Source organism: Antennarius striatus, chromosome 2, assembly GCF_040054535.1.
Source record: "Antennarius striatus isolate MH-2024 chromosome 2, ASM4005453v1, whole genome shotgun sequence".
Taxonomy (NCBI): Eukaryota; Metazoa; Chordata; class Actinopteri; order Lophiiformes; family Antennariidae; genus Antennarius; species Antennarius striatus.
The window spans coordinates 13,326,241-13,398,329 of NC_090777.1; the positions used below are offsets into that span (position 1 = coordinate 13,326,241).

The window sequence follows — 72,089 nt, forward strand, 5'->3', positions numbered from 1 at the left end:
TTTCTTTCATTCATTCTTTGACCTCTCACACACTGCTGCCCTCGCAGTAACTCATCTGAAAGGAGAAGTGTCCTTGTTCTATAGCCTGGATGCTATCAGACTTCCCTCCCCCAGAGGGGGAACACTGCCATACAGCTCCCACCCTCTCTCTTCCCTTTCTCTATCTCTGTCTTCGTCACTCTCTGAGGGTAATGCAAATGTATACTCTATACCCCTCATCTCTATTTTAAGAGTCTTCTTCCCAGTGTGGACGGACTGTGCTCGGGGCTGGCAGAATCGGGGAAGGTGGAATGAATGGAAACGTATTGTGTGAGCACTCACCAGCATTCCAGTGTCTTTTGTATATTCTTAATCCATAATCCTTTAAAGTTGTTCAGTCTAGCAGCACAGCTACTGGAGCTGCTCTCTAGTTTTTCTCATGATTTTAAAGGAGTAATTACTAATCCACACTACTGGAGGCTTTTGAACAAAGTCGTAACAGTGTCATGTTCTTTCAGCTACAAATAACGTCCACAGCCACAGTGATATTTTTGAAATGTTGAAACAAATTTAAAAAACAAAACAAAACTAAAATCGTGTGCTAGATTCAAACACTGACCATATGTGGCTGTAGAATGTGGCATTATTACCATCATAATCGGGTTAAGACCACTTAGGTAACAGTACAAACAGTATAAATGATCTTTTTAGTTCAACATAAACCTGGTTTCCAAGGCTCAGAAACATGCAACTGTTTCCTCTATTTAAATAATAAACCAGAGGTTTTCATCAGCTGACTGGATTTTTTTTTTTAAATTTGAGTAACAGGAAGGAATTTGTGGAAATTAATTCATAGTTTGCCCTTCTTTTTTGTTATCCTTAACAAATTCCAGGCTGTTGCCAACTTCAATGAAGATAGCAACTAGTTTTGTTGTTGTTGTTGTTGTCAGTCCATTACTGTATTTGTCAATTCCACTTTTATCAGAACTCTCAGCTCAACTTTATTCATAAGTACAATGAAATAGAACAGAGAAAAGTGCTTTACAGTCCTTAAAAAAGATGGACATGTAATAAAAAACAAATTGTGAAAAAAAACAATAAGACCACAAGAGCACACTTACAAAACTCATTCTTACTATTGAGGTCTTAAAATTGGTGTGGTATGTGCGTGTGCGCTGGTGGAGACTTCAGCCACCAGACTTCAGCCTTGTCTCAGGGAGGACGAGAGAAAATGGACCTCAGTGGGTGACAGTTTGTAAGACATCAGAGTTGTAAGGTGGGCAGACCCATTTAAGGACCACACAATTATACATTGGCAATGGATCCTAAAACAATGTGACCATTTGATGCAATTTCCTCCGGGATTAATAAAGTATCTATCTATCTATCTATCTATCTATCTATCTATCTATCTATCTATCTATCTATCTATCTATCTATCTATCTATCTATCTATCTATCTATCTATCTATCTATCTATCTATCTATCTATCTATCTATCTTCATTGTTTTCTATGAAAATAGTAAAAAAGGGACATCACTGGTCTAAATGATACATGCATAAGCAGGCTGTATCACTGTTGTCATGTAATGTGTACTCATGTAATGTGTAAGAAGATTTTTTTTCTTTTCCATAATTTCCCACCTGAAATATACAAAGCATTATCTATAAAAGCATACTGACGATTGGATTCTGTACTGACATTGGGCCCATTTCACAAAGCAGGTTTAGTCGAAAACCTGGGTAAGTTAACCCTGAAATCAGGGAAAACCAGGGTTTTCAGTTTTACAAAGGGAGGTAACTTAACCCAGAGTTAGAGCAGTAACCCTGACTTGTTTCATGAAGCGAGGTAACTGAACCGCTGAGTTTGTTACCTCAGTTACAGATTTTCTGAAGCTAACCTGGTCGGCAGCAGGCTTTATTCCACAAACCCAGGGTTTCTTCTGATTCCGCGCCCTTTCACCGCCGCTCGTGCGGCTTTATTTTCTGGTTCTATTGGACGGAGAGTTTTACTGAAGTAAGGTTTTACAAATGACTCCATATTTCAGATGTATTTTAGAGGCAAACATGGCATGTCCATTTGATGAGGATTCCGCTGCTTATGAAGGCTCAGCATTAATTCACAGAGAATTAAATATTTTTGTATCGAGTTCAGATGTCCCGTCATATCCAGACAATTCTCTTTATGACCGGTACCAGTTCACGTCCTGATCCATCACACACATCCACGACCTGATCTATCCTCACATCTGCAGCTGTGTCTAGTACTCCGGTCAGTTTTTTTAAATTTTTTCTTTGCAAACGGTAGTTTTTCTATACAATGTGGGAGATGCTCAGCGTGCCTCGCCTTGAAACTTTTACCCCAGTTTTTCTATTTCCCTGGAGATAAACCTGTCAGAGTCATCAAGGAGGAGTTCTAAAGGATAGCAGGTGAATGATGTAGATATCTGATAAATTAATTTTTGAAATTGTATTCTCTTAATGACATGGTGCTACAATCTCAGAATTGGATTATTAACTTTAATTTCTTTCAGGATTTCCCAATGTAATTGGCCCTGAGTCTGGCCGGGATTTTCTTGCTACTTGTAACCATGTAATCCAGTACTGCCAGTTCATGGTCGAGCCATTGGCGACTAAATCAGCAAACCCCTTGAGAATTCCATCTCTTAGGGAGGGTGATCAGGCACCCCACGGGATAAAAAGCAATACCCGACAAAGCAACATCCTTGCTGATGTTGACCCTGAGCTGCAGTCAGATGGCATCTCCACCATCCGGATCTCTCTTCCTGCCATGGGCCAAGATGCCTGAAGACCAACATGGTAAACTTCACACGATTGGCTTCTCCTCTACTTCTTTTCTCTCCTTTCTAGCTTTCCTATCTCTCTCCCAAAAAGTCCAACAGCGATGGGCGCCAGGCAATAGGAGCAGGGGCAGTTGAGCCCTGGGAGCTCCACACGTTGGCGACAGACGCAAGAAGATCGCTAGGCTGACTAACTTGGTGGTGAAGTCGCCCTTGTGTAGCTGCGTCTGTGTCAGGGCAGGGCTTTTTAGCCGTAGCACTGCCCTCTCCATTTCAGAGAAGGCCCTACAAAAGGTGTGGCCAAACAAACTCGCTGCCTCCAATGTCTGGCTGGGTAACCGCGCTTGGCAGACTCACCCCCTCCGTGGTCGGAAAACAAAAAGAAACCTGAAACCACAATCCCTTCGCCTCATCTCCTGGAATGTTCGCACCCTCATGGATCGTGACAACAGTAGTCGGCCAGAATGTCGAACTGCTCTTGTTGCAATGGAACTCGCCCGATATAACATCGATGTGGCAGCCTTGAGTGAGACACGTCTCTCTGATGAAGGCCAAATCTCGGAAACCGGAGCAGGATACATGTTTTTCTGGAAGGGGAAAACCACAGAGGAGCCTCACCTTCACGGAGTCGGATTTGTAATCCGTAGTTCTCTCATGAGAATGCACAACCTGCTCCCTGTACACGTCAGCGAAATAATTACAACACTTTGCATCCCTCTCCAGCATGGACACATTTCCATCATCAGTGTTTATGCCCCCACTCTGGATGCCCCCACTCTGGATGTTGATGTGAAGGAATCTGTCTACATATCTCTTCGGACAGTCCTCTCTGCTGTGCTGGCACATGACAAACTGCTTCTCATGGGAGATTTTAATGCACGATTAGGGAAAGATCATCAACTCTGGCATGGCATCATCGCGAACCAGGGTATCGGCAGCTGTAATGCCAACGGCTTGCTACTTCTTGGTTTATGTGCAGAATTTAATTTTTGCATAACAGCACCATCTTCCGGCACAGCACCAGGGACAAGACACCCTGGATGCACCCGCGCTCACGCCAGTGGTATCTGATCGACTAAGCCATTACTCAAAAGGAAGATCGAGGCATGGTTTTGATCACCAAGGCCCTCAGAGGGGCTGATGATTGCTGGACTGACCATCATCCCATCTTCTCCTCCTTGTGAATTCGCCTGAAGCCAAAACCTCGACGGCATGCAAACCCTCCCAGAAAGAAGTTTGACGTCTCTGCACTCAAAGATCCGAGCACCTCAGCTCATTTCTGTTCTTCTCTGTCTCAATGTCTCCTGGGCGTCAACCATGACACCTTAGAGCCTGAGGCCTCGTGGTGTGCCATCAAGAATACCATCACCTCAACTGCATGTGAGACCATTGGCTTGATAAAACCGGGCCACCAAGATTGGTTCGACGAGAGCAACCTCGAAATACGTGCTGTCATTGGCGAGAAACAGAAGGCTCGCTTTGCATGGGAAAGCCAAACAACATCTAAGGAAGGGAGCTGCTTTTCATAAATTCAAGGCTACAGCCCAGCGTACCATCCGGAAGCTTCAGAATGACTGGTGGTTGGAGAAAACCAAAGAGATCCAAGGCTATGCCAACAGACATGAGACAAGGAACTTCTTCCAAGCCGTCCGCACCATCTATGGACAGGCACATTCCACGTCGCATCCTCTAAGCTCTGCCAATGGTGAGATACTCCTGAATGATGAAGATGCCATTCTGGCTCGGTGGTAAGAGCACTTCGAAGACCTCCTGAACCGGCTTTCCCAAGCTTCAGAAGATTTCATCTGTGAGATCCCATAGCACCCAATTAAATCATGGATGAGTCTCCCGCCCTCCCTCGAAGAAACTCAGGAAGCGATCAAATGGATGAAGCCCAATAAGGCTTCTGGCCCTGATAACATACCAGCAGAACTGATCCAACATGGTGGGGACTGTCTCCTGAAGAAGATCCATCTTCTCTTCCTTTCAATCTGCAAATCCAAGCATGTCCCCCAAGATCTAAAGGATGCGAGCATTGTGCCCATATTCAAGAAGGGTGACCGCTCTACCTGTGGAAACTGCCGTGGCATCTCCGTGTTCTCCATCACTGGGAAGATTTTTGCCAGAATCCTCCATAAGCGCCTTCTTGACCTCAGTGAATCAGTGCTCCCAGAGTCTCAGTATGGCTTTCGACCAGGTCGTGGAACCACAGAGATGATCTTCTATGCTCGACAGCTACTCGAAAAAGCCAGGGAACAACAGCAACCCATGTCGATGATCTTCTTTGACCTGTACAAGGCCTTTGACTCCGTTCCCTGTGCTGCCCTCTGGGGTGTGCTTGAAAATTTCGGCTGCCCCCAACACTATGTCCAACTAGTGCAGGGTCTACATGAAGGAATGAGGGGCTCTGTCATCCATGGTGCTTCTGTTTCACCATCATTCCCCATTGCTACCGGGGTTAAGCAGGGATGTGTGCTCGCGCCAACGCTTTTCTTATTGTAACTTGCAGCTTGGAGTGCGTATGAGATACCGGACAGATGGTGGTCTCTTCAGCCTACGTTGTGTGAAGGCCCAGTCAAAGACATCTCAGATGAATATCTCGGAACTCCAGTATGATGATGACAGCTGTGCCCTAGCCTCCTCCCTTGCTGAACTACAGGAGAGTACTGATGCCTTTGTGGAGGCATATGAGAGTGCAGGGCTGGAGGTCAATGTTGGGAAGACTAAGGTCCTTGCGCAATCCCACCCTGCACATCCTCTCCAGCCTTTTGACATATCCATCCATGGCAACTCAGTAGAGCAAGTTCGCAGATTCTGCTACCTCGGGTCTGTGCTCAACAATACCAACGACCCCAGCGAAGACATCAATAACAGGATTCGTGCTGCCCATCAAGCCTTCGGCAAACTCTACCATCGTGTCTTTTCACTCCATGGTCTTTCAGCACAAACCAAGATCGATGTTTACAGAGCAGTTGTGATTCCAACGCTACTCTATGGGTCAGAGAGCTTGACCCTCTACCGCAAAAACATCAGAACCCTGGAGAGGTTTCACCAACAGAAGTTGAGGGCAATCATGGGAATTGGCTAGGAAGAACGTATAACAACAATGATGTTTTAACAGGTGCTGACCTACCAAGCGTGGAAGCAATCATCACCAAGAACCAACTGTGCTTCCTCGGTCATGTATGCCGCAGGGAAGACTCATCCCTCCCCAAGCAAGAAATGGTTGAAAGATCAGTTCAAACAACTGCTAAAGAGGGCCAGTATCCCTGTGGACAGCTGGGAGGGCCTGGCAGCGGACTGCTCAGCCTGGCGTGGTACAATTGCCAACGATGTTCAGAGACTTTAGACCGATCGAGCACAAGCAGCACATAAGAAGCGCCAGCTAAGGCATCAATGTCTGGCACTCCCCCGTCCACCTCCAACACTTCCATTTACAGACTGCACCTAGCTCTTCTACTCACACCTTGGACTACACAGTCACCAGCAGGCACACAGATGGAGAGCTCAGCTAGGCCAGCTAGTCCAGAAGAAGAAATGAATGACTGAGGAGAATGGATCCTCGTTTTACGAGGCTGCCATGTTGTTGTTGTTGTTGTTGGCTGCATAGATGGTACCCAAATTCCCATCAAGGTACATGTAGACTGAACATTTTTCAACATGTTAAGACTGCTTCATAGACAAACAAGCATCTGTCCAGATCATGTGTGATGGTGCAGACTACATTTGTGATGTGGAGGTCTGGGTCTGTTCCTGACTGTTGGATTTATGATCAGTCTTACCTGAGCAGCATACTTTAATGTGGTCAGTAACCTAAAGATTTGCACAAAAATTCACTTGTCTTCATTGTTTAATCCAGTCTAATGAATTCACTGAACATTACAGGAGAGAGCCTACATCACCTCAGGATGATTCCTGCTATCCAGTACAGCAGAGCAGTGACAGACACCACCTGCCAGGATCATTTCAGAGTCACCGTCGCCACCGATAAAAACATACAATACATATTTCCTTTGGTCATCTTTATTTCTTACAAATACAAAGTTAGTTTTTGTATCGTTACAATAGTTAACATTCTAATTGTTAACATGATTCAACTGTGACCATTACCCACCTCTAACTTGTACTCCACTGTTTCTATGTCCAGATATGCCCTCCCAGTCTGGACGTCCTAGTAAACCATTTCTGTTTTCTGTATTTTTTTAGAAACTTCCCATCTTCTTCAGCAGATAGATGGGGATACATGAAGAGGACATTAAAACAGAGTTGCATATGAATTCCACAGAATGAGCTGCTGTTAGTCACTGAGCACCTATTTCATTGTGATAATCTGTGCAGTTGGGATCTGCTACTGTCCATCCATGCTCTATTAAAAAAGGATGAGAATTTGTTAATACTTCAGTGGAGGGTAAATGTCACACTCCAAAATGTGAAACAATGAGAAGAGAGCAATCAGTAACATATCATATTAGATCACCTTTGTTTTCTTCAATTTCTTGTTAATTTCTTTTTCTTTTTATCAATTAGTAACTCCTGTGTGTATCATGTGACTAAAACAGGCAGAAAATAAAACTTGGAATACCTTAAAGAAGTTATAAGCAGTGCAATGCCACAGTTATTGATGTAAGAACTAAATCAGTTTTGGCTATTACTGTATCAAGGAAACCATGCAAAAGAGCTAGACGTCAGCTCTTGATTTCAGTTCTTGTATAATACAGATAATATGCAATGGTATGAATACCTTTCTCAACTGTTTTTGTAACGTGCATAAGCCGATTTACTGTTTTATTTACAAAACAATAAAACGTTTAAATATAATTCCTTATTGAATAGAACTCGATATAGATGAGAGCACATTTATATGTGTGAAAAGAGTATTATGTTGGCGATTACAACTGAACAGTCAAACATCCACTTAAAGGGACAGTAAAGTCAAAATAAACCAGGTCTGTATTTGAAGTACATAAGTAAAAAAAGACATCGGGGTGAATCTATATCAATGCAGATAAAGCAGCAACAATGTAACAAGCTGACATGTTCACTATTATTTATCAGGATATCGCCTAAAATCATGTCATCATCATCAGATACTGAGGATGACTTCCCTGTGAACCCACCTGGGGGGTAATTATCCCGGATAATTACCCATCGATGTATGTGGAGGATGAGAGTTTGGACATATAGCGACTCATCCCAGGTGTCTTGATCTGAATCACATTCTGACAGAGATATCCAACTATTTGTAATGTCCCGTTTTAGTTTACTATGTGTATTGACAAGTTAATCACGCTACTGATGCTAATGCTCTAGCCCGTCAATAGGATTTTCCATATTATGTTAGCATTGAGCTAGCCGCCATTTGTTACTGTTGGACTGTGTGGAATTAATAACAACTCTAGTTTATATTAATATGTCTTGTATTTACGAATGTATAAGGATCAGGACCTGACACGCTGTTTTTGTGTGTTCATTTCAGTGTCATGGATCTTGTCAGTAAAATGACCTGTCTATCACTTTTTGATTTTCTTTACTTTTCACGAGAGCCATAATCGCGCAATAATCTGGTCATAAATACATTTATATAATACCTCCAGTAGCTCCAGACATTATTATCATAATTATCATATAATCATCACATAATTATCCACTAAACCTTGGGAATTCAGAATAAATACTATGGGTTGTCCGAAAATGATCTAACCTTCAAATCTTTTTGGAAATCCTCCGAGGTTAAGTGCTCATGGCAGATCCTCGGATCTTGGTCATTTTGACCCGGTTTATTCGTGCTCTCTATTTCCTTCCTAGCTTCACAGAAGATATTCTAAAAAAGCATAGGTCCATGTCTTTGTGTTTCTGTCCTGTGTGTTGGCATAGCCATTCACCTCGCAAGTAACCATGATATTTGTCAGGTTTATCACTTCGTTGATCGCATTGTGTTCTATGGCTGCCAAGCTAAGTATGTCGCCAATGACGTATGTCGCCCACGTGACCTCTGGATGTGGAAGCTGCTGCAGCACACATTTTAAGGTTTTCTGACCTAAGGGATGGTGCTACACATATAAAATTTATTTTTCTTTATTTTTCATAATGATGACTAACATATATGTCACTTAAAATTGAGTTCACTGTCCCTTTAATATTTACTGTACACTGTCAATAATGAGGATGAGGAGTATCCCTAATGAGATGATGCAGAAGTCTAACCTGTGTGAACAATGTTTTTATGTTCTCATTCTTAATATTCTCATTCTCAGCTGCTGACATGTGCCCTTCTCCCTCCACTGGATTGCACCTAAATAAAACAAATTAATAAACTATTATTGGAGCTGTTTACCTATTTATTTTTACCGTGAGTGCAACAATTTGGTAGAATTATGAAATGATAAAATGTATATCTGGAGTTTGACCAAATGAATTGCAAAAACAAGATTGCTGTTGGTACGAATAAGTCCCTCAATGTATGCTCACAAAAATGTTTTATTTTGACCTCTTGCTGCATCTCTCTGGACTCACCAGGGAAAAACACCCACGACAGCTGAAAACTTGAACCAATGCAACTACAGCTGGTGAACATTTTCCCTAACTGACCTTTTTCCAAGACTCGTATTTATAAAGTGTGTGGGAGAGACATGGATACCATAGTTCACCTTGTGGATGCTCTATCTATGTTAGTGTTAGCTTGAATAAAAACGTGGGTTATTTTCTGTACGGTGACACTGTTAACACAGGAATAACCCCACTGAAAGGTGAAAAAGTAAACCACTAATGCAGTGTGAAATCCTGCCTGGTAGAAAATGTCTGCAATCACACCTAACTTTTCATAGGTGGAGGTGGAGTCACCTTTACCAAGACACCTTTCAGTGGCTGCGTTGGCTATACATGTATGTGCACCCAGTGGGAGGGCTGTCGAGATCATAACATTTTTTTTATTGATAGCAGCCTGGGGACACAGGATGAGAGGATGAAAGGAAGACAAAACACCTTTTTACCTCCCCCAGTTGGGAAGCCCATCTGCTGGGGCCTGACTTCTGCAAAAATCCCAAGAAGTTCTAATTAAGACCTGATTCGCACAAGTGATCAGTGTGCCGATGACATAAGAAGTGGGCCAGAGGCACAGTGCATGCATCAATACCTACGTGTAATATCTGATTAGCTGCAGATATAATGGTTTTGTTTTACTAGGTCTGCTCAAAGGAAGATTTCAAACAGTCTGATAATCCTTGTTTAATCCCTGAGTGTTCTCATAGACCATTTCATATACACTAAAAGAAATAACTTTGGCTCCAAACTGTTTTAATAGTTCCTATGTCTGCTGCTATTTTAATACATTCTTATCTTTTTTGCTACTTTTTGTAAAACTTCATTTCCTATGATTACTAAAATATTGAGGTTCTGTGCAGCCCATTAAAAAGGCTTTAATAGTATTTTTGACAGAAACTATACCCATCCCATTGTTCCTTAGCTTATTTTGCCCCATTGGCACAAAATTTGCTAAATTTCAGGATGTAATAGCCTGTACAGCACTGAACCGCTTTGATCATTTGTGGAGGAAGAGCAGAGGCATCAGGCATGGAGCACTCTTCACCTTTATAGAGTCTTGGCACATTAAAAACCTCTAGAAAGAGATTGACGTCATTTTCTTAGAAATTACATGGTGATTGCAATTTGTTTTATTTATTTATTTATTTGTTCTCTGTCCTATGTGTCCATTTGGACCACTGGCTTAACAAACCATCCAATGATATGACAGTTTTCCCCTGGGGTGTTTTAGAGACCAAATGACTAATCATTAATCTGTTAAAAATATTACTTTTGTTCTATAAAGGGTCACTATAGCATGTAATCCTTTTTCTATTTTAGGTGAACGCTTATATTATGCCAGATGCCCTTCCTGTTGCAACCCTTTGCATTTATCTAGGCTTGTGACCAGCCAACCGTTGACACTGAATTGTGCACTCGTCTGTCTGCCGATGCTGGGAATTGAACCCAGGGCAGCATACAGTACATACAAAGCATGTGGTCTATGACTGAGCTATATCCTTGATTAAAAAAAAAAATTAAATTAAAGTTAATTTGGAAAAAAAAGAACCTTTCATTCTGTAGCAAAGCAGGAATTTCCAGGATCCATTATTTCACTCATGACTTAAATATAATGTGTTATTTTATGATCTGTGATCCTTTTAACCCATTTTGTGTAAATGCACCCTGTTTTTTCTGTAGAGTTATGCTAACAAGAAATAAAATAAATCAAATGAAGCATAATGAAAACAGACATCTAACAAACAACTGGACATGGGCAAAACCCCTATAGCATTTAGCTAGTGTGTTTGTTTTCAGGCAGGATTTAAATTATCTACCATAGTTATTGGTTTACACATGGAAAAAAAAGGTTGCATTTTTACACCAATTCTCCTCCTCAAGAATTTAGTTACCACATGACTTCATAGATGCAATGCAATTTACACAGTGAAGTTAATAGAAGAGTTAATAGAAGAGACAGTTGCGTTGTTGTTGTTGAACATTAATGTGATGGACAGAGAACAGTATTAAGCCATGAGTAAGATGATGAAGATTTGAGTCATTGTTGTTTTTAAAGCATCTAAGGTGGAGCTCTTGACTCTACACCAATTCATGCTGTCACATCTAACGTATATATAAAGCCAGTTGTCCCACAACTGCAAACTGTAAACAAGCCATTTGCTGACGCTCTGGTGCATTCAAATCCGTTTCCACTTTTTTAGAACCCTGGAGCTACAGTACATGGGAAGCACAGGGTGGAGAAATGCACTACAACCAGAGTGATGTAGCTATTGTGTTGTAGAGAAGGAGAACCGTCAAATTCTGAATTTGCTGGTGAAACAAAACAAAAGCACTTTACATGTCAGCAGTCTGACATTAAGGATGTAGACAACACCCTCTCATACAAAGCAACCATAACAGTCTGACAATTTTTTATTAACCACTCACCCTTTGTTTGATTGTCTGATTCAGAATTATGCTTTTGCACAGGCTGTTTTTCATTCAGTCTGGTCTTATTATGATATTATATTGAGAATGTGAGGATTCCAGCTTCAAGTGTAGGCACAGTAAATGTTACTAAACACTCAGTCTAATGTTTGTGCAACAGTGTAGTGTTGGATTTGGAAAGTATAGTGACAGCAGCTCATAAAAATGTCCACTTTGGTTCTGGCACTATCGTAACTCTGCTTGCAAAGCTTTACCTTCTAGATGGTAAACCCTTTTTTCAAAGCTTCCTCATACCCTAGTCAGCATTTTCTCAACAGGCTTTTTGGCCATTGGCATGTTAGAAACATAGTTACAGATTGTTGCTTATGCATGATGACCTCTAAAACATATATTCTAGTTTCTTAAAACAGAGCCTGAGTCATATGTCAATGAAATTTCAATCAGAAGGGAAATCCTAATTATCTTCCACAAACTGTGGTTGTCAAATGTTACCATCATGTTAAATTTGGAGAGCCTGTCAAGGCCTAATCCTAACAGTCAAGTCAGTGACATTTGTAATAGGGTGCAGGATATGTAGGAAGTAGATTTACTGAATATAGCACAGCTTAAACTGGCACCAAGGAGAGAGAAGTCAAGCTTGGTGAACCCTCCTCCAGCACATTTTCATTTTTGGGCAGAGATGCATAATCCAAATGTATTGCTCTGAAATATCACCACACACACATAAGCACGCACGCACACACACACACACACACACACACACACACATACACACACATACACACACAGTGTTCCTCAACCTGTTTAAATTTGACGTGCAAGAAGTCTGGTTTGCTAGGGACAAAAGTTTGTGTTGTTAATCAAAAATTTCTTCATAGTACGATAGAATATAGATTTTCACGTGTGGTGAAATCACAAAGTCTGTCGATGTAGGTTTGATTAAATTCAGGGGCATGCGATCGATATGAGATGAAATCATGTCAGTTACAGAAGACACTATCACTCCTTTCTTTACAATTTTATACTCACTAGAGTATACTATACTCACAAGAGCACATCGCTCTATTAAGGCTAGACATCCCTGTGTGGGTGTTAACTCTGTACATCCTGAAGGACAGACATGAAACATTCCTCAATCTTCCAATGCAATGCAATGCAATGAAATTTTCCAGAACAATGTACAAACTTTTGTGGAAATAGGGAAGCTTTTTAAAAGGTGACTGTGAACTAAAAGTGACAAAATACTGGGTATGAACCTTTATCTTGATTATTCAAAGATGTTTTATCATTTTACCTATTGTGTGAATCCATCATGTACTTTGTTTAATCTGAAGGAGTAATAGACCACAAAACAAAAACAACAACAACAAAACAGTAAAGCAAAACAAGCAATTATCTATACCTATTACCTCCTTGGTGGACATAATTACTAATATGTGTGTAAAAGGTATCACTTTAAGGGGCGGTAGTTGCTCAGCGGTAGGGCGTGCGGTAGAGCGGGTCGTCCAATGTTCTCAAGATCAGCGGTTCGATTCCTGCTCCCGCCCAGCCACCTCGGACCGTGAGCTGACACCTCCCACTGTTGGCTCACCTCCTGACCACTGCTGAGGCACCATTGAGCAAGGCACCATCCCCTTTACAGGTTGCTCATTAGGGCGCACCACACAGGTGCTGCCCGCCACTCTACCTCCCCCACACTGCCTCTCTAGGGCCTCCTCAGTGTGTGGGTTATGGGCTTGTACACACTATATATATGCTTGACTAAATAACTAACAGTATAAAAGAGTATACAATTCACTAATTTCCCTTCGGGGATTAATATAGTATATATGCTGTAATATACTGTAATATATATATATATATATATATATATATATATATATATATATATATATATATATATATATATATATATATAAAGCATTAAAAATACTTTGACAATGGAAATTATTTCATTCATTCATTCATTTCATGTACTGCCACTGTATCCGCCCTAGCGGGTCACGGGGAGCTGGAGCCTCTCTACTTTTCCTAATAAATAACAATACATATAATATCAACTTTATATGAGTTAATATGATTATGTATAAAACGAATATATTACTAGGGCAGCTCTGTTGCCTTGTACCAAGAAGGCCCCACGTTCAAAGGCGCCTGAATACCAGGGACTGTGTGGAGTTGTTGCGTGGGTTCCCTCTGAGTACTCCAGCTACCACTCACCAGTAGAGGTGAATTGGTGAGTTTAAACTGGCAACTGTCCCAGGATGTACAAAAAAACCAAAGTCAGCTTGTAAATGGTCCACAGTCATGATAAAAATAGCCCCACCCCTTCAGAATGTGGACACAGATGGAAAGCTCATGCTTCTCTAAATGTTACTACTGTACTTCATTTCAGTCAAGTTTACATTAAATTAACTCCAATTTAAATTCACCCACAAAAGACTTAACAAAAAAAACTTGTCTCAAAATTAACTTTGAACTGCTATCTTTGTGAGTAGATCTATCTATCTATCTATCTATCTATCTATCTATCTATCTATCTATCTATCTATCTATCTATCTATCTATCTATCTATCTATCTATCTATCTGTCTATCTAGCCATTATGTCACCTTCAAACCTGAGTCCTCCAGACCAACAGACATGCTAATTTAAGGCCGACCCCGCGTGCTCACTGGAAAAATTTCTTTTTCCAGTGAAAATATGTCTGCATGTATGCCCCACAGTAACTGCATGTATGATACTCACATATTGCAATGGTGAAATTGTCAAGCAAGGACACCAGAAGCTAGGAATGAGGAGACATGACAATCTCCTCTAAAGGGATTTCCTGCCATATTGTTGAGGCTTAACTACATTCTGAAGTTAGTAATGACGGTACAATAGACCATGTGCTCATAAAATAGGACACCAGACACACATTCCCACCAGAAACCAATCTGGCACATTGATGCTGTGAATGCTGCATTTTATCTACCATCTGTGCAGTGCACTTCCAAATGATATTTTCATTATGTGGGATGTCAAAGAATTCTAGATTGTCGTTCTTGAATAATACATCTGTGTGTGATTTAGAAATGTTTTTTCCACTCTATTGTATGTGCAGAATGTGGTGTTGCTGTTGGAATTACAATTGTGTGCACTTCATGCATGTTATAACTGCTTGGACACTGCCAGTGATGATACGTTACCCTGTCAAATGTGATTAATGCTGTGATGTGCTGGGATGTATCTTTAACTATTTAATTATGTGTTTATGACAGAAACAATTCAAACAAGGCAGTCATAAACTGCAACATCCGTCGACTTACCTTGACCTACTTCCAGGGTAGGTCAGTACCTAACAAGTGCATAGCTTTGACCTTTCAGGGTAGGTCAAAGCTGTGCACCAGCTTTGACCATACATCAAAGCTAGTGTATAGGTTAGGGAGGCTGTTAGAAAGGCTGTGTATAGGGAGGCTGTTAGAACTCCTGCAGTGCTCTGTAGTCACCCTCACGGCGCCCCGTATGCCACCACAAACACACAGGGATTTGGTGCAATATGGTGCTTCTTCAAGTGCAATAGACTGAGCACCTACACACTTAAGCTGATACATTGTAAATAAATTGCTGTTCAGACGCTTTACACTTTATATATCTTACATTTTTAACTTTAATTCTTGTTCTTCTTATCTTATTTATCTTACATTTTTAATTTTTTTCTTGTTTTTCTTAACTTATCTTATTTATCTTATTTATCGACCAGGCTGACTGGGACCTTCAGAGAGGTATTTCGTACTGTCCCATGTGAAAACGTGTGTCAGCATGACAAACAAAGACTCTGACTCTGATTCTGATAGGTACTGTAGATCAAAGCACTAGCTTTGACCAATTGTCTTACTCATACTGGCCTTCTCCCTCGTCTGTCTATCATGTTCCTGAGTTCCTGAGTGTAAAAAAGTTAAAATTTGACTTTGACTTAGTTTGACTTAGTTTTCCCTTAGTTTTCATCATCTCATTTTCATCCCCTTTGCTGACCGAGTAATGTGCTTTTTGTTTCATCTTTCTATCTCCAACGGTTGCGAAGATATTTGGCGGACATACGAAAAAACAAACAAAAGGACAAACACAAACACTGACAATTACAATACATCACCACTTTTAAGCAGGGTGTAATAAACTCATGACTAAAATTGCTGACCTTAACATAAATGGCTAATGTGTAACTTACAGCTTACAGCGGACACTAGTCGATATGCTTGGCTCAAAACAAAGATTGATCTTTAATTCAATATCAACTAACTGACATATAGTGTGAGATGGAGAATGACTGGGACCTGCTATTGTTAAAATAGTATAAATGACATAATGTTTTATTGCATATGCATTCACTAAAATGTGCATCAGCTAATAACACTGTAGAAAAACTGTTCACTCACTTAATTTAATGAAAGTCAGACCATTAGGTTTATTATCAGTTATATTCTATGTCATCTTGAACCCTTTGAGATATTGTCATTAATTATGCACATTGACATAGGTGATCAGAGCAGGCTTTATAAAAGTGATAACATAAAGGTAATTGTCATTTCCACCCTTAACGAAACGGTATGTTAATGAGGCTCTACTGATCATATTCAATGCAGCTGTAACAATCTTAACCCACGTTCTTTATCTGTTTGTGGTAGTCCACTAAGGATGAAGACTAATAAACCACTCACAGCACTGTCTGATATTGGAGATTTTCAATTGCATAGAGTGTTTTGTTCAATTGAGATGGTCCATTTGAAATGTTTTTAGTGATGTGCAGTGTGGTTTCAGCTCTTTCACTGTCAATGCCCTCATGAACAGCAGTCTTGTTTTATTATTGGTTTTCTTTCTGGTTAAATACGTATCTGGTATAAATTTAGCTGCCCCACTCTGTTACTGCCAGTGGTCATACTTGACCCCAACAAGGTTAGAAGCACAGAGCTTGGTCAACATGATCATCAAGTTTATTCAGCCCATGGTTCTGCTTTCCAGTCTCACATTCTTCATTATCTAATATGGCTTGAATTTGACTTGGATATTGGAAAACTGAGTTGCCTTAGGTGTGTTGATTGCGAACATTTCAAGAGCTATAACTGAGGTAAGAACCTAATCACTCTAAAAATAAACTATTACCCAACTTCTTCTTTTCCTTTCGGCTTTTACCTTCAGGGGTTGCCACAACGAATCAGTTGCCTCCATCTAACCATGTCTTCTACATCCTCTTCTCCCACATCAACTCCCTTCATATCCTCTTTCACTACATCCATAAACCTCCTCTATGGTCTTCCTCTAGGCCTCCTGCCTGGCAGTTCAAAACTCAGCATCCTTCTACTTCGGTAGACTATTACCCAACTATTATTACATATTTACATAGTGTCAGTAGTTTGCCGAACTTGTCATTGCTCGTCTGTAATCACATCGGCCACAATTTACAGCTCAATCAAAATGTCATTCAGGTTATTTTTCAGTTAATGGATTGCTTGGCTGTCTGGCAGGTGGGGTGAATGACAAATATGTTGCAAAATCACTTTTTAAACTAGTCAGTAACAAAAAGAAAAGTATTCTATAAGCAGAGGTCCTTGAAAATTTTGATCTATACAATGGCAAGTGGAAATTACCTAAATGTCACTAGCTAGTCACTTTTCTGTTGCTAGATGTAGACTGTTTACATAAAACCTGGTTGCTACTGGACAGAATATTTTTTTGTTTTCTCTAATCGTCAGAGAACCTTTTCCCACTTTATCCATCCATCAACATCTCTGCCATGCCTCCACAATGAGTCCTCTGTGTGAGTGCAAACTGACCAAGGACAGCAGAGATGAAAGATAGGCCATAATGAGGTTTCTTCCTTTGGAATCAATGTGTATCTTTGTCCCAGGGGCCACTGAAGGTTGTCTGTAAAATAACTTGACTACCGGGTCCCAGTCCATCCATTACCTTGCTGTCATGCTGATGAACTGAGGTAATGCCTACAGCAATTGGTAGTGCTACAAAGGACAGTTTGGGTCCCTTTGGTAAAGGATGAATTAAAGCAATATTATTTTAATTGGATATTTCTGCAGTGTAGTTGTCATGCAGTGCCTTCTGTAGACCTTATGTGTTAACTCATCATTGTGCTGCATAATCAAATTGCCCTCTGAGAATCCGATAAAGTCATAAAAGTCTCCCTCAGACACACAAATTATTCAGAATATGATGATTGTCTAAACCAAACCTGACCCTGTGTGTGTGTGTGTGTGTGTGTGTGTGTGTGTGTGTGTGTGTGTGTGTGTGTGTGTGTGTGTGTGTGTGTGTGTGTGTGTGTGTGTGTGTGTGTGTGTGTCTGTGTCTGTGTCTGTGTCAGTGTAATCCATGGATTGAATTCTGTAACATCAAAGATGAGTCCTCACTGCTTCTAACATCTGAGAACAAGGAGTGCGACAAGTCTTGAAAGTTATACAACATTAACTCTTTTGTCTGACCTTCACACTGTAATTCAAGAGGTGCTGTGAGAAGATAATTATTATTGAAGCTTAATTGAATAGAAGTCTAAGAACAGAACTGTGGCCGCAGTGCAAAAGTAAGGTAGATACAGATGTAAATCTTCAGTGATGGACACTGGATTGACAAAATAAACTATGTAAACATTTTTCTCATTTACTTTCTCCTTTCTCTGCAGTCCGTTTGCTTTGAGGCCAGGCAGCTGTGTGGGGCATCGGGTCTGGATCCTGCTGGCCATGACCCACCTCACCCTGGACTTCTCTATGTGCAGCCCCCTCAGTCAGGGTCTGGGCATCAAAATCACAGCTAAATCATTGCCTCGCTCACGACCTCGCTGGCAATCACTCTGGGACATGCCCACCAAACTTCACTGGAGGCCAGTAAGTCCATTTGCCCGCCGGCTTTTAAACCCTATTCCTCCAACCCAAGACAACAAGGTAGGTATAGGGCCAAACTTCAAGGGTAAAAAACATCGCAGGCCAATGCATAAAGGACAAGTACTGTGTCAAGAATGCCAGTTAAGATACTCTAAAGTGGAGACAGATGATCCTTTGGATGTAATACCAGAAGCTCCAGTAGCTTTATCCAGAAGGAGCAGACGAGATGCAGGGTGGTTGTTGCTTAGAGCCAGGCGGCAGCTCAAATGGGACACTTATGACCAGTCTCAGGAGGGTCGGACTACAACAGTGTCCGGATTTATCGACTGGGGACCCACAGGGACAGATAGTATAGATGAAGATGGCAAATTGGAGCCCAACATGACACTGTCCACCAGACTCTCAACTCCCACAGTGGCCACAACCACTAGCACTACAACCAGGCTCTCCCAAAGGACGTTCACTGTGGTGACCACACCACAACCCAAGAGGCTCAGCACCACCAAGTCCACTATCAGCTTCGGGGAAACTGTCAAACCACCAAAGCCATATGGGGACACACCGGGTAAGTCTCATAGATCATAATCTCATCAATTCATGGTTAATTTGACTGATTAATAAATTAATTCTTTAGATTTTCTATTCCAGCCACATTTTGCCCGCTTACCCCATGTCTTCTCTATTAAACAGATAAAATACTGGAAAAATGTTCCCTCAAAGCGACCACTTTCCAATGTTATATATTAGATTGGCTTTGTAGTCAACACAATGAGTGCTCAGACCGTTAAATAAAGCTGCATGACCCGGTGTTCTTAAAGTTGTGTCATATTCATACGGTATGCAAGTAATTTTAAGCTCAGCACAGTTCCTGTGAGTTCAGCTTTTTGTGTCATAACAAATCTAAGGTTAAATAATCCTTTTGTATCTAAATATTGTAATTCCTTTCCACTTTCTAACAGTTAAGTATAATCAATAATCCAGAGCAAAGAATGGCTTTTTATTAATGGGGAATATGCACCAGCTTCACAATGAGTGACCTTGAACATACTGCGGCTCTCAATCCTCAAATACTGTATGTAATAATTATGATTTTCCTGTAGACACACAAAGTCTGTAACCTGGCATATGAGATATGCCATTTCAACAAGCCCACAAGAAACATAGCATTCCAAATGGCCCAGGCAACATAAATCGAGTTTAACAATTTATGAACAAACACTATACCATTTGAAACTTATTCATGTGGTGCATTAAAAATAAATGTGTCACAGAAAGTAATTTACAATAATCTGAAGTCCTTTACCACCCATGAATAATTTCAATGAAAATGTTTATACACAGGAATGTGCTCAATTATTTTAATTTTTTAATTTTTTAATCTCTACTGTGAAGTCAGTTCACAAAAATGTGAACTTCAAACATTTTACTCAGAGTTATGTATTTCATGAATAGCTTTTGATGGTTGTGGAGCAATATTGAGATGACCTCATCAAACACTAAGCTTTTGGAGGGACATTTTATCCCTGCATTTAAAATATTTTTTTTCCTGCTATTTAACCAGGAAGACTAATTTTTGGTGCCAGTTGCCTTGTTTTGGAGATATTAGCTGGAGACCTGTCTCTTTTTCTAAATATAATGAAATAAGATGGTGATCCACATTTTTTAAGTGGATCACAAATTAAAGAAGACATACATACATTATTTGTGATTGTTGGAACCTTACAGACAAAATGTCAGATTTTATATCAGGGAGGAGGTTGGCTGATTTCTTCAAGAGGGGTAAGTCATAAAAAGACAGTGAGAAATAAATAGAGCTGTTTAGTTTTAACTTTTTGCATCTTCATGATTTAAGATACTTACAGTGCCTTGCGAAAGTATTTTTTTTACAAATAAAAAACTGAAACGTAGGATGTGCAAAAATATTGGCCCCCTGTTCTCTCAGCAATGACAAAGAGAGTGACCTGTGTGTAATTTGTTCTCACATTTGCACATCCTACTTATCAGTTCTGTATTTGTAAACACAATACAAAATGTTGAATAAATTTGATTCCACTTCACGATTGTGTCTCACATGTCTTGAAAAATATTTTCAGTTTGTTTTCTTTAAGTTTGAAGCCTGAAATGTTGTAAAATGTCAAAATGTTCTTTGGGGGCCAATACTTTTGCAGGGCACTGGAAGTTAGTGAAATTGTAGTGGGTGTGACATTAAAAGGTAACTTTACTGTATATTTGCCTTGCATTCTTGTGATCTCTTGATATCCTTTCTGATTGGGATGTGAGTTTAAGACCACCTGTGATCCAAAATGATGGCTTGATATTGTATCCTGGAGAAAATCAGTCATCGCCCTTAGCTGAAAGCTGATGAAAGGAAATTGTCTGACTTTTGCAGCTCATTACTTTATCAATAAGCAGACTGTGTCTCATCAGAGCAGATGAATATAGTCTTTTTTCAAATCAAAGCCCAGCTGTTTAACTACAGTAGAAAACATTTCTTTTGACTTCACAACACATTAACCTCTGCCTACCTCATACTGGCCTGTGATAAAGTTACTACTGTGTTGCTATTTCAATTAACATATTAACAAAAAGGGCACACTTCACTTAGCATTTGTCATATAATTTTGTCTCTCATCTTTGCATTTGATAATTTTATGAATTGAAATCCTTTCTTTGTTAGGTGATAATTGTAAATATTGATAAGAAAAATGTGATTGTCGTAACCACAGTGAGAATAAAATCAAAGCTCACTGAATTCTAAACTGAACATGTTAACTTAAGTAAATTCTCATAACTCAAAGGAGAATTTATGGGTAATTTATTTAAATGGTGAGATAAATCATATACATTATTAAAAAAAACTAGATTGCATAAGATAGAGTTCATTTTATTGTCACCAAGCATTTAGATCTGAATGTTTTGAATTTAAGAAAAGAGTACAACTTATTTCTTATACTGGTTAGAGAGTTATTTAGACATGCTGGCGCTTATGTCTACTGTACTTTCAAACAGAGTTTGAATGAATCTAATATATTACCATGCCTTTCACTATTTGATCTCAGTGGTAAAGAGATGAAGTCATCCAGTTCTGCAGTAAATTCATAATACAGTATAAGATAGCTGCCTCTGTCATCAGTCAGTAAGGCTGCTACATTGCAACTTGACATGTCAATGATTAAAAAAAGCACTTCCTCGACTCTGCTGACAGAAGTTTTCTGTTTCATATAAACTGATTTACACAGAGGCATGTCAACTTTCAGTTAAGTCTAAATTTGAAAGCATCTTTTTAGCTGATGCACATACACACAATGTCACAGTAAATTAGATGTATTACACTGAAAAATGAAAAAAAAAAAAAAAACGGGAACAAAGATTATGTATATATTATATATGTTGCTTTCTTTTAACCCTGAGCTGGAGTATTTTGAGAACCATGTACATGTGGCACCTTGCTGTTTGGTCATTACTGTTCATTTCCTTATTTTCACAGTCTTTCACTGTCATGGTAACTGTCAAAAAATGTTCAAAAGCACATGCAAATGAAACAATCCAAGTAGGTATAAGAACCCCAGGTAATCTGTGCTCAGGAACAGGAACAGAACATCATTAAGAGTAAACACTTGAGTGAAACCCAGCCACCTCATCATCGAAGTTCTTTCAATATAAAAATGTCAGATGGCTCATGGCATATCTTGAATCTTTTAGACACGTTTTTTTCCATTTTGTATTTTGTTTCTAATATTCTTTATTTTTTGCTGTATTGTCTATCTTTTTTCTAGAAATTGCTAAATGATTAACTTTACATTATAGAACACTGCATCAAATTTTAACCAGGAAAAATAAGTTAATGAAAGTGAAAATTGCCTTTTTAATTAGCTATTTTTCATCAATATTCTATTGTAAAATCTTTACAGCAGGACTAGATGCTTAGTCTCTGCTGGGAGATTGTGTGGTGGAATGATAACTACCACAGTGAGCCACAGCAAGATAAATCATCCTATGCAGACATTGGTGGTGGGAGTGGCTGATAACTCTGCTGAGACTGTTTAAGGAGATGGAAGGATGATGCTAGTGAAGCTTGAGCAGTGATGTGGAGGCGGATATTTTTGCTTATTTTCAGTTTTCACCTGTCCTGCTCACAATAGTGGAGATGCAGCTGTCCCCATGATTGTTGTCCATTTTTATTCCAACTACATAAACTGGAGATGAACTGTTTTTGTTGCATCTAAATTAGAGCATCTGTTTTAGAGAGAAAGAAAAAAAAATACTTCTCATATTTTACGCAAATGCTTCTTTCATTTGAAATGAAAGGTATGCACCATTGCCAGTTAGGCCTCAGTAACAGTGAGACATTTACACATGAACATTTATCCTGCAGTAAGCAGGTTGCAAGGAATAAGTCACTGTGAATCATGAATACTGTAGGCAACAAGCACAAATGAAAGCTGCTGCTTCACTTTGTCTCAGCCACGTAAGGCATGTGTGTACCAGATTCATACTCATATCTCACTGTTTATGTGGGTGTGTGTGCGTCGCTATCAAACATGGATGGAAGAGCTTATTTGTTGAAAGAGATAGAGAAAAAGAGGCATTTCTCATATTTTACACTGTGAACTTCCAGCAGAATTCTCCAGTTTCTAGTTTTACTCTGGTTGAATGCAATCATTAATACATCAAGGGGAGATGTAAAAGACAATAGACAGAAAAGGGAGCTTCAGAGAACTCAGAAAAAAAGTTTTCAAAGTTTCCCAAGGCCCTCAATTAAGTGTCTCCTCACATAAAGTCAAACGTTCCCACTGCACAGTGAACATTATACACACACATACCAAAGGATACAATTATATGTACTGAGCCATCTCAGCATGAACATTCACTCTTCCATTCATTTTATTGCTATTTATGTGATGCTATTTATACTTTTGTTTTATTGTCTGACCACAGTAGTTAGGACAATAGATGATTCATTTGTAATTTCAATCTAAAAATGTACACTTTTCCTCATTAAAACAGGCCTTGTAGACTAGTATCCACGTGAGTTTGAGTTGACTTGTTATGATAATGAGGGTTTATTAGATCAATTCTGCTGTACATTGCCTTGTGAAAACCAACATTTTTATCAGTGCCTGCACACAAGAAACCTGAAGTAAACGATGAATTAACGCGATCAGGGTTGATTCAGTTACTCTTATATACAGAAGATTTGTAAGTTTTCTTGTGTGACATTTAACTGGCCAGTTGGGTTTGGTTGGAGACCAGCTATGTTAGTGACACAGGGAAAGTACATGACAGCTTGCCACAGTTAGTCTATGTTACACTTTTTGACTGCAGGCTATGTGTTGTCTCTCCCACTCACTGTGTGTATGCAGAGGCACAATGCTATTTGTCACTGAAGAAATCCAACAGGTTCTCAACCTTTCGCATGATAGAGAAGTTACTGTCGCTGAAATTAAGATAAAAAGGCCTTTAGTAAATATCCCGTCTTTTTGGTCTCATTTAACTAGTCTGGATTTCTTCTTTTACACAGTTTTTATTCACTGGTTTTACCAGTGTCATTCTTTAACATGTTGACCTTCAGTTAAATGAATTCTAGTCTTCCAGTGAGGGGCTGCAACTCAGGGACTGTCCAAAATAAATAGCAAACAGTACCAGACAATCAAATGTAGTTTGTTAGTACCTAAATGTCTGTAAATAATATTTTTAAAATGTGCTTGCGATAATGCATCACAGTTTATTTGGGTAGTTACTATCTGCATTCATCGTGGTTCATTATCTCCTTTCCCTTTCTCAAAGTTGGCTCATGGAGGGACCGAAAATTAGTAATAAAGGTGTCATTCCACCTCTGAAACCGTAAGATAAGTAGAAACAAAGCCAGGTCTGACATAAATATATAACTGTTAGGTGTACAATCGGAATAGGAGTGAACATTTTGGTGAACATATTATGCATATGGCCTCAACTTAAAAACTTAAAATACAGCTAGGAACAGATAGCAGCTAACCTATAGAAAATAAAGACATTGTCACATCAAGGACAAAGCTCAACTCTCCTTGGAGTGGATGAGATTGAGCATCATCTAACAGGAAAGTAAAAAAGCAGTTTAATTTCTTGTTAATTTATTTTTACAAAGCAGTTCTCGATGCATACGTCCCTTAAGATATCACAGCAGACGCTGATGTTTACTATTTTGAACCACACACCGTACTGCTGTTGTGCTGCTGCTGAGTTGTTCAGTGTAAACAAATACAGGTATCATAGAGGAGGATGTTCATATCGGAGCTGTTTTGTGATGTGTGTGTAAAAAGGGCTTCAGTCGGCTTGGAAAGGAGTTTGTCTGGAGGCTTTCCTGTCTGTTGTGATCCTGCTCTCATAGTGTTCTGGACATCATAAAGGAGGTGGGGGGAAAGAGAAGGTGATGGGTGAGTTGGAAAGGATGGGGGACATGCCTCCAGATGCTCACTGATTGTTCCTGGTGATTCTGTTGCTGGTAATAGCAACCCCCCCTAGTCTAGGCAGATGGATCTGTCAGCTCCATTATGGCAATGACGTAATTAAAGCTGCAGTTGGTAAAGCTACTACTGATAAAGTGATGTGACAGTTGTAAGACTGAACACTACTGGTATGATTGGAGTAGGCAAAAGCTACATACACTCCTTGAAGATGTAACAGAGCTTTGCAGACCTCATTCTTTAGTTGCTTAGAATAAACCTGCATCATCAGTTAACCAGAAGCCAAAATTAAGATGGAAGCAGATGGTTAAATTATAGAGTAAATAAGTAAGTCTGTAGAGCAAAGTGAGCACATGTAAAATGCATGTTAAGTAGAGGAGTCTATTTTTAAAGGAGCAGGCTCAGTGAACATTGTAATGCAATATTGTGACCTGTTTTGGACCTGTAGAGGCGTACAATACAGCCTCTTAAGCAGTAAGGCACACAGACAGAGAAAAAAAAACACTTTTCTCAACAGTTTCCATGGCAATCCAATAAAATTGCCATTACTCACTGTATTGACTCCCAAAAACGTAGAAATGAAATTTCCTTTTTTTTGAAGCATTACATCTCGACTCAAATGCTGATGTCTGGTGACAGGCGTGCAGAGTCAAAACCCCTTTCCTTGATTTACAGAAAACTCAGCCAAGAGGAGATGAAGGGCTCGAGTGAGCAGATGCTCATTTCTCTGTTTATGGCTCGATACAGCTGCCTCAAGGAAGAGGAGTGCAGATGTTGACTGAGACACTGTTTTGGATGTAGTTTGAATGTTTGTATCTGTCAGACAGATTATATAAGGATTTTAATATGATTGTGTTTGAGTTATCCAAAGCTATTTGAATTTATCCACTGGACTTTAAGAAAGTTTCTTGAAAATGTTTCGCCTCTTGGATGAGAGGAGAAACATTTTCAAGAAACTTTCTTAAAGTCCAGTGGATTGATTTAAACATCTTCAGATGACTATGACCTGGATAACTGAGAACCTATACAGACGATTGTGTCTGAGATTATTTGATTTATGAAAATATGACAAGTGAATGCAGAGACAGAATGCAGAAGAATTGGACTGAGAGCAGAGAGAAAACTTCAACATTTCTACATCTTATGAAACTGATGAGACGATCAGATTCAGGTACATAGGTGGGTCAGTGGGTGATGGACCTGCAAGGCACGCACAAACAGAAAGGGAGACAAACATGAAACAACGGAGAGCCCACAATGACCCATTACAAGAAAGTGTGTGTGGGGAGTTGTTGTAGGGGGTTGGAGTGTCATGCATGAATAAAACATTAGAATGTTTTTAAACTTCTTACTGAGGCCCTTGATTGATATGTGGTGAAGCTGGAAGACAAAGATGGGATGGTATCAGACCTGTATCTTCTGCAGCTTGAAGATCCAACCATTTAGAGTCTAATCACAAACCAGTTTTTGGTTGTGAATCGATCCAATAATGATGTCATCATCTTCTATGATGGCCTTCATTTGGAGGGACAACATTTGCAGAATCGGTATATGCAGTGAAAAAGTTTGATGCAAACCTGCAGGTTAATACAAGATTATGTGGTACATTTTTCATTGTTTGATAATTATGTCATTAAAGGTGTAACAGATGCCTGAAATACAACCGATGACAACTTTTTTTAACAAGATATGTGAGTCCTATCAAACAATTGTACAATCACTACAATCATCTTATCTTGCAATGATGATGTTTTTGTTTTGTATCCAACAAAATTTAAAATCTAAATTAAAAATTATTGACACCTCCAGTCAGAAGACAAATCATCATCATAAATTCTATTGTTAACAGGCACATTAAAAAAAAGTCTTACTCAGCTGACAGCTTGAATGAAAATGTGCCTGTTGTGAAGTTGTTGGGATGCATTATACACTGCCCGGCCAAAAAAAAAAAGTCACCGTTTGGGTTTCAATAAGCAAATTGCAGTGTTAAGATCAGGGGTTGCTTCCGTTGGTCAAGTCTAGGCTTAGTAATATTATTCAGCAAAAAAATTGAGTCAGCTGAGTATCTGAATGTACTGAATGACCAGGCAATCCCATAAATTAATTTTTTCTCCCGGATGGCATGATCATATTCCAGGACAACAATGCCAAAATTTATTGGACTCTAATTGTGAAAGAGTGGTCCAGGGAGCGTGAGGAATCTTTTTGACACACCAATTGACCCCCACAGTCCTGATCTACAAAGTCTATGGGATGTGCTGGAGAAGACCTTGCAGTGCGGTTTGACTCCTATCGTCAATACAAGAACTCGGCCAAAAATAATGCAATTCTGGACAGAAATAAAGGCTGTGACGTTGAATAAGGTTGTCGAAACAATGCCGCGGCAAATGTGCAATCAAAGCTACAGGCAGTCCCACGAAATATTAAGAGTGTGTGGTTTTTTTTGGCCGGGCAGTGTATGTCCAGAACAAGGACCTCATTGTGACAATTCTTCCCGTAAAAAGAGGGCAGGATTCAAGCAACATATTTTGATATCCTACTTTTTTGGTCCCCCCTAGCATTTGCTCCAGCCTGACTGAATTATGCAGCGATGCCTTTGACATTGGGAGAAAAGACATGTAGAGTAATTGTTTCTGATATCTGCCTCTTCAACTTTCCCCTTTTCTCACCATCTCTCTCTTCCTCATCTCTTTCTTCGCAAAATGTTTTAGATTACTTGATAAAAAAGTGGAAATCAGCCTAGATTGAAATTTTGACACCAGCATTCATTAGCAATTCTGTCTAACCATGAAGAGATCACAGTTGACAGAGGTCTTCTCTCACATCATTCTGCTCAGGTATTCAGTCAGAGACAATGTTGGAGGAGTATTGTAATGAATTAATGTGCTTCAAATATGCATGTTGAAGTGTGCATTATGTGGGAGTGAGGTGTCTCAACTTCACTCTATACGACTCTTACCTCTGTTTCACAAATGAAGGGCCTTTCCTACATTTTTCACTAGCTTTTAAGCCATTACTGTGTGGGTGTTGGTGCAGTTAGCCCTAAATGGTTCTGCGCTGCACACTCCTGAGCTTTCCACTACACACATGAATTCAGTGCACAAACACATGCGCACACTACTAAATAATTCCCACATAAAGGCAGCAATAGATTGACAATCAGTATTTTTCCATCATTACTTAAATTTTTGCTGCTTGGTTACACATGTTATTTTATTCTACTTTTTTTGTACTGGAACAAAGATAATTTCTCCTGGACAAAAAGACACAATTTAATATTGCCTTTAAAATTACACTTTTATTTGAACAAATGTTACGTACAGTAATATTGTGGCAGTATCTGTGTGCACTCTGAGTGCACTTTACTATGGAACAGATTCTCCTCTGTTTTTCTTCAGAAAGGAGCTGTTTGGAGTCTGGAACATATTGTGCTGCATCAGTGTTGTTCATTCATCTCTGACAGGTCTCCACAATTGGTCAGTGACCCCAAATTTTCTGCCAGCCATTCACATCTTGATATAGACCCATATGATCTGGAGTTATGGAGTATGGAGTGAAGATCTGTTAAATGACCAGGCCAGAACGTCACCAACAGCGGATGTAGCTCAAACCATGGCTTTGTTGTTTTGTGCTGGTTTTGCTGGAGTATTTTTTTTTTTTTAAAAGATCTTGTGGTTTTTTTGGGGGGGGGTTTCCGTTGTATAACTTGTTCAGGCTCTAAAACATTTTTTTAAAACATATCGTTTACTGCTTCTTGGCATTAATGGACTTTTCGCATTGCACCAACTCAGTAACACAAGATGCAGAAAACACCCACCACACCATAATTCAACCTCCTCTATGTTTCTCTGTGATGCTGGGGCATTCTGAAGCATTGGCATTGATACACAGCTCAAAATATGACTCAGCACTCCATAGAGATCTTGGCTTCAACAGGTTTATGAAATTAAACATTTGTACAGACATTTTGAAAGAAAAATAACGGCTCGCATCCTCAGACACAGAGTGTCCACACAGAGATCAGAGAGATGTCTAGTGATTTATCATTGAGGTCAGGACCGAACACAGTGTAAATCAATTAGCAGCTTGATTAGTTAATCCACTTCAAATTATGAACACATCTCTGCCTTTGCACAGTGTGTGTTGTGTATGTGCATACTGTGGATTTGATATGAAACTGAGTTTTAATAGGGTTTAATAAGGATTAACTGATTATTAAAGACATTAACATTCAAGATGAAATTGTGTCATTTCCAATGTTTTTTTTAATATTCCCATAAAAATAAAGATACAGTAAAATATTAACTGTGCTTCCTTTGTGATGTCTAATGTTTCTTTATTTTGCTGTCACCTATTTGTTGTCTCATCATCTCTCTAAGTACTTGCAACTTGCATTGTGTTGCAAGTATTATTCTACTTATTTTTTTAAAATCCTGTTTATATTTTATTATATGTGTCCTTCAACGAGTTTTTGATAAGCATGTTCTCCACTCTGCATTCTCACAGACAGCACTAAATGATGGTCGCGTTCCACCAGCAATAATCAATCAGCGCTAAAGGGTGCTGTTATTGACAAGCAGGGACTGGACCTGCTGCTGAGAGCGGAGCTGTTCATCAAATCACTCTCACAATCCTAATGACAAGTAGTCCCAGTTTCCCCAGTTGCACCACTGAAAAATACCCAAACTCTCGTTCAATCAATGGAGATGAATGTAAAGGCTGTTCAATCAGGCACTCATTACAGCTCAGCCAAAAGCTCAGCGCTGGTTTGCTTTCTCCCTTTTCTGTCTTTTCATTTCTCTATTGCAGCAAAAGGAAAACTGTATTTGACACTATTATCGTTATGTTCGAGCACTGTTAATGTTTGAGTGTGTATGTTTGTGTGTGCGGGGAGAGGCGGGCGGGGGCAACAGAACAAGATGTAAAAATTGTATCACCCTCTTGAGTTATTATTGCAAACTTACTCACAATTTATCCTCTTTTTACGCATTACCCTTCTTTTAGCTTTGCTTTGGCCTTCATCTGAATATTCCACACTGCTTAAAAGCTAGTCTATAACTTCCTGTGTCTGCAGTTTGGCGCTTAGCGGGTAAAATACTGCAGGTTTATGGTCGCATTTTCACTGAAAGCAGCTTCAAATGAGTGGAATCAGATACTAAGGAGATACTAAACCACTAAACAGTCAGGTTTAGGGTCTTTAAACAAAAGCAAGTAGCTAAAATGTTCTATCTGAAGGTAGCAGAGTTTGGTTTTAAGTATTTAGATTTGTTGTTATGAACAACACCTCTCACCTTACACTGTTAATTGATTATCACACTCTCCTTTGTTGCTGCTAAGTCATCTTGATTTTTTGTTGAGTATTTGCAATTTAAATACAGTAATTTAAACAGAGCCAAACTTTGCATAATTAAGATTAATAACATGTTCTAAAGATTTCAACTTGAAAATGCCAAGACAACGTAATGTGATTATGATGAAAACCATACAGAGGTGCCAAAAACAAGACTTTACCGGCTATGCAAATGTTATGACCACACATTGTGTTTTTGATTCTAAATTGGGCATCTCCAATTGCAAAGCAGGTAGCAAAGGGTGAACATTTAACCACCATGCTTGTCTTTGCCATATACATTAAACTGTCATCACCAATAAAGCACACAATCTCTTTATTTATTGCTGGGAGCATTGATGAGGGCTCAAAACCTGCTGCCACTAACACAATCCAGCTGTCTGTCCTCACCTCTGCGCATCCCCTTCTGTCTATTCTGTTCTTTACCTTCTCTTCTCAGCCTCGTTGGCAATGATCTGACCAAACCAAACCTACCTGTGTATCTCTAAATCAAGGTGGCAGCCCAAGGTGATATTTCAGTCTGAATGCCAGGAAATAAAGAATAAATAGCTAGGCCAATTTTTTCTCCCTTTAAATGGCAGTTGTGGATGAAGATTAAAATTGACCTCCACATTCATATTTGCCAGTGTATCTATTAAACTGGCCCCTTAAACATGGAATTGAGGTTAAAATGAGTATTATGTTTATATTTGTGTTGCCAGACCTCAAGTTCTTGGGTTTGATTTTCATTTAAGAGCTGTACTTGGACGAAATGTGTATTTTGAGCTCCAAATGGCAGCCTGAAGTATCTCTTAATGAGCTATTTGGATTGAAATAGCACCAGTAAACTCCACACAGCATGCTCACATATACCAGCTCAGCCAACTGGATTCCACTGGAATAAAATAAGTCGGACAAGGCTGCTAAATGATCCTATTCAGGTCATGTTCACTGATGGTACTGCATTCCTGCCTGCAGTCTGTGACAGTCTGTTTTGTTGTTTCAGACTATATTATAAATTGTTTATGGTTTTAAAGGAAATGGTCCAATTTGTTATTTGAAATGTCTTGACTGGAAGGTGTTTCTATTGGTTATGGCCTCAGTGTAAAACTTAACAATTCTCAGTAGTAACCTGTTGCTAAGGGTCAGGGGCTAACTCTTTGCCTGAACCTTGACAAATGTTAATTCATAATTAAATGCTTTCACCATTACTTAAGCTTTGACCATTACCCTAGAGCATATAGGAGGGAGGGTAGAGACAAGATATAATGCAGAGGCAAATGACCCACCAAATAATTTAGATTCCCTTTGCTTAGGCAATGGACTTTTGCCGGGAAGTTAAAGATTCCTGAGATATTGTTAATCAAACATTGATCTGCACAGTCCTGCTCACAGAATTTTATTGTCCAAGAGAAGGCTGTCCAGGTATCAGGCAGTCAGAGGACAGGCCATGTGCTTTTGCAAAATGACAAAACAGCACTTCCTTTTGAGCCTTCTGAAGGCAAATTAAATCAGCATCTAGGCAGCTGGCTGATGGAGAGGTGAGATGTACCAAGCCCACATGGGCATTTTCATCATGACAGCTTTTCTTTTCAGTTCTTTTTCCCTCCTGCAGAATGTCACCTGCTGCAGTGTGTCATTGTGTCCCAGTCACTCTCATGCTCTTTCGCTCACCCACTCATCCATACACATCCACAACACACAAATCAAAGGTTGCAGTTAAGTAAGCTCACGCTAATCCTCACTTAATGCATGTGGTTTGATTTGTTTGTGGTTTACTGTCCTCTGGCAAAAGTGACAGAAAAACACACTGAAGTCTTGAGAGTTTAAATAAAAACAATTATTTTATACATTAATCATACAGAACAAAGGATTCTGGCAGAGAATGTTTGATGATTTGAAGGATTTTGGCAGAGAATTACTTCTTCAGTTCGACTACTGAAGAAGTCTCTTGGATGAGAGACGAAACGTCTTCAAGAACTTTCTTAACGTCCAGTTGATCGACTCAACAGCTTTTGGATAACCATGACCTGGATGACTGAGAACCTACACAGACATTTATTTTTTAGTTTATTTATATTGTCACTAAGGTAGTTTGTCATTCACCAATGATACAGTTTATAGTTTGTCTATAAAACTATAAACTATAAAAAAGTTATTCTCAAAATGATGATCAAATTAAAAATTTACTTGTAGTGAAGAACTAACCCTAAAATTTATCCTCAGCTCTATGGAGTGTTCATGTGCATTAATGAGTAGTTTGTTTGTTATAATTCACAAACTCTGCCATTAACAAACTTGATTCCTCATTCCAAATGCAGCTGGTAGCTTTTTACAGCACAAAGCAAAACTAATTAAGTCACTGTATCCCACCCCCTCAAAATAAAACAAAAAAAAAACAAATAGAGGGATGGAGCAGCATTTTGTAAGAGCACAGTAAAGTATGAGTTCAGACTTAAATCCAGTCCAAAATGTTTGACTTGACATTTTCAAGTGATAAGCTTTCAGATGTTGTTTTCATCTTGCGCTCCTACCCTGAGTAGACTGAAATATTATCTTTCTTGAGAGTTGTCAAAACACACTTGATGCCATTAATGATTTAGTTTAATTAAAAAAGAAAAAAAAGATTATGAAGACGAAATGTTAATTGATGATACCAACCTAAAACCATAATTATGTTATTGCTCCATCAAATCCTTTTAAATGCACGTCCATGTATATTATCACTCCATTGCATTAACACATATCTCAATAAAAGTGCATATTATGCATCAGGATCAACTTTTGATCTTATATTTTATTTGATGTACCGTGCCAATTAATTTGCCCTCCTTAAATGTTTAAATGAAAGCCTTGGAGCAAGATCTGCAGAGATACTTTGGTTTGAAGAGTTTGTATATTTTTAGTACTACTACAATCATGAGAATAATATAAGAAAAAAAATATTTCATTATATATTGTATCTTTTATTCTTCTTCTTCATTTTATTTAACAGCAATTCGTTCAGCAGTTTCAAAGAGAAATCTTGCGCTGGGTTATCTATTACAGTTAGCTGTACTATTATAATTGAATAATTCATAACACTCTTAAATTATGAGTAGCAGTGGATGACAGTGTCATCAATACTTACTGAAGACCAAAATTGCTGTTGCTTGTCATGCTGCATTTTTAAGGGGGCCTCTTTCAGTGCTTTTCAGAGCATACAGAAAGATAAGAGAGATTAAATACATGACTGCCTGCTGTGAACAACATTCTCAAAACAACTAAGCCCACAAATAATTGTAATTCTTTGCTTTTTTTTGTGTGTGTCTACGTCTTTTTGCAGTTTTGGCAGTTCACCAGATAATCACAATCACTGTGTCTCTTATTATGGTTATCGCAGCCTTGATCACAACGCTCGTCCTTAAAAACTGGTAGGGAAGTTTCCTTTAAATGTTTTCCTCAAATAAAAAAGCATTTGTTGTGTACTCAATTGAAAACAACTATAGACTGAAGTCATATGGTATGATTTTATGTTTGCTTCTTTTCTTTGGTGCGTGTTTTTGTAGCTGTGCGCAGTCAGGAAATGGCCGCCATAATAGCCATCAGCGTAAGATCCACCAGCAGGAAGAAAGCTGCCAAAACCTGACAGACTTCACCCCGGCCAGGGTTCCTAGTAAGGTGGATATATTCACTGCCTACAACGACAGCCTGCAGTGCTCTCATGAGTGCGTTCGGACTGCCGTTCCCATCTACACTGATGAGATGATCCAGCAGACGCCTCTCTACAAGACTGCTTACAATGGAAACAGGTATGCCTGCTCAAAGGGTTCATAGAAAGATACACACTGAAACGGTCCTTGAGTCAGTGGGTTATAAACAGGCCTTTAAGTGATGTCTCTGGTCACTACAGCTACTCTAGCTAATGCACCCATGAACTCCATGATGAATTGCATAATCATTTCAAATTGGGTTAATAAATCAATGTTTTTCTCTTTAATAATCTTTATGAGGGGGCAAATGATCTCACAATTTCCATATGAAATTACAAAACATTTAAATAAAGAAATAACCATCACAGTGAACGCCTCTTCCCACCAGTCACTTGGATCTCCTGTCAAAGCAAATCAGCACATGATAAAGTTGTCTTTATTGCCGCCCGCTGGCTAAATTCTCGTCCATCCAGCCGACACTTGACAGGAAATTGTTCATAAGCAAATTTAAGCTGCACACAAAACAATAACATATATTTATAACTTTGGGGCAAACACAAGACAGCTAGGTTTATCAACCGAGCTAATCTGTGCCACTTTACACCAAAGAAGAGAAAAGGGATGTAACATTGGTGACTCATGGACTTGTTTGCATTTCTCTCTAAGTCTGTTCTCAGAGCTCTGGCAGTGTTAAATGCAAGAATGAATGAATAACAATATATCAGTCATCACAGTTGTCCCACTTTCTAAACCCTGCAACAAATGTATTATATTATCAGTTACGGTGGGATCATTCATCTTGAAAAGACTGAAATGTTTGTGTTAATTCATTTGATGTTAAAGGACAGACTCATTTTATTGGATGATGAGCATGGTATTATCCATTTATTTTTTTCTGTGACTGGTGGCACCTATATAATGGTAAAATACCCATTATATAAACATTGTATAATTAGATGGAGTATAAATAATGAGCAATATCTACCTAATCTGACCTGTCATTCAATATCATACAGGCCCTCCCCCACTGAAAGACAACTGATTCCTGTGGCCTTTGTGTCAGAGAAATGGTTTGAGATCTCCTGTTGATGAGCTGATGTTTTGTTCACCTAATGTGGGTGGAACGGACTTTGAGAATTCCCGCTCTGGTGAGTATGGTACCACTTTATCTCCTTGCGAAACATCACCTCAGCCTTCGCCACCTTGATCCTCAAGGGACTGCTGCCCCACTTTAAGAATACAGAGGAACTTGGCATATGCTTTGTATTTGCGACATGACTACTGTGTTCCTTTTTGCCTTAAAGAGGTGGTAATTAATTAAAAGAGCATCATTATCTGTATATATTAATATTAATAAGCCATACTGCTTGCTCACGATGAATAATTTCATCCTTCACACATCTGGAACATTTTTTATTGATATTTACATCATCACTCCAGTTCTGCCAGTCTGTCTGAGAGAAATTATCCTTCCACATGAGTCGGAACATGTTTTGTATGTGAAGCTAATATATGCCAGAATGACCTGCATTTGAAATTCAAAGCGTGAAAGTTAAACACATGCTCTTGCTCCACAATGTTACTGGAGTCCCGGGGGAGGTGTAGCGTCTGCTATTGACCCAGATTTTAAAAGAATTAGATTGCCTGCAGGTAGAGAAGTGAGAGGACAGCGTCTTACTGTTGTCTGGACACACATTAGTCTCAGTTTACACAGCTTCCTCCCATCCCTTCCACTGTAGCCTTGGAAGACGTTCATATTACTTATTATTGCACTGCAAATTTAATGCATTTCCTCAAGGCTTAAGTGCTTGTTACAGCAGGTCTTAGTGGTGTATATTCTTAATGCAAGATTGTTCTTTCATCTAGACTGAAAAGAGCATTAGGTAGTATATTTATCAGGCCTGAACATAAGTATAAGTAGGCTTTACTTGGAAAAATGTCTGTGTTAAAGCGATCATTTTATTTTGTGTTAATTAATGACGAGTAATTGTAATTTTTTTGTCTGTCTCGCCACAGGATCCAGGTGGAAAGAAGAAACACCCAACAGTTTCTTTTGTAAAATAATGCTATCACTTTTTGGACAGTGGTGAAGATATTTATTTTTCTAGAGATGATGAAGCAGAGCAGCCACAATGCTGCCACTCCATATTTCCAAGAACGTACAGTCATTTAGAAATATATGTTATATAAAGGTATATTTACAGGAAGTCTTGTGCAGGACTGTGGACATCAAGGATGTCTTAAAAACATGTTTGACATTTGAAAAGGAACCCATGGAGCTGCTGTGGGGAAGAGATTAACTGTATTTCTGAACAATGTGCCAATAATGCCACTATGTGCCACAACCTGGATAGAAGTAAGGTTCAACAACCACTGATGGACTAAAGGAAGTGTGCTATGTTAACCATATATCCTCCAGTTAATTTTTTTTAAGAAATGTGAGATTGCCACAAATGTATTTGGATATGCTTTGAATAGTGAAAGAGACTTGTTACAAAAGAATCTAAAACATATTTATGTTGAACAAAAGAAGGAACAGAAAATGGCAAAAAGAAAGAATGTGTGCTTTACTGAACTGCTGATTTTAAAACATTGTTTCTATAGGTCCCATTTTAAAACCAGAATAGCTACGTCTATTTTTTTACACACAGGTATCTGTCATAGCCCTAAAGGTTTGAAGCACTTGGGTTTAGCACTATTAAATAAATACTCACATATGAGCTTGGTTCAGGACAAAGAAAACAACACAAAACTACCCTGTGCAAAGCAAACCAGGGCCTCTCCCATGGTTTAGGATGCATGATTTGTACCTAATTTGCTTTAATTGAAAAACCAACAAAAGTGTTTTGTGGCTCAAACTCACTGCTGCAGCTGAATCATTGTTTCCATTCCATGATGAGACAATGAATCTGCTGCTCTCCCATAGCAGCAATCCATGCACAGTATGAGTAAGGACAGACCCAACAGACTGCATGGAGCTGGACAGGACATTCATACTGCCTCAGGTATGTCTAGCTCCTTAGCATATTTTATGTTGGTCTCAGTTTCAGCATCTTTTTGAGACAAATTCCAATGACTGTAGCTATGATTTTTATCTGATTGCAATGGTAAAAGAAGGATATTCACTTTGAGTCTTTCAATTGAATAATTAATGTGAAAATGAAAGAGATTACAAAATGAAACCCTCCACAGATCATGTACACTGTATCATGTTTTTATAAGATGTAAGCAGGGAAGTATTCCTTTTCCAGATTTTGTGGTGAGGTTAGTTAGCGCTCTCTGGAGCCAGAGCTGCTCAATACTGGGTACAATATTATTAGCATATCAGAACTTCAGCTACCACAGCCAGGATGTTGGCATTTACGTTGTGCCAAAGGAAGACTGAAAATATGAAAGTAATGGAAAAAAAAAAGAATACATTCTGGCAGTGTATTGTGAAGGAAGGGGATTATGACAAGCCAATCAGTTGCTGCCAAATTAATATAAATGACTTTGTATTTCAAAATGAGAGAACTCCACAATCAAGCAGGCCAGTAAGGATCTCTTGAGAGCTTCTAGCACCATTTTTTTTTAAATCAACCTCAAGCTCTGAAAAAATCAGTTACCATTTATGTTACAAAAGTAAGCTACAAAAGCTACAACGTTAAGAGGGAACCACCTATGAATCTACCTTCTATTGTGCTGTGGGTTTGTATAAAGCACAAATACAGTTCTGTAATTGTAAACTCCTTCGGTTGCAGACAGCAAAGTGTGTAGACATGAAAGGTAGAGTTTATGATGTGTTGACTGTGAATCTCCAGTATTTCACGACGGTAACATTTGGACTTACTTCATGGAATCATTCAAGGTAAATAGGTTGGCCCAGTGAGAACAGTATCTGTAAATGTGAGCCAGTCAGGGCAGCCTGGGATAAACACTGTGGTGCAAAATTCCCACGTTTGCCCATTCACGACATGAAAACCACTCTCATGAATGAACCATACCAATTCAGCCTCATGTGCGTCGGGCTGTGGAGTTGCTCCTTTGACATAACATATATTTTTTGAATGCAGAGAGTTATCTTGATATCAAGAAGGTTATGAAACTTACTGTGTAGTATACATGTGTAAATGTATTTTCTATATAATTGCTTCTATTTGTGTACAGGTGTGTTCTATTTTTAAAAACCTCTCCTGTTTTTGGGAAGGCTTAAACTAGGTCGGGGATAGTGTCTTTGTTTACATGTGTAACTACTGTAATTCTTTAAAACACAAAACTAACCTTGTGCCAAGCTTCCTACCTGCACTTTGAAGCAGTACGTGTATTATATCTATAGCTAACCAGTATAATACTTCAGTAGACGCTGCAATTAGTCTGAGGTTTGAGAGTGTTTTTCAGGTGAAATATCTGAAATCCATGTTTCACCTGGACAACAGACAATTAATGTTGATTGGTTCAAAGATTACTGTAATCATATCTTGGGCTTTGTTGTGGTCTTGGTTGGCTGGGACACTAGTAAATACAGTGCTTCATCATCTGATTTTTAAAAAAGTAAATTCAACATTATCAATTAACTATCCTGGATCTGATCAGCTGGCATTCATTTATTGTAAGTTGTCATTCTATATATGTATATAATAACTGTCACAACCCACTGAGAAAATGAACACATTTCCACTTACCCTAATGTAAAGATTACAAAATGTAATATTAGCATTTATGAGAGAACATCTAAACAAACAAACAAATGAAAAAAATTGTAAAGAAAATGCTGTACTTTATGTTGCTCCAAGGTGCACCAGCACCGTGCCGGTGTACCCTGCCACACGCCCCAATCCTGCTGGGATAGGCTACAGCAACCCCACATCCCGCAACAGTGGAAGAAGCGGGTATAAGAGATGAATGAACGAACGAACGAATGAATGAATGAATGAATGAATGAATGAATGAATGAATGAATGAATGAATGAATGAATGAATGAGTGAATGAATGAATGAATGAATGAATGAAGAGAAATGAGTGTCAAAGTATCAACTATTCTGGTGATAAAACTGACAAATTCAGAATTGTCAGAATTCCAAGCAATTATTTGAAAAGCCATTCATCTTCTTTATCTACCAAAGTTGTTAATAGATATTTGGTGTTTATTCCAAAATAGGATAGTCCTAATATTTATTGATGCTAACTGCAGTACAATGTTTTGGTGATTGAAATAATGGATTACTAATTTGGTATATTTCCAGTGGTTTTAGGACAACTGATACACGTGCTAACAAGCAAAACCAAGATTGTGGACATGATCAATATACCACCTCATTTAAAATTATAAAATGAAAAAGAGATGATTTTTATTGAAGCAAGTTAATTTGTTGATGTGTTTGTCAAAGTATAACGAAGAACAACCTCAATGCATGACATACTATCTTTTAGCTATAATGACATTGTACTCACCAATGAAACTACTAGTCTAGAGATGCTTTAGGGGCTGTTATGATGGATGATTTGTTTCAATGCAAATTGCTGGAGGGTGATACTGTTCACATTGCTGCATCATGACTACTAGCTGTGCGAGCAGGTATAATAAAAGTTGAAAAAAGTAGAATAAAAGTTAGAATAGTTATGTTGGTGAAAAAGGGGCTTGGCAGCCTCTTAGTTTGTTTAGAGGCTGGAGAGACAAAGACTACACTCAATCAGCAATTAATGCTATGCTAAGTTTTTTGGTTTTTAAAAAAAATCTAAATTAGGCATCATTTCCAGACAGCCTGGCTATCAAGCCTGGTCCACTTCCTTTTTCCAACAGTTCAGAAGCTCATGTTCCATATTCTCTGTTACACCAATATTAATTAGCATGGACATGGTAATAAAGTAGATATATGTTATTGTCAGCTGTACAATAGGCATTTGTGTTGTGATAGTTAAACAAATCATCAAGAACATAAAGGTCTATAGTCTGATGATAAAGATCTACATATCACAAATCACGTACCTCCATACTTAGTCTGGCAAATTTGAGTATAAAAGCGCATTTACTCTAGCAACTATGTCAATATCTGTTCTTACCAGTACCAATGTAGCATACTTCCAATGTTCCCAAAGTTGAATGTCGAAGGCAGGGCTCTTCTTATCCTAAATTGTGGGAGAATGTTATTAGATACTCCAAGCTAATGGAAACAGGAGACAAGCAGGCAACGGTTACATCAGAGAATAGCAGTAGAACATTCATGAAACAGGGAGCATATTTTAATTTTTAGTCAAGTAAAAATAAAGATATTTTTGAAAGTATCGTGAAATAAGCAGTCAGATGTTGCGCGATTGCACCCAGGCGCTGCAACAGTGTTCTATTTGAGATAACACTACACAGCTAACAGTGGGACCAGCTACTGGTTTGTTGGATAGCTAGTGGTCAACATAGCAGTTAGCTTGCAGCAGCAACATGTTTATCCGGTTAACTCCAAAACATTTTGAGCAAATTTTTGCATTTACATTGGTCTTTAGTATAGTCTGATTATTTTCATACCAAGGTAATTGTCAGGTTTTAGCAGACATTGCTCATAACCTGCATGGTTTTTTGCTTTGTGATATCACTTTCACCCAGAATCCCAATACCAAACTTGGCTGAGTACAATGTTATTATTACTGACAGCAAAGATGGATACAAAAATGAGACTTAAGTCATATCCGGGTTGTCTTCAATATATAAACATGGAAGATTAATTAGGTATGTGCTGGCATGTAAAAATGGTGTTCCTTCATACAAACATTTGGGCCACAGTCTCACACTATCAATAGTGTGAGACTGTGGCAATTACATTTTTTTTAGCAATTCTATAATGAAAGGTACGAATTGTTGGTACATTTCTCTATAACCAAAACTGGTCCTTAAAATTGTAGAACGGGGCTACTGAAAGTTAGCAATTCATAACTTACTGATAATGGTTGTGTGGGACTAGTCACCCCCTCCCCCCATTAAAATGCATTGTTGGCAGCATCCCTCATTAAAACCAGCTGATTTGCTTTGCATTCCTGAAGGACATAGAAGAAAAAATCATCTTTAATCTAAAAGATTTTAAACAGATATGCTTGGCTACAGACAAATCAAACTGATACGTAAGAAAATGCCTTAATGCTTTCTTGCCTTTTCAGTTTATGTTTCAGCTCAGCTGAAGAATGTGACATATCATGGCTTAGAGGGAGAAAATGATTCCACTCCTTTGGTCAGATTTGAACCACACAACATTGGAGAGCAGTTTAGGCAAAGAGAGGAAAGGAATGAGGAGTAAGACACCAAAGACTTGACATTTTGATTTATATAATAACGTGCGGCACGGTGGTGCAGTGGGTAAAGCTGTCGCCGCACAGCGAGACGGTTACGGATTTGAGTCCCGCTCTGCAAAGTTTGCATGTTCTCCCCGTGTTTGCGTGGGTTCTCTCCGGGTTCTATGGCTTCCTCCCACCTCCAAACAAAAACAAATTGAAAAAAAACCCAAAAGCATGCGCTTCAGGTTAATTGGCCATTCCAAATTGCCCGTAGTGAGTGAGTGTGAGCCTGCATGGTTGTCCGTCTTTGTGTGGCTCCGCAGCGCATTGGCGTCGTGCCTGGAGTTTGTCTTGCCTCACTTCCTAAAACAGCTGGGATATTCTCCAGCTTCCCGTGACCCGCTACGGTGGATAAAGCTGTTCGGAAGATGATGAATAATGACAAAGCATTAATATTTTACAGATTATATGTATATTCCCTCCAGCACAACAAGCTATCAATCAACAAGGGATTCCTGTCAGAAGGATAGATGTTCCACACACTCACTTGCAGAGACTCTGAATCTTCTTTGCATATCACTGATGCAAAATAGATTAATTGACCTGGGTTATGTTCTTAAAATTACTGTTGACTGGACATCCTCAAAGCCCAGGACTGTTTTTTCTCATATTGTGTGAAGCAGGCGAGGAATCCATATATGGAATTGGTTCAATTTCAGCCTTGGAGTGTGTCATTAGTGCGGAGCCCTGTTTCAGAATATATATTCTGTTTGTTCAAACGAGAATATATATATATATATATATACATATATATAATATATATATATTAGTGTAATCCCTCGTTTATTTGCGCTTCAAGATGTCCGGCTTCACTACATCGCAGATTTTTAGTTGGTAGTCATGTGATACCGTACGCGCATCCGTGTGTGCGCTGTGTTCCAAAACTCACAGACCGCAGCGCACTTCAGTGTATTAAAGAAACATTTTTCTTTAAAACAAAAGTGTTTTAAACGGTCGGTAAGAGTAAGAGAGAGGATTACTGTACATACACACACATATTTTTTATTTTTTTTAATACTGATTTTAATCCCCGAAGGGCAATTATTAGTCTAATCATGCATATATATTTGTGTACAGGCCCTGAACACACAAACACAGGTTGAGTGGTGGGCATCTAGTTTGTGGTGCATCCAAATGAGCAACTTGTAAGGGGGACGGTGCCTTGCTCAATGGCCCCTTGGCAGTGCTCCAGAGGTGAATTGACACCTCTCACTGTCAGCTCACACTCTTGGTGGTTTTTCTTGGACTCGAGTGGGAATCGAACCACCGATCTTGGAACACTGGACGACCCTCTCTACCGCCCGCTTTGCCCCTGAGCCACTGCCGCACCACTTGATTTGTACCTAACTGAATCAATAAAATAGCCACCCAAAAACTGTAGCTGCTCACTTCACTTCTCCCCATATTTTCACAAAATCATGAACACGTGCCCTTGTTCTTTGCAGTAAATACGTTCCAGGAGCCAGACGCGAACAATGCTTTCTGCAATAGAGTGACAAACTATTTATCTTACTATTTACAGTAATTTAAACGTATTAAACATTTATGAACCTCCCCATACTGATATTAAACCACCTTCTATCTGTATTTCCTTATCGACTGTTTAAAGCACTTTTGTGTCTCACTTAACTCCAAAACTCACGGAACTGAGGGCACTTCCGAATGCCGTCAGCCACTATGGTGGTAGGCAGTCACGGTGTCAGGTGACTGCCTACCCAAACTCCGCAATGAGGTGAAGTCATGAGTGTTGATGCACGAATGTACCAGAACACACTGTATTGCGCACTTACTTTATCTAAAGCAACGGGCTCTGTTGCTATGAATGAGAGCTAAGGCACTGTCACTGTCAGAGCTTATCATCACTGTCAAAGACTTGAACAAAGAAAAACAATATTTAATTTGCAACATCTCAATTCCCCCTTAATCCCTCTGCCGCGCAATGACAAGCTGCATGACTCAAATCTTCTGTAGTGGCATTCCATTTGCATGGACTTCATCAGAAGCTGTACAATTCTTTCTGTACAAAGTGGAAGTCATGAATGAATGACAATATGGATTAGAGGAAAACACAGATTTGTGGTTGTATGTTCGCTGAGAGTTGACCAGAAAAAGAGAAAGACGTGTCAAACATTGAAAAAACAACATAAATATCACACATACAGATACAGTTGTATAGGTTCTGAAGTCTTTTGGGTCGGGAAGGGCTTTTCAAATGTGGGCACAGTTGTTCATTCATGGAGGCCAATCACAATCCATTACCTATCCATGAAGGAATCTGACTCTAATTGTGTTGTTGCCATAAAAATGAAGTTTGTACTTTGTGACTTAAACTTTTTATATTTGTGTTTAATATATCAATGAGTACCTCTGTTAACTTTTGTATGAGAATATAGTATATACAAACACACGTGCACACACAACACACCTTCACTAAAGGGACTCCAGTTTGTCTCTGTGATGGCTAAATGTTGTATAACTTTTATTTTGTGTCTTATGAACTACATCTCTTCCTTTTGTAGTTATTGGTAAATGTTTCGATTTCCAGGTGACTTTGATTTGGTTACTCTTGTACTACTAAGCTCTGTATTTGCAAGCACTGTAAATGCGATTCTCATCGGATTTGTCCTCTGTACATTTAGTACTCTGATGTTGCTATTAATAAAATGGAAAACAAAATGAGCCTGTGCAATAGGCAATTTTCTTCTGATCTCTTCAGTGAAGGGTGGTTATAATGGCAAGTAGGCAAAAATGAAAGATTTGAATATGAATATAAGTTAAGTTCTGTATAGAAGTTGTCAAATGAAATGAGATGTTAATGTTTAAATGGCTTCACTTAGTAATCTTATTGATCAATAAATAATTGCCTCACTATGGTAGATATATTGGAATTATTACTAGGGATGAGCGAGTACACCACTATCTGTATCTGTTCAACCAACTAGATTATCTGTATCCGTATCTGTACTCGAAATGGGAGGGGCTTCAACCAGAAATGGGTGTGGTTTGACCGGAAATGGGTGGGGCTTAAACCGCTACATTATTTGAAGTATAAAAATTAATATAGTCTAAAACGTATGTCTAAAATTAATGTAGCCGCAAGAGGGCACAAGCCAGTGTCTATTGTACCGGTCACAAGCCCGGATAAATACAGAGGGTTGCGTCAGGAAGGGCATCCGGCGTAAAAAATTGCCAAATCAAAGATGCGAATCAAACCTATGACTTCCATACCGGATCGGTCAAGGCCCGGGTTAACAACGATCGCCATCAGCGTTGTTGGACCTACAGGGCGCCGGTGGAAATTGGATTACTGTTGGTCGAAAAAGGAGAGGAGGAAAGTGCGTTCGCTCAAAGAAAGAGAAGAGGATCGCCAAGTGTATAGGACTAAGAGTGGGGACCTTGAAGTTGGAACATTTTACAGGAAAAGATAGAGAGTTGGTTGACATGATGCAGAGGAGGAAGGTAGACATACTGTGTGTCCAGGAGACCAGGTGGAAAGGTAGCAAGGGTAGAAGTTTAGGAGCAGGGTTAAAGTTGTTCTATCATGGTGTAGATGGGAAGAGAAATGGAGTAGGAGTTATCTTGAAGCAGGAGTTTGTTAGGAATGTCCTGGAGGTAAAAAGAGTGTCAGATAGACTGATGAGTCTGAAGCTAGAAATAGAAGGTGTGATGTTCAATATTGTTAGTGGGTATGCTCCAAAGGTAGGATGTTAGCTGGAGGAGGAGAAATTCTGATTGGACTTTGATGAAGTGATGCAGAGCATGCCCAGAAGTGAGAGAGTTGTCACCGGTGCAGACTTCAATGGACATGTTGGTGCAGGAAACAGAGGTGATGAGGAAGTGATAGGCAGGTTTGGTATCCAGGAGAGGAACGCAGAAGGACAGATGGTGGTTGAGTTTGCAAAAAGGATGGACATGTCTGTAGTGAATACTTTCTTCCAGAAAAGGCAGGAACATAGGGTGACCTATAAGAGTGGTGGGAGGAGCACACAGGTAGACTACATCTTGTGTAGACGGTGTAACCTGAAGGAGATCAGTGACTGCAAAGTAGTGGTAGGTGAGAGTGTAGCCAAACAGCATAGGATGGTGGTGTGTGGGATGAATCTGGTGGTGAGGAAGATGAAGAGGGCAAAGGCAGAGCAGAAGACGAAATGGTGGAAGCTAAAAAAGGACGAGTGTTGCATGACTTTTAGGAAGGAGTTAAGACAGGCTCTGAGTGGCAAAGAGGTGCTTCTAGATGACTGGACAACTACAGCTAATGTGATCAGGGAGACAGGTAGGAGAGTACTTGGTGTGTCATTTGGAAGGAAAGTAGAATTGGTGGTGGAATTTATTTATTCAGTTCATTTTTCTTCTTTCCAGACATGTTTTTAAAACATATTTCACTTTCATCAGTGTTGAAACATCATCAGCAACATCCGAAAAGAAAAAAAGGGTTAACGGGTAGAAGCCATTGGCTTGTAAGATTCCCGTCCCCTAAATTATTAACAAAACATCTCTGTCATTAGAATGTGTAATCAACAAACTCAGACATAAGAAGTCTTCAACCAGCTCATACATTGAATTTTGACAGATGTTCATATCCTTATCCACTTTCAGATATTAGCCTTTTACCCTAGAGTATAACCATGTTTACATTCTTCCTAGGAACACTAGGTTTGTTAACATCATGGATAGTCAAAACTAGACGTTGTCCTTGCCAGTGTTCTCCACAAGAATATAATGATCATATTAACCTCTTTCAGCAGACAGTGTTTATACAAGAATTAACCAGTTTGTTGCAGACACTTTAACAGTTTCATATGGTATTATATTGTCAAAAGATATCAACATGCTGTTTAAAGTCTCAAGTTAATGTTATCCCATGTTATCACAAACACATGTTGTTGTTTTTTTTTTTTTTTGTTCATTAGTCTGTGTTTCTGACATCAATGATGTTGATTTTTTTGACTGTTCCATGAAATACTTGACGTGTCGAAAATTGTAGAGCTCCCAATATTGAAGTGACTCTGTTGTACTGATCTTTTGTGTAGTAAGAATTCTTGTCCGTCTTTATTGCTCATATTTCACCAACTCCTCTGCACTACTGATCACCATTGTTTTCATCTGGTCCGGAGAAAGCCCCTTTGTTTTGATGAAGATCCTGCGGTTGTTGGTCCAGGTGTTGTCGATCAGCCCATTCTTCTTCAGTTGTCGAGCTTTTTTAGGGATATCAGCATTCTTTTTAGTGAGATTCTCATTAATGTAGACATTTTTTCCTTTCAGTTTGAAACCTTGTTTCAGAAGAGCAATTTTGTGTTTACGATTGTTGAATTTTATCAGCACTGCAGGTGGTCTCCTACCTCCAGATGGTAATGGGTAACATGTCTCAATCTGGTCCGGATCTATAGTTATCTCCAGGTCCCTCAGTTGAGAGCTCACTTGTTGCTCCAGAGATTCGATGTCAGTGCTGACTACAGCATTTCTGTAATTCCTCTGCTTGATTTTGATTCCAGTGATGATTACATCATTTATACGAATGCTTTGTTCCAAGTCATCCATTCTTTGTTGTCCCTGTTCCAAGAAAACAATTTTTCGGTCTTTTTCATCCATGTCTTTCTGCATTTTCTTCATTTTGTTCTTCATTTCTTCCGAGGCATCTAGCACCGGTTTTAGCTTTTCTTCCAACTTTTTGTCAAAGTCACTCCCTAACTTATCAAAGTCACTCCCTAACTTATCAAAGTTGCTCTTTAACTCACTCTTTAATTCTTTCATAGAGACCATCTGGTCTTTAGTATCCTCTGATTTTCCTTTTGGTTTCGTCATTTTGCAGAGAATAAGTGCAAGTCAGTCTGGGTACGAGTTAGGGAGATAGCAACAACAGGAGACAGAAGAAAGACGTCTGCTCCCATTGAGAACTGGAATGAGGAGGAACAGGAGTTTATACAGAGAAAGAGGTTAGCTAAGAGGAAGTGGGACACTGAGAGGACTGAGGAGAGTACACAGGAGTACAGGGAGATGCAGCGTAAGGTGAAGGTAGAGGTAGCAAAGGCCAAACAAGGGGCTTATGCTGACTTGTATGCTAGGTTGAACAGTAAGGAGGGAGATACTGGTCTATACCGGTTGGCAAGACAGAGAGATAGAGATGGGAAGGACGTGCAGCAGGTTAAGGTGATTAAGGATAGGAACGGAAGTCTATTGACAGGTGCCAGTAGTGTGATGGGAAGATGGAAAGAGTACTTTGAAGAGTTGATGAACGTGGAAAATGAGAGAGAACAAAGACTAGAAGAGGTGACTGTTGTGGACCAGGAAGTAGCAAAGATTAGTCAGGATGAAGTGAGGAGGGCATTGAAGAGGATGAAGAGTGGAAAGGCAGTCGGGCCTGATGATATACCTGTAGAGGTTTGGAAGTGTGTAGCAGAGGTGGCAGTAGAGTTTCTGACTGGGTTGTTCAACAGGATCTTAGATAGTGATAAGATGCCTGAGGAATGGAGGAGAAGTGTGCTGGTGTCCATTTTTAAGAACAAGGGAGATATGCAGAGTTGTGGCAACTACAGAGGAATAAAGCTGATGAGCCCTACAATGAAGTTATGGGAAAGAGTAGTGGAAGCTAGGCTAAGGGCAGAAATGAAAATTTGTGAGCAGCAGTATGGTTTCATGCCAAAAAAGAGTACTACAGATGCAGTATTTGCTTTGAGGATGTTGATAGAGAAGTACAGAGAAGGCCAGAGGGAGCTGCATTTTGTTTTTGTAGATCTGGAGAAAGCTTATGACAGGGTGCCCAGAGAGGAACTGTGGTATTGTATGAGGAAGTCTGGAGTGGCAGAGAAGTATGTTAGAGCGGTGCAGGACATGTATGAGGACTGTAAGACAGTGGTGAGGTGTGCTATAGGTGTGACAGAGGAGTTCAAGGTGGAGGTGGGACTGCATCAGGGATCAGCTCTGAGCCCCTTCTTGTTCGCTATGGTGATGGACAGGCTGACAGACGAGGTTAGACAGGAATCTCCATGAACTATGATGTTTGCAGATGACATTGTGATCTGCAGTGAGAGCAGGGAACAGGTGGAGGAGAAACTAGAGAGGTAGAGGTTTGTCCTGGAAAGGAGAGGAATGAAGGTTAGCCGCAGAAAGACAGAGTACATGTGTGTGAATGAGAGGGACCCAAGTGGAAGAGTGAGGTTACAGGGAGAAGAGATCAAGAAGGTGGAGGATTTTAAGTACTTAGGGTCAACAGTCCAGAGCAATGGAGAGTGTGGAAAAGAGGTGAAGAAGCGTGTACAGGCAGGATGGAACGGGTGGAGGAAAGTGTCAGGTGTGTGATAGAAGAGTTTCAGCTAAAATGAAATGAAAGGTGTACAAAACTGTGGTGAGACCAGCGATGTTGTTTGGTCTAGAGACAGTGTCACTGAGGAAAAGACAGGAGACAGAGCTGGAGGTAGCAGAGATGAAGATGCTGAGGTTCTCTTTGGGAGTGACCAGGAAGGATAGGATCAGGAATGAGTACATCAGAGTGACAGCACATGTTAGAGGTTTTGGAGATAAAGTCAGAGAGGCCAGACTGAGATGGTTTGGACATGTCCAGAGGAGAGATAGTGAATATATTGGTAGAAGGATGCTGAGTTTTGAACTGCCAGGCAGGAGGCCTAGAGGAAGACCAAAGATGAGGTTTGTGGATGTAATGAGGGAGGACATGAAGGTAGTTGGTGTGAGAGAAGAGAATGCAAAGGACAGGGCTAGATGGAGGTAATTGATTCGCTGTGGCGACCCCTGAAGGGAAAAGCCGTAAGGAAAAGAGGAAGATTTTAAGTCTAAAATTGACAGAGATTGATCACAAGTTGCTATATTTATTGTTTATTTTAAAACTATTTACAGAACAGCCTCGAAATTTAGAGTCAACTAAAGGTTTTTGATCACAAAAGTAAGAGAACTATTTACAGAACAAGTTTTTTTATGGAACTTAGAACATGAATATTCTTAAGTCTATGAATGACTATTTACCGAAGAGCCTCAGAATTGAGATTCAACGCTTTTAATCACAATAGTAAAGGAACTATGTATAGAACGAGTAAACACAAAATGCATTATGGAAGTGCATGCTATAGGAAATTATCAACTACAAAGTATGCATGAACAAAAATTGTCATACTTTAAAAAACTTTAATTTTTTTTCTTCTTTTTCAGTTTATTTTATTTTTTTATAATCAAACTGGGTTTTTTTTTAGCACCTAATGTTCTTGCCATTTTTTTCATAAAAAGTTAAACAATGTTGATTGTGGTGAATGAGTGTGTGTGTGTGTGTGTGTGTGTGTGTGTGTGTGTGTGTGTGTGTGTGTGTGTGTGTGTGTGTGTGTGTGTGTGTGTGTGTGTGTGTGTGTGTGTATGCGAGCTATGTCTCAGTTAAAATATTTATAAAGTATAGAATTATTAATTTGACCAGAGTTTAGAACAAACAGGTAAAAAAAAAAGACAAGTGGAGGCGGTGGTTAAATGTACGTTCAACAAAAAAAACAACAACAAGAAAGTTCACCAGGTAACCAAACACCGAAATAGAGGCAAGCTGAAGAAAACCTAAGAAGAAAGACGTGAGGAACAGTGAAGCCACCAACAGGGCTTCACTCTTCTTTTCCTTTCGTCTTTTCCCTTCAGGGTGTAACTACTCTCAGTTATGCCTTAAAATGTATGTGTACTATTATCAGTTTTAGGGACAATGCACACATGCAAAACAGTTCAAGTTGCATATACAGTTAAGTACAGTTAAGTGTGCTGTTATCGTTATAGATTTGTGTCACCAGAAAAAAACAACAAATAAACTTAAGAGACAAGTTCACTAAAAAAATAACAAATAATAATAATAATAACCTGGGTTGTTAAGTAGCCCAAAGTACAGAACGATTGTCAGAATAACTAACAGTAGGAAGGTCACTAGCACTTAGTTCTTTTATTTTTATATTTATTGTTTCATGTTGAGTTTCATAGGTATTTTATTTCATTTACAGTGATAAAAAAAATAGAAAGTTAAACAGACTAGAATGTAGGTCTGTCTGTCCGATATTTGATTTAAATGGAGGTACCTCATTAACTGTTGGGTGGATTGCCATTGTTTTCTCTGATCTTTTTGTCCTTCTGGGAATGGTGAATCCCCACCTTTTCCTTCAGGCCAATGATACCAATTTATGGAGTTATACATCAACATTTTAATATACAGTAATCCCTCGTTACTCGCGGTTAATGGGTTCCAGGACCACCCCGGAAAAACAAAATTCCGCGATATAGTGACCAACTAATTTATTATTTACGGTAATTTAAACTTTATGAAGCCTCCCCATATTAATATTAAACCACCTTATATCTGTATTACCTTTTCCCACACTCGTATAGACTGTTACAGCGCACTTCCGGGTGCTGTCGGCACATAGCATGCGAGTACTATATCGTGTTACTACCTACTAAAAATCCGCAATGTAGTGAAGCCGTGAATCTTGAAAGGTGAACAAGCAAGGGATTACTGTATAACTGAATAACCACAAAACAGTACTGTAACATTTTAATCAATAATGGAATTTTCAAATTTTTAACAGGTTTTTTTCCTGAAAAAGGAACTAAGATGGTAGGAAAACCAATATATACCAACTCCTGATACACACCCACAGACACTCAGCCAATATAATTGATTGCACAATAAATATTAATTTCCCTAAGTATCCGGTGCAATTTTTTTTTTAATTTATTTAAATTTTCCCCCTGAACCAAGGCATTTCTGTCCCCATGCAGGTCTTCTGTCTCTTTCTCTGGTTAGCTGTATTCCAATTGTCTCACCCTCACTTTCTCTCTCATGCTGTCTAGCTGTTTGGGATTACCTGGAGATACACTTTTCCTGTCCTCTTTGATGAATCAAAATGGGCAGAATGAGTCCTCCTATGTGACCCCTAAAGCCGGGCTTTGTCCGCAGGGAGGCATGGCAGGCCACATTAGCATGGGGCTAGTTGGATTGGTCCACATTTACTGTGACAGGACTGGAGCCCCCTCCTACTCCCTCAGACATTAATAGAATTATGTAGCCTTGCTTGGACAGCAGACGGGCCAGATCAATTGTGCGGAAACACGCTAACAGCTGCCAGGGAGATATTTAAGCGTGGTGAGGTTAATCCTTGCTTCAAACCTGCACACATCAGACTCCGCCACCACCAAGCTAATGGTCAGTCATTGGGTCATAGTGCTGTTTGTCCTACACGTTTGCATCATGAGCCTATGACCAGATGGCAGCAGTTCATATTAAACACATATATGTTTGCTTTGGGCATCTCAGGAAGGTGCCCACCCTCTGGAAGATGTCGTGCATCATTCCAGTTCCCAGCAAGCTGAACGACTTCCGACCGGTGGCGCTCACATCGCATCTGATGAAGACTCTGGAGCGGCTCTTTCTCAGTTGTGGAAGCAAAATAATGCATGTGTAGGTCACATTTCAAATCAGAGGAAACACATTTTCAAGTTTGGCAGCGAATAACCAGATTGCCCAGAAAACAGGACGACAGGAAGCGGGTCAACCTGACATGGGGTGGTTACCTAGGTTTGGACAGTTGCCGGGAACAATTGGTTTCCTGTTTTCTCATGAATAGGACACGTACAAAGCTCACGTACACACATATGAAGGACTGTGACTATAAAAGGGTCAGGAGACATGCATCCAGGGGCTGTTCCCAATTGATCTGTACTGATAATCTGCGTATCAATAAAATAATTCCCGTTTTGGCTGTAAAGACACCCTCCTTGTACTTTGGTTTTATTTCGGTATTTTGCTGGATAAAACAGTCTCACCACACAGTCTTCTCTGTACTTCTCTATCAACATCCTCAAAGCAAATACTGCATCTGTAGTGCTCTTTTTTGGCATGAAACCATACTTCTGCTCACAAATGCTCACTTCTGCCCTTAGTATGGCTTTAACTACTCTCTCCCATAACTGTTTTTACCAATTCCACCAATTTATTCGTGGATATTTCACTGCTAATCCAAATTAGATACAAATAATATCCGAGCACTTACTACTCAGATCTCTCTTGTTTTGAAATTTTAATGATCAAACAATGTCAGAATAAAATACAGACACATTCCGGAAAAGTCAGGCTCCTATTGGTAAATAAGTTTGTTTGTTTTTTAAATCAAGTTATGACATTGCAAATTTAAAAAGCAGTCAAAATGACTGCCTTGGGAGTTCCAGTGTTAATCAACATTGTTTAAGTTTCGTGTGGGAAAAAAAAAATAGCTAGAATTTTGGTGGGTAAAAATAAATAATTAAATACAGTTTGATGACAAAAATTAAGATTAAAAATTGGGGCGGCGTGGCTCAGCGGTAGAGCAGATGTCTTGTAGACAGATCGCCCCAGCCATCGGTTGATCGAATCCCTCTCCCACCAGGACATCACCGGAGTGTGAGCTGACGGTGGGAGGCGTCAGCTCACCTCCCAGCCAAGGCGCCGTCCCCACTACAAGCTGCTCAATTGGGGCGCGTTTCAGAAGCCGCTTCCCATCACTCTGCCTCCCGATGTGTTTAGTTTGATGTGTGTACTAGCTGCATGCTTACAGGCCCCCTTGTGTGCTGTGTTTCAGGGGGCATGTGTATACATTGACTGTTAACTAACACAAAAACATGTATACACCTGAGTGAAAATGTAATTTTCCTGCGGGGATTAATAAAGTATACTTCTTCTTGGTCATGCATACTTTGTAGTTCATAATTTCCTATTGCATGGGTTGTATTCATTAATGCACTTCCATCACAAATTTATCCTCTTCCATCACAAGAGGATGGCGGCGCGTGCAGTCTCAGCGGCTCCTTTCTCTCCCGATAGAGCGGTATTTTCATGTTTTTTGTGCCTTGTCTCCGTGTGTTTGTCCATCTTTGTCACGTCCATCTTCGTCATGTCTTCTTGCCCCAAGGCACTCATACTCCCGTGAGTTTCTGCTCGACATGCGCAGAACAACTTTTTTGGACTTAGACCCAGCAGACGCGGAAGTGCTGTGCAAGTGCGGTCTGCTCTGGAGGCCTGCTCAACCACCTACCCCCACTCCTCCTCCCCGCCTGCAGTGGAAGCGCCACAAGTGGAACTTCTACAAAAGTAGAAGTGGGGCAAGCGCGGAGGCATCCGGGCTCGGCTAGCGGCTAGCTCTCACCGGCCGGCTATCCCGACCATCACACTCGCCAGCGTACGCTCGCTGGACAATAAACTGGACTGCATCCGCCTGCTCCGATCATCAACTAAGTCTATGGTTGAGTGTTCCGTCTTTGTATTTGAGGAAACATGGCTCACTGACAGGTTCCCGGACTTTGCCATTCAGCTGGACCGGCTAAAATGCGACAGAGCGCTTGTCGAGGGGGGGGAAGACCCGCGGCGGGGAACTCCGTGTTTACATCAGGGATGCTTGGTGCCGCAGCGCTGCTGTGGTTTGCACACACTGCTCTCCTCTGGTGGAGTTTATGATCATCAGATGCCGGCCATTATACCTGCCTAGGGAGTTTTTTGCCATATTGCTGGTGGCAGCATACATCTCTCCCACCTCCAGCAACAACAGGAGTGAGGCACTGAATGATCTCTACCATCACATCAGTGAGCAGCAGACAGTCCACCCAGATGCCTTCCTCATTCTGGCGGGATACTTTAACCCTGCAAACCCCAAGAGTGTGTTTCCAAAATTACATAGACATATCAACTTTGCCACCAGAGGAGCCAACATCCTGGACAATGTCTACACAACACATAAAGATGCCTACAAGGCCCGCGCCCTCCCCCACCTTGGGGCGTCAGACCACATCACTGTTATGCTAACGCCCGCATACAGACCGCTCGTCAGTCATTAAATCTGTGAAAAGGCAGACATGGGTGTGGCCTGATGGGTCGTCAGAGGCACTCCAGGACTGCTTTTCAACCACAGACTGGAGCGTATTCAAAGACGCAGCCACCCACAACAACACCGCAGACCTCCAAGAGTACACGGAGACCGTCACTGCATACGTGAGGAAATGCATGGGTGATGTCACGGTCACCAGAACAATCTCCGTTCGAGCCAACCACAAGCCTTGGCTGACAGGTGAAGTCCACAGGCTCCTGAAGGCGGGGAACACAGCCTTCAGAGCTGGGGACGAGGTAGGCCTAAGGTCAGCTTGGGCCAACCTGTCACGAGGCATCCGAGTGGCCAAGAGACAGTACTCCAGGAGGATTGCCACCCACTTCAGCGACAGCAGAGACTGCAGGAACCTGTGGTGGGGGATTCAGTCCATTACGGACTACAAGCCCCTTCCGCAGTCCTGCGACAGCTCCACCACTCTTCTGAATCAGCTGAATGACTTCTTTGCGCGCTTAGAGGCAGACAATGGTATCCCAGCACAGAAGGCTCCACCCCCTCCTGGTGACCAGGCATTGATGCTTTCTCCGGACAGCGCGAAGCAAGTCCTCAGAAGGACCAATGCACGGAAAGCCCCAGGTCCTGATAACATTCCTGGTTATGTCCTGAGAGACTGTGCTGATGAGCTCACAGATGTCTTCACAGACATCTTCAACATCTCCAGGCTGTTGTCCCTACCTGTCTAAAGGCCACCACCATCATCCCAGTACAAAATAAGTCGCCCCCATCCTGCTTCAATGACTACCGCCCAGTTGCACCCACTCCCATCCTCATGAAGTGCTTCGAGCGGCTAGTCATGCAGCACCTCAAGTCTGACCTCTATTCAACCCTGGACCCTTTTCAGTTTACTTACCGGTCCAACTGCTCGACTGATGACGCCATCTCCACTGCACTACACTCAACCCTCACCCACCTGGAGACCAGGTGGCTGAGGTTCCAGAATGCTGTTCATCGACTTCAGCTCAACAATCAACACAATCATCCCCCAGCAGCTCATCTATAAACTGGACCAGCTTGGACTCAACACTTCAGTATGTAACTGGCTGCTGGACTTTCTGACAGGGAGACCACAGGCAGTTCGAGTTGGTAACAACACATCCAGCACCATCACGCTGAACATGGGAGCCCCCCCAAGGATGCGTTCTAAGCCCTCTCCTCTTCTCTCTGTTGACCCTGTTGACTGCACACCAACTTTCAGCTCCAACCTCTTCATCAAGTTTGCAGACAACACGACTGTGTCATTGTTGTCTCATCAACAACAATGATGAGACAGAAATGAGGTGAGCCTCCTGGTTATGTGGTGTAAGGACAACAATCTAAATCTGAATGTGGAGAAGACGAAGGAAATTGTTGTGGACTTCAGGAGAGCATGCCCCCAGCATGCTCCACTAACCATCAATAGTGCTGCAGTGGAAAGGGTCAGGTGCACCAAGTTCTTGGGTGTGCACATCTCCGAGGACCTGTCCTGGGACCACAACCCTGCATCGCTGGCCAAAAAAGCCCAACAACGCCTCTACTTCCTCCGCAAACTGAGGAGAGCAAGAGCCTCACCCCATCAGGCTGACCTTCTACAGAGGCACCATCGAGAGCATCCTGACCAGCTGCATCACTGTGTGGTACGGCGCCTGCACCATTTCCTGCTGCAAGACCCATCGTGAGAGGAGCTGAAAAGATCACTGGTGTCTCTCTCCCTTCCCTTACAGACATTTATAACACCCGCCTCACCCGCAAAGCCATCAGCATTGCAGGTGATCCCACCCACCCCTCTCACAGCCTTCTCAGCCTGCTGCCATCAGGTAGGAGACTGCAGAGTCTGCGGGCCAGAACCAGCAGGTTCAAGGATAATTTCTTTCGCCAGGCAGTCAGGAGGCTCGACTCCCTCCCTGCTCTGCCCCCTGCCACAGCTCTGAACTCTACCCACACCCTGCTCTTCCCCCTGCCCAGCACCTGATTACATATCTCTCCCTCCCCCCGTCAACTCAGGGACTGGGCACACGTCACTTCCCCTATGGGATTAGAGTGTGTAGAGATGTTAACCATCCCTTGTGTATCATCTTATACTTCGTGCTGTACTGTCTGATGCACTGCCTGTGTTGTACCGCCTGTTGTACTGTCTGTGTTGTACCGCCTGTTGTACTGTCTGTGTTGTACCGCCTGTTGTACTGTCTGTGTTGTACCGCCTGTTGTACTGTCTGTGTTGTACCGCCTGTTGTACTGTCTGTGTTGTACCGCCTGTTGTACTGTCTGTGTTGTACCGCCTGTTGTACTGTCTGTGTTGTACCACCTGTTGTACTGTCTGTGTTGTACTGCCTGTTGTACTGTCTGTGTTGTACTGCCTGTTGTACTACCTGTTTGCCGTGGGTCAGAGAGAACTGCAATTTCATATATGTCGTGCATATATGGTACATTTGACAATAAAGCTGACTTTGACTTTGAGTTCATAAAAAACTGTTCTTTAAATAGTTTTCCTACTTCTGTGATCAAAAACATCAATTTGAATCTCAATTTTGAGGGTGTTCTGTAAATAGTTTTAAATTAAACAATAAACATAGCAACATCTGATCAATCCATATCAATTTCAGACTTAAAATAATGTAGCAATTTAAGCCCCATCCATTTCCAGTCAAACCACATCCACTTCCGGTTTAAGCTCCGCCCATTTTAAGTACAGATACTGATACAGAAAACCTAGATGGTTGAACACATGCAGATAGAGGTGTGCTCACTCATCCCTAGCATAAATCGTATCAATATAATATAATTATAATAATTGTAAAATAATTAAACAATCTAAATTTGAAAGTGCAATGGTTTGCTGTTAAAAACACAGGAATTAGAATTTGCATCTGATGTTCTATATTTTGTAAGATTTTGACTGATAAACCAGGTTTCAGAAACTATTTTAGTTTTTCAATATTAGACTTTACATATACTGAAGTTCATGAGTTGTCTGTGCAGGTTCTCAGTCATCCAGGTCATGGTTATCCAAAAGCTGTTTGAGTCTGTAACCCTCTTATTGAGTAGGCTGGACAAATATCTAAATATCTATATCTACTGGGCTCTAAATCTCTGTATATATCTACCCAATATGTGGGTTCTACTAAATTCAAGGAGACTGGCGGTGGTGAATGGAAATTTGATACCTCCACCCTAATAACACACGTACAAAATTTAAGTAAAGTAATATTTCAATGTCTTTAGCAACCCAATATGAACATTTAAAATTTTTCACACACATGAACAAATTACAAAACACAATATATTTTTCCACACCATTATAACTGTCCTTTTCAGTTGCGGTTTCAATGTTCATCCAATGTCTATAGTTCAAAGTTACTCGATTTAATGTCAGATCTGACTTAGGAAAAGTAACAACAACAAAAAAAGAAAAAAAGAAAAAATCTGAGATCTCAGTTAATTAAAAAAAATATTCTTAAAGGACTTGTAATCCTTTTCCTACCACCCTCCTGGGAACCAGGTGGAGGTTTCAGGAGTATCTGTATCCACTGTATCCACTTTACGCCTTCCACGGGGCATGCGGTCCGCGCATGTCAAGGCCTCAAGTCTTGGTGCAGATTTCACCCATAAAAAAAAACCCAGCCTGTACACAATTGTACAGAGCAGTTACTTTTAGTGATCAATTAACAACAACAAAAACACATTTACATCATATTTTGAAAAGAAAATCACATCCCGACTGGTTTTATAATTAATTTGCATTTTCTGGTTTATGTTACTCACCAGGATAATCTTCAGCAAAAAGAAAAAACATCTACTCTCCGTGGCTCAACACCAAACTTTTTCCAGCGTGTTGCTCCGTAGTAAACTTTCACAGCGTCCCGCTCAACACCAAACTTCTCTAGCCTGTCGCCCAACTTCCACAGCATCATCTCTCCATGCAGACGGCTGCAGCTCATAAAAGCTAATGAGCTCTGAGTAGGTGTGAGTGATTGGCACAGAGGTGCGTTCAGGGCACATAGGAAACCCCGTCTTCAACCAAAAAACCCGTTTGAACAGAATAAAATAGTACTAACAGTAAAAGTAATACTGGGTTACAAGTCAATCCACTGGACGTTAAGAAAGTTCTTCAAGACATTTCGTCTCTCATCCAAGAGACTTCTTCAGTTCAGAGGGTGGCTGATAATGTCCCAGCTTATAAACCCTGTGGGGTGTGATCAGTGCTAATCACATTCCAATGACCGTCGTTGAAACCCGTCTGGCTCCTCAACGATTGTTGGTGGTGGTGTCAAAGGGGGTCGCTGAGATGTGAGTATCGCCATTGTATGCTAATGACGGTCATTAGCACGAGACACATCAATCAATCAATCAATCAATCAACTTTTATTTATATAGCGCTTAATCATACCTGAAGACATTTCAAAGTGCAAGCATAGGCGACAGTGGCGGGGAAAGACTCCCTCATTGAGGAAGAAACTTTGGGCAGGACCCAGGCTCTGGAGATGGGTCATCCGCCTTGACCTGTTGGTTGGGAAATAGAAATATATTGGGGAAAGAGAGGTCAAGTAAAAGAGATGGAGAGAGAGAGTGAGAGAGTCGCAGATAGGCAAGTTTGAGTTTCATGTCCATAGTCCGCTGTTGCTGAATTGGGGGCGGGATTTCCAGGCCTTTGGGTACCCTTTCTTCCATCCGCGTTCTCCACCTGGGGAACAGAGGCACGAAGACAGTGGCAGTATCGTGCAGACAGAGAGTGTTATTTGACAGTAGTAGTAATAAATTCTAGGAGTAGTAATCAATTCTAAGAGTAAAGAAAGACAAAGAAAGCGAAGGAGAAGTGACAGAAGCTTCAGAGTATCTCCCTTTAATGGTAGAGACGGAGAAAATACCCTCAGCAGCCTAAGCCTATAGCAGCATATCTAGTGGGGTGAGTGTTATTTCTAATTGTAGGCTCTATCAAAAAGGAGGGTTTTTAGTCTACTCTTAAATAAGCTGACGGAGGTTGGAAGATCATTCCAGAGTAAAGGGGCCAGATAGCTAAAGCTTCTGCCTCCTGTTCTACTCTTAAAAACCCGACGGGTCACCATAAATCCTGCATCCTTTGATCAAAGAGCCCTGGGTGGGTGATATACTTCAATAAGATCTTCAATGTAAGATGGAGCCTTACAGTGGAGAGATTTATATGTAATCATAAGGAGTTTGAATTGTATTATATAATTAATCGGGAGCCAATGAAGTGACGCTAGGACAGGAGAGATGTGTTCTCTCCTCCTAGTTCGAGTCAGTAAGCGGGCATCTGCATTCTGAACTAACTGTAGAGTCCTAATAGAGGAGTTAGATCAGCCCAAAATAAGGAATTGTAGTAATCCAATCTAGAAGTAACAAAGGCATGAATGATTTTTTCTTTCGTCTTTAAAGGATAAGAAATTTCTAACTTTAGCAATATTTCGCAAGTGAAAGAAGGCTGTTCGGGATACAGACTTGATATGAGAATCAAAGGACAGATCTAAAAACACTCCCAAGTTCCTTCATTGGCGACTTCATTGGTGGAGGATAGAGCAATGCTATCTAATTGAATTGCCATGTTAGAGAGATCATCTCTCAGATGCTTTGGCCTAATAATAATGACTTCAGTTTTGTTACTTTTCAACAGTAAGAAATTGTGAAGCATCCAGGATTTAATATCCCTGAGGCAGGATTCCAATATATTTAGCTGATTAGATTCATTTGTTTTAATTGATAAATATAATTGAGTATCGTCAGCATAACAATGAAAATTAATGTTATGTTTCCTTATGATATTTCCCAATGGTAATGTATACAGATTAAACAGAATTGGTCCCAGAACAGATCCTTGAGGTACTCCACAGGTGAGAATCCCTCGATCTGAAGATTTATTATTGACATAGACAAACTGAAATCGGTTGGATAGATGTGACCTAAACCAATCTAGTACTGAGTTTTTAATCCCAACTTCCTCTTCCAATCTCCTTAAAATAATATTATGATCAACAATATTGAATGCTGCACTCAGGTCTAATAAGACTAGAACAGATGGAAGACCTGTATCTGACACTGTTAAAAGGTCATTTGTGACTTTTAGCAGTGCAGTCTCCATACTGGAGTTTGTTCTAAAACCCGACTGAAAATCCTCTAACAGATTGTTCTCTAACAGGTAGTCATTTGGCTGTTTGGCCACTATGTTCTCTCGGATCTTAGATAAGAATGGCAGGTTAGAGATTGGCCTGTAATTTAAGAGGATGCCAGCATCTAGGTTTGGTTTCTTAAGGAGGAGCTTGATCATAGCCACTTTGAAAGACTGCGGTACATAACCTATTTTTAAGGATTGATTAATTATGGATAGTACAGGTATATTTATTAATGGTAGAACCTCTCTGAGGAGCGTACTTGGAATTTTGTCTAGAAGACAGGTGGTGGGTTTAGCAGAGGGAATTAGGGAGTTTAAATCGGAGAGTTCCATTTGCTGAAAACACTCCAGAGTATTGCCAGAATTAGTTAAATCTTCTGCTATCTTATTTGTGTTAGGCAGTACATAATGGCTCTTATCGCTAAGATTTGGGATTTTGCTTTGGAAAAATCTAAGAAAGTCATCACATTCAAGATTTAAAGGAATGGTAGGCTCGATACTGTTGTGTTTCTTAGTCAGCCTGGCTACAGTGCTGAAAAGAAACCGAGGGTTGTTTTTATTTTCCTCTATTAAAGTAGAGTAGTAAGTATTTCTACCTCTACCGAGAGCCTTCTTATATGACGTAAAGCTGTCTTTCCAGGTCGAATAGACTAGGTCAGTTTTTGTCAATCAATGTTTTAAGAGCCAACACATCAGGACAGGACTCAGCAGTCTTCCTTCACCTCAAGGAAGAGGGACACTCATATCAGGACACCGATGTTCGGATCATGGACAGGGAAGATAGATGGTTTGAGAGAGGAGTTAAAGAAGCCATCCACGTCAAAGTGGAGAAGCCATCTCTGAATGGGGGGGGGGGTGGTCTGCAACATCACCTTTCTCCCATTTACAATCATGTCCTTTCAAAACTCCCAAAAAGATTGTCTCAGCAGATTGACCCAGGTGATGTGTCTCATGCTAATGACCTTCATAAATATACAATGGTGAAACTCACATCTCAGTGATCCCCTTTGACACCACCACCACCAATCGTTGAGGAGCCAGACGGGTTTCAACGATGGTCGTTGGAATGTGAATAGCACTGACCACACCCCACAGGGTTTATAAACTGGGACATAATGAGCCACCATCTGAACTGAAGAACTCTCTTGGATGAGACACAAAACGTTTTCAAGAACTTTCTTAATGTCCAGTGGATCGACTCAGAGTATTGGACAGTTCATGAGTCTATTTAGTAAGAAAACAATATTAATTTAAAAAATGTCTTAATTGTATTCTGTAATACCAGTTTGCTTTAAAGGAACATGATTTCAGAACAGCTTAGGTAACACTCTGAATAAACATAGACTGCATAATAATATTATTTTGAAACTGCATCATTATTCATTATTTACTATGATCAAGAAATGACGCCAATTGATGGCTCTCTCAGCTTTTTAGGATCAGTCATTTAAGTGACATTTAGCCTTTAAGCCCCAATTAGTTGTTTCGTGATCATTTAGGGACTTTCTGTTTCCAAGAAGAGAAGATTATTAATGTGGCACAAACCCAAACCCCAAACCAGCTGTTAACATGCTCCTTGAAGGATGATAGGTGATGTCACAATCACTTACCACCATATTTTTTCTAAAATCAGTGATTAAGACTTAATCCTCCATCTGAGACCAAAGAGATATTTTATAGCTCTGATAATGAGCCATAAATGGACAAGAAGCACCAGATTATACACAGCAATTATGGACAAATTCTGTTCTGCTGTAAAAACACACTCACCCTTAATGCCCCCAATAAAGCCAATGCATTTTTCAGTCTGAAAATGGCAAAGCATTTTTGGATAACATATTAACTTAATGTCTGTCATTTACAGGAACTGTGAGATGCCAAAGGGCTCAATGAGGCCAGAGAGGGAGGTAGAGGAAAGGAGGAAGAGACCGACATAGGATTGGCAGAGGGGCATTTTTACCATTCCTTCAAAAGACCAGAGGGAGCCCAGGGAAAGCATGGAACTGGCAATTTAATTTATCTTGCAAGAGGAAGAAATGCTCCTAAACAGGTTAAAACCCAGAGTCGCCAGAGGTGATTTGTGGTGATGTCATCCAGCTAAAATAGCTCCTCATTAGCACCTTTGAAGTAGGTTGTATGATTAATTATCACCAAAGATTTACAATCCAATTAGAGAGTGTCTGGGTGTGGAACAAATGACTCACCTATGAGCGAAATATATCAGTGAAAAGTCCAAAGTGAGCTTTTTTTGCGGGAGAAAGTTTTGTTACTCAGGCTGATTGATGCTGAAGTGGATCCAGAGCCCGTCACTCACAATGCCAGGTGGCCTGTCACTGAAACATAGCAAGTCAGTACATTCAGTTTATTCTTGACGCCAAACACTATGAGAGTCATTTTACATTATATTCTGCCAGAGACGTTCAACAAGAAAATTTGGTCTCAGGCGATGTTTGTGAGTGCACTTCCACACATGCGCCTGCGAAAGCATTTCTCTGGGAATGACTAATTTAGCAGCAAGCATTTCTCTGCTCTCCAGCCTTGCCTGAAGTTTTAATCCCCACATTTGCATGGCTAAACATAGATCAGCCTTGACACATCCACATTGGATATAGAGTGGAGGAATCCAAAGGCTTGTTTTGACTGCATGAAAAAAATTGCAATTTAACCATCTCTTATTTCACTTCTTTCCCCTCTCTGTAGTGGCCTCAAAAACACTACCTCTATTGTAAATATGATAAGTGTGAGCAGGAAGTTAGTGGGTGCAAAACTGAAGTAAGGCAGTTTCAGTTTTTGGTTCTGTTTAATCCTTGGTGGGGCTGAGCTACTCTGTGTTCCACTGAGGGATTCAGTTTCTTGCAAATGAGCTTCCTAAAGAACTTCTATGCTGAGTTTAAGGAGAGAGTTTACAGATGTGGAATAGATGCAATAACTGCTGACTCGGCTGATAGAAATCTTCATCACACATTACTTGTACTGTTGCGCTGCACTATTATATTTTGTTGTTATTTACTCACATTTTATGAAAAAAATCTAAAAATGCAAAAGGAAAAGACAGTTATTAATGAGGAAAAACTTGTGAGTGTGTATGTGTGTGTGTGTGTGTGTGTGTGTGTGTGTGTGTGTGTGTGTGTGTGTGTGTGTGTGTGTGTGTGTGTGTGTGTGTGTGTGTGTGACTGGTAGTCTGTCTTGGAAATATCTCAGCATGTCCATTGTTTCTGTAGCTGAAGAATAAAATAATGTTTTTGACCCAAGGATCTTCAAGTCACAGAAGAATCCATTCATCATCAAGTCTGTCATCTCCTTGTCCTTCTGTCTTGTTTGAAATCATGCATATTCAGAATTAAAATCAAGCATAAAAATAATAAGTAGTTTTTGTACTTAATGAACTTTTTTTTCTATTAATATTACTAAGATTTTTTAGTTCTCCGTGTAAAGATTTTAAAGTGATTCTAAAGGTGGTCAGATATGTCATATACAGAATGATTAGTTATACAATATGTCATTGACATTTCTATCAGGGATATGTCATCCTTGTTTTTCTTGTTAAGATTGTGGTTTTGTTTTTTTCCACAGAATTAGCAGAACTCTACTGAACTACTCACATTCATCTTGTCTGTACACTGAGTAAATGTAAAACATGCCTTGGGTCTCAATTAAAGTTTGGTCATCATTACTCTATAGACCGGCATTGGGAAAATCTGGCAAATCATTACCACATCCTTGTTTCTGATATCTGTCTGCCATGTTTGAAGGAGTCTCGTTGACTGAAGTTAGTAAGTAATTCATTGTTAAGAAGATAAATGATGAGGTGATGAATAAGAAGCCTCAAGCAGTTTGATGTCTGTGTAGCTTCTGTTATCCCGGTCATGGTTATTCTAAGCTGTTTAAATCAATCCACTGGATTTTAAGAAAGTGTCTTGGAGCCATTTTGCCGCTCATCCAAGAGACTTCTTTAGTTCTTGCGGTGGCTTGTCTTGTCCAAGTTTATTAACCTTGTGAAACCCATCTGGCTCCTTAACAATGGTTGATGGGAGTGCCATGGGGTGTCAAAAGGAGGTTGTTGAAATGTGAGTTTAGTTTAAAAATTTCAACAACCTCCCTTTGACACCACCTGGCACCTTCATCAACTATTGTTGCACACTGAGGCCCCGTCCACACGATGACGGATTTTTTTGAAAACCCAACTTTTTAAAAACACATCGAAAATGATTTGCGTCCACATGACAGCATTTTCAAAAAAAATCTCCGTCCACACGTAAAAGCAGCAGTGCGTTTTCGAAGGCGGCTATAAGCATGCCAAACCATGTGGTGGCAGTATTGAGTCCATTTTTATCCAATAGGAATCCTCCGTGTTTTGTTGTCACAACACACGGACCCATAAATATGACGTCACAGAGGTTTTCGTCGCAGGCAAAACGTCAGCACTTTTAAAAAGTTGCGGATACACCGTCCACACGACAACGCAGACCCAGCGTTTTTTTAAAAATCCACCTAGGGCCAGCATTTTTAAAACGTTGCATTTTCATTCCGGATATCTGTATTGTCTTGTGGACGGAAGGCGTTAACGCAACAAAAAAGTTGCGTTTTCAAAAAGTTCCGGCATCGTGTGGACGGGGCCTGAAATCTAGGGGTTGTGTTGGATTGCATTTTATGCAGTAGCAATGTGTTTTTTACATTTTATTACAAGAAACTAAAAGAACTAAGTCATTCCCAATGTAGTTTCTGCCATGTGTCTCCATCTTGTCGTTTGCAGCTGTGCTCAGGAATTCTACAACTTGGTTTCTAAATGAGGAGCACCAGACCTGGTGTTGTTTCTGATCCAAGGATTAGGAAGTGTGTGTGTGTGTGTGTGTGTGTGTGTGTGTGTGTGTGTGTGTGTGTGTGTGTGTGTGTGTGTGTGTGTGTGTGTGTGTGTGTGTGGTTTGGATTTTGTCAAGGTGTCAGATTTATTGTGAATGCTCAACATAGATATTTTCTATCAATTTACAGTAAATTTTTACAGTAATTTTTTTTCTATACAAAAGAGCTAAAGCTTTATTTTCTATACAAAGGAGAGACCGTAGTATGATTCAAAACTGCCCTGACACCTTGATCGTCCATGGATTATCTCCTGCTGTGTCTGTTTGTTACACCGCAGTCCGGTGTAGTGATGGTCATGGTGAGTCATAACTACCAAGAGTACAGGAAATGGAGAATGCGAGATTATGTCAGTTGTACTTTACTGAGATAAAACTCAGCAACTTGCATCAGGAAAAAATTTTATTAACAGAGCTATGTTTTTTGTCCTTCATCTGTGTCATTGTTGGTTGCACATTATTGTTATTTCCCCAACACAGGCCCAACGTTCCAGGGTACCTCAAATACAGTACAGAAATACTGTAAATCCTTTCATGTGCACATGCACAGGAATAAAACCAGTCAGATGTCATTTGTGTTGAACTGGTCAGTCTGTTGAAATACTGACACACACTGGCTACAAGGTTCAATGCAACAGCCTTCATTTTATGAAGGATCTTCTCCATAAATTTTAACGAATGTCAGATTATTCCAGTTCATCTGACTCATATGCCACTGATTTGATGCCACAATGTTAATCCAGCATAGTTCAAGCTCAGTCTCTGGCAATACAGTGCTCATTCGGGGATCAAAGCATGCGACTTCACCTCATCGCAGATTTTTGGTAGGCGGTCATGTGATACTGTACGCGCAGTCTATTGGCTGACGGCGTCCGGAAGTGCGCTCGGTTCCGTGAGTTTAGGACTTACGTGAGACACAAAAGTGCTTTAAACAGTCGATAAGAGGGTGGGGAAAGGTAATACAGATAGAATGTGGTTTAATATCAGTATGGGGAGGGTTTATAAACGTTTAAATTACCGTAAATAATAAGATAAATAGTTTGTTGCTCTCTCACAGAATTAATTAATCTCGTGTGGAGAACGAGAACACATTAACCGCTAAGAACGAGGGCGCACTGTACTAGGAAACTGAGTTTAACCATTAGAATGAGTTTCTATGAAACTGACTCAGTGGAAATGATATATTTTACTATTGAATCCATTGAATCAAAATGTCAATGACATCAGACGATGAGACATCACAGAAAATTTGACTGTGCTGCCAAGCAACATTAGATATTTCAGCCTTTTAGACAAACATCAGCTAGCTGCTGCTTACATGAATGATAACAGCAGTTATTGGGCCTTCTTTTCACAGAAGGTCATCTTATCAACCACCTCCTCATCTGTACTTCTGTTTTCTCACTGTGAAGTAGTCTGATCACCAAGGCAACTTCAGCAGTCATTTTGTTTGGTACACAACTGAGATCACAAGATGCAGTGCCTTTGGGAGTCTCAAAGGCACTGCAATCTCAAGGAATGACATGTGTGATGCCCATTATTTTCTTATAAAATCATAATAGTATATCACTATTATTTATCCGTAGAGATGGATGACGACGTGTCCAGGGCGTACCTAGATCATGCCTCGAGTAAGCTGGGATAGGCTCCAGCTACACTCGTGACCCTCAAGATGGACAAGCAGCTATAAAAAAAATGGATGGATCGATATACGTATACAAAATTATTGTTAAGTGTGAATAAACCTGATTTAGGTGAAGAACTCTTGTATTGTGAGCCAATCTAAACTCTTTACGGAACACACCTGTAGGGTAACTGAGATACAACAAATTATACATCAAAAAATAAGCTCAATCAATCAATCAATCAAGTTTTATTCATATAGCGCTTACTCATGGCAACAGACAATTCAAAGCGCTTTAAAAAAAGCTCATGAAAACAAACTGAAAATAAATAAAGATGGAAAGATCAAGCAAACTCAAAGAACTGAAGAGCTTTGTGTAATTGAGTTCATTCAAACTAAATTCCTAATTTTCATATCAAATTCAATTAAATTACACATGAGCTTTGTTTACTAAGCATTAATGATATTTGAAGTTTATATTAATTAATTAGTTTATTATTATTAGTATATTCGTTTTTTTAGTTGTATTTAAGGATACATTTTCTGTTCTGGAGAGCCAGAAATGTATACTGAAAAATATTAATTTGTTTTCTGATATAGACACATTAATTAAGTAAACTGTTTTGGCTGAAGTGGTTTTGGTCATAGAGAATTAGAAAATTTTAATTGAAAGCATTGAATTTATGTATTATTTATATTCTCATTTAAAAGTTAGGCCAAAGCATGTACATGATATCCATCCATATCCAGGATCTCACATGTGAGGGGGGCAGACTGTTCACAAGTAAGTAAATCATCTGTCTCTCCAGTTAAGAGTACCGAGTACCTTCTAGACTGTTCTGCACAGCATCTTGAACCTTAAAAGACCATATCTTGACGTAATTTTAAAAAAATTGTATTAACTTTATTAATCCCGGAGGGGGAATTTAGTCTCCACTCTACACACAGGTTAGGTTTATCTGCATCTACAGTATGCCTGTGGGCATGCAGGTGAGGGGGAGGTACAGTGGCAGGCAGCTCCTTCATGGTGCGCCGCTAATAAGCAACTTGTAAGGGGGGTAGTGCCTTGCTTACAGGCGCCACACTCTCGGTGTTTTTGGCCGGAAGCGGGAATCGAACCACCCATCTTGGAACATTGGAAGACACGCTTTACCGCTCGCTCTACCACTGATCCACTGCCGCCCCTACAAGCACTAACGGCAGAAAGAGGTATGTAGGTTGCAGTCTGACCAACCAGGCTTTCTGGAGAGCTTCGAACATGAGGTGAACAGATACATGCAAAGAAATTAAAAATTTAGAGTAAGAGTATTTGTTGTCACATACAACAATAACCTTTCTTTAAGTGGTCAATACTCATACCACCAAGCCACAACCACCCCACAGATGTGATAATAGTTCTTTGGCAGTTGTAGAAATTAATTTCAAAATTATTATGATCATGTAGATATTTGTTAAGCCGGTTACAATCTGTCCTCTCCTGTGGATAATCACCATGAACATTTGTTCTGCTCTGATCCCTCAGAGCTGCCCTCTCCCTGTTCTTTCTATTGAAGTACTGATTAAAAGGCACAAAACGGTGAATAGGCACATTTTTTGTGTTTTCTAAAAGAATAAATTATAATGTCAGATTTAATGACTATCCACCTGATATTGTTCGTTGCTTCTTGCTATTTATTTCTGTATCAGTGGTGGTTCTCCTGCTGCCATCTGTGATCAATCAATCTGTGACAGAGAGTTAACCATTGTGTCTGTGCAAAAACATACAAATTACACCTGCCACATGATTATTGGCTTGTAGGGTACACAGGGCACAGATGTTTCCTGAATATCCATGAACATAACAGAAGACTCCCGTGCCTTTCAGCAAGAAACATGAAATCAGAAGTACAACATTTTGTCATGCACATTTCACAATGACTGGGACACTGGTTGAAATCCAGTTTTCAAGATCCCTCTTGTAACATCATTACTCAAAAGCTCCATCATTTGCAAGATGCCTCCCCAAAAAAAAAACAGTGTTATTGTTTCAACATAGAATGCAGAAGATTAGATAACTAGTTTGTCAATTGAACTTTTTTACAACTAACTCTCAGATGTATTCTTTCACTTCAGTGAACTCATGGGACCATAGAAGAGTCATCCCCTGGGTATTGGTTCTCCTTCTTTTGAATGTTAAATGTTTATTAAAAGAGTTCAGCAGCTACATGAGAGGCACGGTGTCCTGAGGCAATAGCTTCTTCTATCACTATGAAGCCCATCACCACCTCCACTTCCCCATGTCCCCCACACCGCACTATTCTTTCCATTTGAGAGAACAGAGATTGAGTTAAAGACAGCCCAGATCCACATTTTCTCATCTCACTTTAGAGTCTGACTTATTTTCCTCTTGAACATGATGTCCACAGAATGTTGATTAACTTTTCTCAGCCCAGTGACTCTGAATAGCCAGAGAGGCAGGTCAGGAGTCCAACCAACAATATTGGGAATGGGAAAGAATAGCACTGACTAAAGACAGCTCCTGCTAGTTTCACTACATCACCTGAGACCTGTTTTCCTTTGACTGATTGATGGTGACTTCTTTCTATATGACTGTATTTTTTTTCAACAAAAGAGTAGAAGATCACAAAGGCAGAAGTAATAATGAAAGTGAAACCCATTTCTCAGTTAACTTAATACTTGGATTGACAACTTAAGTATAATAGCTTCTCTGGACATTTTTACTTTTAAATCCCATGCCATTGCTTAAGCAGAGATGTTAACACAGTAGATTCACCATTTACACAAATGTGTTAATGGTTAAGGTTAAGAAAAAACATACTACTGTATACCATTGACGTAACTAATGGGGTAAAGAGAGATCAAAGCGAACTCTTTATGTTAATATTTCATAAAGTGTGGAAACATATATGCAAAAGTTTTCTTTTCGGTTTTCCCCATGAAAAACAGCCATGGGAAATTATAAAATTTTGCAAACTGAATTTATGTAGTTTGATGCAACCAAACCTTTAAATTGCATTTGTCTGTAAGACTGGAAATAATTAAGTGGAAGGAGGTTGTATAAAGATTGCTGTGGCAGAGGTTAAACGAGGACAGAATGGCAAAGCAGCGTTCTGACACTTGTTATTAATAAAGTAATTTATCTGATTGTGAGTCTCACGCTTCATAATGTTAAATCACCTCATTTTTACGCGATGTAGCAACCTGCCATTTCCTCCAGTGGGTGTCTTCAAGGCAGTCGCTCAACAAGTCACAGGCCGGCTCATCCACTGGCCCCGTGGGAGAAAACAGCATCTACAGTACTCTGTTTGATGCACAGGCCCAATGACATGAAAATAACACTTGAAGATTGGGAGAGGGATAAAATACAAAGTCTTGCTACATTTATATGTTATTTTGTCAGTTTACGGTGTCTGAATTTAGAGCAAAGTGAAACATCTGTCCTCACGCCTCGTGTCTAGTAGCTCTGCTGTAAAATGGCACTGTTGTTTTGGTTCCATGACATGAATTTTTTCCCCAATTGACACCTCAAGGTTCTTATTTTCACTCTGAATTAATATCTTTGGAAGAAGAATTTTAAGTCTCTGAACTTCATGTCACAGATGAAAGTGTTTGTCAAATTTTTAATTGTCCAGTTGGCCCATCAAGCAAAGAGAAAAATAAAATAGTTTTGCCCTTCTAGATTTCATGAAAGCTGACAATTTAAATAATTTTGAAAAAACAACAACAGAATAAAACACTGCACAGTGACATTGAAGGTCCTGCATTTTCAATTGAGAACTTTGTTTCACATTAAGCCAGAAGGGATACATTTTGAAGGCATTTGCATTTAAACATTGGTGTTTCCTCCAATTGTGGCCATGGAACATTGTAGCACATGAACTGTGCGTGTGTGTCTATGTGTGTGTGTGTGTGTGTGTGTGTGTGTGTGTGTGTGTGTGTGTGTCCGCATACTGTATGTTCACATATGTTTCACTCTGGAAGTAAGATCAAGATACGGTCAATGTCTGTTGAAATACATATCTAAAAGATATGTGGGGTACATATCTAAAAGACAACAACACTCATCGCTCTGTTATGTTAGCGCCATACAATTAAATAACTTCACTGTCAAGACTGCTGACAGTAGCCTCATTTACACATATTAAGTCTAATGGAATCTAAATGAAAGATCTGATCAACTTAATCAATACAGTTCAGTTTATGTGAGTTTCAATGACAGTTGTGTTATATGCAGCATTGCATAGACACAGACAGCTATAATGGTACAGCCCATTTCATACATTTCTCTGAATAGAACTATTTCAGTACGTAATATGTATTCTCTTTATTTCATTAGCTCCATATGACATATTCTCATCGAGACGCTAATTGCCTGCAGGCAGCGCATGAGGTGGCACACTGTGATTATAATCACAGATAAGTTGGAGATTTTCCAATTTTGTAGACAGCATCTAGCCAACTTGACCTTTCAGCTGTTTTCATGAGACATTCCTGTTTATGATCAATACATTAGCTGCCCTGCTGAGGATTGGGCCAGACTGCTTTTAGTTTATCCTAGTTTTTAATCGGGGTGAGACTGAGTCATACAGGTAGATTGGATGTTTGTTAGAGGGCTTTGTGTTTTCTCCTGATGAATATTAATTTTTTGTTGTTACTTGAGAAATTTGGTTGCCCTGAGGCAGTTCTTTTTCCTGTCTGAAGTGATGCAGCCGTCCCAAAAAACATCAACACAGAAAATGATGATATTACATTCAAAGCATGATGCTGTATTGGATTTTGATAAACAAACTGGATTGTAATTTTGGTTTCTTATTTTACATTTCCATTCATATTTTCATATTATGGTTTATATTGGGTAACTTTAAATTGTCTCCATATTTAGCATTTACAAGCAGTAAACAAACATTTTACAGTGTAATAAAGTGTATTTATTTTTCTTCCTCATTTTATAACACACTGTCCTACACAGACAGTGTGTTAATGAAGTATGGTCTTAATTGATTGAATGTTGTTTAATTCCCAGTCAACTGCAGAGATTCAGTGAATTATTAAATAACGTAATGATTTGTCACTTTTCCCCCAGTAACTCTTAACCAGTGAAGTAGCCCCTAGTACATAATGGAGAAATTTCTCCGTGTGGAGGTGTATTAGCGCCACACTTCTGCACTCACAGCAATCACTCAGTCATTTTGCTGCCAGACCCAGAGACCATACAATAACCTCAGTTATCACAAATGCTATACAGAAAATTATTAT

The 72,089-nt window shown here is 39.9% G+C and overlaps 1 protein-coding gene across 1 annotated transcript; it reads left to right on the top strand.

Annotated features, from left to right (window-relative positions):
- Positions 1-4,620: 4,620 nt before the first annotated feature.
- ajap1 (adherens junctions associated protein 1) lies at positions 4,621-36,253 on the top strand. Its single transcript, XM_068323865.1, has 7 exons — positions 4,621-5,190; positions 5,291-5,778; positions 18,416-19,179; positions 33,712-33,799; positions 33,935-34,177; positions 35,095-35,226; positions 36,095-36,253. Exons 1-6 carry the CDS (start codon positions 4,621-4,623, stop codon positions 35,165-35,167), a joined length of 2,226 nt encoding a protein of 741 aa, XP_068179966.1. The 3' UTR covers positions 35,168-35,226; positions 36,095-36,253.
- The last annotated feature ends 35,836 nt before the right edge of the window (positions 36,254-72,089 follow it).

Excerpts from the sequence above, each read along its gene's own strand:
- ajap1 (XM_068323865.1), top strand. The coding sequence starts at position 4,621 with ATGAGTCTCCCGCCCTCCCTCGAAGAAACTCAGGAAGCGATCAAATGG. Across the intron at positions 19,180-33,711 it reads GCCATATGGGGACACACCGG|TTTTGGCAGTTCACCAGATA; the intron begins GTAAGTCTCATA and ends GTCTTTTTGCAG. Across the intron at positions 34,178-35,094 it reads ACTGCTTACAATGGAAACAG|GCCCTCCCCCACTGAAAGAC; the intron begins GTATGCCTGCTC and ends AATATCATACAG.